The sequence below is a fragment of the Macaca mulatta genome, chromosome 14, assembly GCF_049350105.2.
Source record: "Macaca mulatta isolate MMU2019108-1 chromosome 14, T2T-MMU8v2.0, whole genome shotgun sequence".
Lineage (NCBI taxonomy): Eukaryota > Metazoa > Chordata > Mammalia > Primates > Cercopithecidae > Macaca > Macaca mulatta.
Genome location: NC_133419.1, coordinates 47371536 through 47438497, shown reverse-complemented (window position 1 = coordinate 47438497; position 66962 = coordinate 47371536). Strand labels below are relative to the sequence as shown.

Here is a 66962-nt window from a genome sequence, read left to right as displayed (position 1 = left end):
AGACAGACATTCCCAGAGTGGCCGTTTGTAGACCTCCCCCCAGGAATACGTTCCTTCCCCAGGGTATTAATTATTAACATTCCTTGCTAGGAAAAGAATTTAGCGATATCTTCCCTACTTGCATGTCCGTTTACAGGCTCTCTGCAAGAAGAAAAATATGGCTCTATTTTGCCTGACCCCACAGGCAGTCAGACCTTATGGTTGTCTTCTCTTGTTCCCTGAAAATCGCTGTTACTCTGTTCTTTTTCAAGGTGCGCTGATTTCATATTGTTCAAACACACATGTTTTACAATCAATTTGTTCAGTTAACACAATTGTCTTAGTGGTCCTGGGTGACGTACATCCTCAGTTTACAAAGACAACAGGATTAAGAGATTAAGGTAAGACAGGTGTAAGAAATTATAAGAGTATTATTTGGGAACTGATAAATGTCCATGAAATCTTCACAATTTATGTTCCTCTGCCGCAGCTCCAGCCGGTCCCTCCGTTTGGGGTCCCTGACTTCCCGCAACAAGTTTTGGCTGAGCAACAAATGCTAGTTACTCCTATATCATAATATAAGGTGCAAGACCACCAAAGCAGGACTGCAAAGCAACTGTCTAGAAACCAGCGTATGACTTTCAGTCTACAAAAAAGGTTAAGAGACCAGAGAAAATTCTAGTAGGATATGTGACCACAATTATCAATGTGGTGTAGGTCTCACACATCTCATGTTTAAGGAAAGTTAGTTTAGCTGGGTCCCTGAGAGAGCTTGGTATGCATCCCTCTATATTAGGAGCCAGACAGGCTTCTGTCCAATCTGTTCTGAGAAATACAAGGGCTTGTGGCTGGATATCCCCTCTAATAGCTGAGTGAAGACAAAGTGATGCTTTGGGGAGGTCTTTCACACCCAGAGTTTTTCAAAATAAAAACTGTCCATTTCCCATACATGAACAAACTGGCTGGGGGATGGTCTTAGACCTTGTCCAAGAGAATTTCTGGAAGGGTGAAGTGACACCCACAGGAGAGTCAATCACTAGATTCCTTAAGGGTGAGGGAAATGAATTTAACAGCCCACAGAGATACATTTACCCACGTCAAGAAATCCCAAGAAATAAGAAGGTAGGAAGGTCTTCCAAAACGCCCACAAGAAAATGTCAGCATGAAATACTTACCAAGTACAGAAAACACTGATGCCAACTCACAACAGTATCAGACCAAAAAGAACTTTTCTCCTCCTTACCTCTCCTCCCCTCTACATCTCCCCAACCCTGGAGGAGTCCCAGGCATCCACTAAGTAACAAGGGACAACCAAATGAAGAAACTAAGCACACCCACTCCTTTCTCAGTTCTAGAGGAGGGAAAAAGTTTCAACCTTAAAGTTTGTTTTATTGAAGTTTTTCCACAGGACTAGCCTTTTTAAATATTGAAAGAGAGAGAGAGAGAGAGAGTATGTGTGTGTGTGAGAGAGAGAGAGAGAAATGGAAATTAGGAGCTAAGGACTTTTTATTATGTGTGAGCAAGCAGAAAACTCAGGCAGCAATCTGAGATTTCATCCAGCAGGGCAAGGAAGAACTACCTACAGAGCCAGTTTTAATAGAGAGAGGTCTGGAAGAATATAGTTGTTTTCTGACTCCACTCCTTGAATGTACAAGCATCAATATTTTAACTAACCTACAGTTATATTATTATGTCATATCCCTTAATATAATTGATTGGAAGTGTTGAGATGTTGCAACTATTTCAACTATGTACTTGCCACTGCCTAGTTCTTCCCATGAGCAGCCTGGATGAATTGCAGTTCTTGAATGGGACTAGATTTAAACCATTTAATGGCTTTACTTTCAGATGCCTTGTCTCCCCAAAAGAGGAAAATATAAAGTATTTGGGAACATACAGATTGCATCTCTGCACCATAAAGATTAGGAAATTTTTCCCATTGGATTATTTTATTTGATCATCCCAATAATACTAGTATGATAAGTGCTGTTAGGATTATTATTTTATTTTATTTTGTTTTTTTGAGGCAGGGTCTCCCTCTGTTGCCCAGTGCAGGTGGCACGATAATGGCTTACTGCAGCCTCTACCTCCTGGGCTTAAGTGATCCTCCTGCCTCAGCCTCCCAAGTAGCTAGGGCTACAGGTGTGAGCCACCTTGCCTGGCCAGGATCATTGTTTTATAGATGAGAAAACTGAGGCTCAAAGAAGTTATTTACTTCAAGGTCAATTTTCTACTTTTGCTAAAGGAAGATTAGCTAGCTGCAAACCTTTTCTGTCACAAAAAAACAACTAGAAAATTTGACAGAAAATATTTTTAAAATCTATTTCAAGTCATTGGAGAGCTATCAAAGCAGCAAGAACTTGAAGGGCCAAGATCTGAAAGCTGAGAGATTATATTTGGCACTACTTTTCTCCTTGAAGCACTTGCTAATTACTAAGCAATGTCTTGGAGGCTAAGAATCTTGACTGAAATCAACAACTAAGAAGCTGAACAGTACCTTTAGCAATCTCATAGGGTAGGGATGGGAGGAGGAAATGGTGGACATGAAGGAGGGGACAAAAGTAGGAGTCCAGAGCCCCCAAGGAGAAGCCCTGGTACACACCCATAGTTTTCTCTTGAGATCCCTAAAGGGCTACACCCTAAAAGTCAAGGTGAACTGGAAATAGAACAGCCCTCACAAAGACTGAAGCTCAACTTCTCTTTGGCTCAATCCCTAACTGGACTAAGACTTTACCAAGCCATTATATACTGCCTACTAGAAGCAAAAATTAATCGCCTCTTGTGGAAGATAAAATCATCCAGAAGCTAAGGGGGAATATCTGTTAAGAGAGTGACTGTATTAATAATTCTTTACATGTGGAAAATGAGGAGGTTTTTTTTTTTTTGTTTTTTGCAAAGTCCTCTTGCAGCATAACTTCTCCAATAATCCAGTATAGTAGACTTAGTGCATTTTACAGATGAGGAGTGTAAACCAAAAATAAAATTCTAAGGCCCCCCAACCATCTGAATGGACTTTCTTCTAGGCCAGGGCACTCTAAAATGTAACCTGAAAGGCTGATTCAGGCCATGACTGGAAGTGGGGGTGACACACATGCCTCCTTATAGCTCTCCAGCATTAATATCAACACAGACCTTAAGTCTGATAAGAAAAATTGACAGTCTATTCTCTTGGAAGCCTGCCATCTGGAGGCTTCACCTGCATGATAAAACTGGTCTCCGCAACCTCATACAGCAACCCAGACATTCCTTTCTATTAATTGCCAATTAGAAAAATTTTAAATCTACCTATAATCTGGAAGCCTCCCACCTAACACTTTGAATTATCCCAGTTTTCTGGACTGAGCCAATGTACCTTATAAATATATTTGACTGAAGTCTCATGTCTCCCTAAAACGTATAAAACCAAGCGGCACGCTGACCACCTTGGGCACATGTTCTCAGGGTCTCCTAAGGGCTGTGTCATGGGCCATGGTCACTCATATTTGGCTCAGAATAAATCTCTTCAAATACGTTAGTGTGTTTGACTCTTTTCGTCGACAGGAACATAACACTAAGACTTTACCAAGAACTCTGAAGAGTGGTTACCAGGCTCCAGATGTGTTTGGCTTCTATCTCACATGCATAGGCTTTTTAAGAAGTATAAGATATAATGGATTTCCTAAACTAATAAAATTGCTAATATAAGTTTAAATAAATTTTTAACATATGTTTGGGAAAAAGTAAATATTGGTTGAGAACATAAATTTTGTGTTCATTTATTATTGCACTGAATAACAAACTTGTAAATCATAAATGTATATTACATAGTAAAACAAAGATTAGACCAAAATAGACCATAGTACCTTAAACACTTCCTATGAATTAATATATGGACTCTATCATATATTCCTTTAGAGAATTCAGGATTTTTTTCTTTTTTGAATTTGGAAGCCAACTTAAAAACTAACAATAATTATGTACATTTTGGTGTGTCATTACTACTTGTATAACTCCAAATGGCAAAATATATAGGTAAAGAAATGTAGGCATTCTGAAGGTCAGCTTTTGAGCGTCCTTAAAAAGTCATGAGAATATTAACTATGTCTTTGAACAATGATTCACTGATTAAGAATTATTAACCAGCTGGGCATGGTGGCTCATGCTTGCGATCCCAGCACTTTGGGAGGACAAGGTGGGTGGATCTTCTGAGGTCAGAAATTCAAGACCAGCCTGGCCAACATGGTGAAACCCCATCTCTATTAAAAAAACAAAAATTAGCCGGGCATGGTGAAGCAGGCCTGCAATCCCAGGTTGCAGTGAGCTGAAGTCATGCAACTGCACTCCAGCCTGGGCAGTAGAGTGAGACTCTATCTCAAAAAAAAAAAAAAAAATATATATATATATATATATATATAAATATATATATGAAGCTTTTAGTTCAATTCTGTTCTCACATTTGGGTAACTATTTACATATTCCTAGGTGCTTTGAAGACATATATTTAAAATGCATGAAAATTCTAAGACTCTCAGAACTCCTGAGTTACCAAATATTACAAATACCCAGAGGTGAGAAGAACTGAAATCCATCATTAAAAATTTCCATTGTTTGGCCGGGTGCGGTGGCTCACACTTGTAATCCCACCACTTTGGGAGGCCGAGGCAGGCAGATCACGAGGTCAGGAGATCGAGACCATCCTGGCTAACACGGTGAAACCTCGTCTCAACTAAAAATACAAAAAAATTAGCCAGACATGGTGGCAGGTGCCTGTAGTTCCAGCTACTCAGAAGGCTGAGGCAGGAGAATGGCATGAACCCGGGAGGCAGAGCTTGCAGTGAGCCGAGATTGCACCACTGCACTCTCCAGCCTGGGCAACTACATCTAAAAAAAAAAAAAAAAAAAAAAAAAAAAAAAAAAAAATTCCATGTTTCTAAAGTTGTGAATTATAAGGCTGTGCCTTTAACATTTATTCTCATGTGCTTTAGTCATAGAGTGATTTTAAATAAACATCTTCATTTCAAAATTTAGTAAGTATGATTCTTCACCATTATCAAAGTTGTATGAAAATAATCATGTATAGTATGCATAATTTGTGTTATTTGCTATCTGTTTTTTAATTTCTTTTTTTCTACATGTTCTAAGATTTGCTATTATGATTTGCTTACAATAGATTTCCTTGGAACCAAACTATAAATCAGATGATCAATATTTCAAATGATTCCAGATTAGCTAGCATCTATTTACCATCAAATATACACTTAAGAGTTGATTAGCTATTAAAATGTACAAACAATGTAAAAATTTAAAACAGCATGAATTATTCTTCAAAATTATATTTCTTATATAATATGACATGAAATGCAAAGTTTTTTTATAATTTGTTTTGAGGACAAAGAAGTACTAAAAGATCTAGTAGTCTGTTGAAATAAAACATGTTAAATGGTATATGATTTATTTATGTGAAAAAAAGCCTATTTTTAAGTAGCTGACTAAACATGAAAATGATTGAAAATATGATGTTTAATATACCATTAATGCAAATTAAATTACTGGGAGAGGAAGCTGATGGACTGTGACATTCAAGTGATTCTGAGTTCCTTTACAGACCTGTTCAATTTGAGATGCTTGACAGGGCTGCCATATTGAACAACCTCTATTCATTCTATGTGGATGGTGCCACATGAAGTTGTACAGCATTGGCCTAAATTATGAGACATCTACATAGACATCCAGGAGTTAGTTGGAATTAAGGGGGAAAAAAATTCAAGAAAGATGTCAGGGTTATAACTGCAAATAGATAAGAACTGAAGTCATGTATCTGGGTGACATTCCCCATGAAGAGATGGCAAAAGGAGTAGAAGTGCAAAGACAGAAACTTGAAGAACATCTTCATTTAGTGACTAGAGGGAGGGGCCAATTAAAGAGACATAGGCTTGTATTTTGGAGTTCAGCTTCACCCATTTATAACAGGACTGCTTACTCCCTGTGCTACACAGCTGACTCTGCATAAAAACCATTCCTTTCAATCATTGCATTACTTACAGTCTCAGTCCTAAACCGCTCTTCTTGACCTTCTGACATTCTATTTCCTCCCCTTTTCTGCAGCCTCTACTCTCATTGCATGCCTTTCTGTTTATGGCCTCACCTTATACCTTAGAAATAAAGTACTCAGCACTGTTTTTCTATCTTTTGCTTTGTGCTTCTCTTACCTATCTCAGTTTGAACCTTCCCTCTGATAACAATGCTTCCTGTTAATCTGGGGACAATCCCATTATAATACCTAGGACCAATGTCTGAGTACAGCCTCATGCAAGTTGCATCTCCACTAAGTTTCCCTTGGACCCATGAGTAGGATAGATAGTCTAGAATAAAACCAGTATCATGTGATGTCATTGAAAGAAAACAAAGTTTCAAGGAAGATAGTCACTTGGGAAGGAGCTCCCTAATGCCTAAAAAATAAAGTCTCAAATTCTTAGCCTAGTCTTAATGATTATGCCCCATTCAACCTTTCCAGGCTTAGTTACTCCCATTTCCCTACAAGATACTACACTGGAAACTAGACTACTTGCTCTTTACTAGGTATCCTCCATGTGCAAAGGCCTCTATACTTTTGCTCATGCTGGCAACAAAGACAGCTGGGTCTCCTGTTAAATTTTAGTGTGAATGTGATTGAGCTTGGCACAAATTCAGCAATAAGTAACAGATACTTTAGAAATAAGGGAATCTCAGGTAACAATATGAGTCAGCGCCATAATACTCCTCAAGGTATTCTAAGCGATCATAAAGGGTCATTTTACTCAAGGATGATTGGGGAAAATAGAGTTAGGCTGAGATTAGATCTATTTATTCGGTCAAACAACTTCTCTATTAAAAATGGGTGGTCAGTGGCTTGTATGGCTTGTTTGGTATATAAATTGTCTCACTAAAGCTGTTACCACAAAAAAAAACAAAAAACAAAAAACAAATAAAACTAAACCAAAAAAATAAGTGGTAAATAGAATATCCAGGTACAAATTTTCAAAGACCAGCGATTCATTAAGGAGTGGGGTTCGATAATATTGTTTGGCCAGAAGATGTTGTCCCTCCAAGATCAGGTTTTCAAGAAAAGCAAGAGATGACCCAGAGGCCTCCGAGTTGATGCTTAAATGTTCCCGGATGACTGGCTACTGTTAGATACTTGGCTTCCTGCTGACCTTAGCAAGGGCATCACTGACAACATCGAGATCATGCTGCAGCTCATTCATGGCACTGGTTATGCTCTTGGTGTCTTTCAGGATCTGAATACTCCGTGTATATGGATTATACTTCACTCCAAATGGACGCTTAATTGTTTTGGTAAATTCTCTATTTAAGAAAACAAATAGAAGACAATCAATTTCTAGGGAGTGAATGATGAAAACCAAACAACAGAATCTATTTCACATACTAGGCAAAAGACAAATTTTTGTTAGATATGCATGCAACCAATCTGACCTACTTCTCTACACTGCATTTGCAGAGGCCCCCTGGAATCCCACACAAGTGGGAAACCTAAAGTAGTTATAACTATTTTATAACTATTTTCTAAAGTAGTCATAAATCCCTGGTATCACTAGGGAAAGATCCCTTACATGGATTTATTAATCATTTATTACTGTATACATCTCTTGACTAGAGTAAGGAGACCAATTATTGTAGTTTTATCAGTAGACATAAAACTGTTTCATTACAACACTTGACCACATAGTAACAGATCCCTCAGCCATGCCTTACATAACTATACCTACCCACACATGTAACCTGTGTGTTTATATAACACATACAGACACACACATACTCACGTACCCCAAAATAGACTAGGAATGGTCCTACCTCCTGCACATGTAGATTTTTTCTGCTTAGAATGTTTCCCTCTACGCTCCTTTCAAATGACCTAAATTCTGCCCTTTTTTCAAGCATTAAAGTTCTGCCTCCTTTATCAAACCACTGTTTGAACCTCCCATTTGGCACCTCCAAGAACAATCATGCCCAGGACTCCTAGGGATAAATATGCAGCTGAGGACAACTATACATGAGTAGCAGCTGAAATCCAACTGGCAATCCACCTGGTCTACACAGAGGGGATTCCCTTTTCTAATTTGCATAAAGTTGCCATTTATGCTAGAGGAATCCCTGCTAGTATTATTATTTGGTTTCGCGAATGGCCTAACTCCCCAACTAATGGTTTCTCTGAAAGATGAGAACTATGATTTCAACCCCTATCGATCCCCATCATCACAATGTGACCTCATGACCGCTTCCACTCAATGTTGTCTCATTGATTCTGCTTCGAAAGTCTTTTCCTTTCCTACTACTTCTGTCTTAGTTCAGGCATTTGTTTTCACCTGAAGTGTTCCAAGAATCTTCTAAAAAGTTTCTCTGCCTCCAATACCCTCCTTTCTTAACCACACACTTAGCTGATTAATAAAGCGTAGCTTTGATTACGTTGTACGTATCTCCTATATTTCTCAACATCCTGACCTTTTTTCTTGCTATCTCTCAGCCTAAAACTTAATATATCTAAATATTACCTATCCTTCAAGTCCTTTCTCAAATAACATCAAGAGTACCCTGTTCGTCCACCTGAAATGAATTGCTCTTGCATAAAATGCAGAACAATGTTTCATCTGTATCTCTCCAAGGCTCTTGTCACTTTCCATGCTGTTATATAGTAATTTGCATATCATTTATTTTCCCTATTCAACTACTAAACTTTGTGATTTGAAGAACTGGAAAGAAAACAATTTCTCAATGTATCTGATACATATTTGCAACTATGCAAAATCCTTATACACAACATACTGTAGATACTTGCTATGAAAGGAAGATGTGTTACAGACAGAAGGCTCCTTGTGGACTTCAAATTATCTAGCTGCTTACTTCTGTGACTTGTTACCATCATGGGGCTGATCTCTTGCTGAAGAAAATGAAGGCATGAAGAAGATATACTGTACCTCATCTTCTCCTTTGCATCTTCAAAGCTTTCAGATACAAAGTAGACATCCTGAAAAGTTGTGATTAGACATTCCTGTTTGCAGGTAATCTTGGGATCAAAGGGCTTTACTTTGGCATGTCCAGAAAGCGCATGCTAGAAGACAAAGAGTCAGTGAATCAAAGAATAATATCTATTTTCATACTGGCACACCTCTAAACATATTACTAATGCAATGGCCCCAATCTACAATTCCAAACTTGTTTTCCATAGCTCTATTCAACCCACAGTACACTCCAGCAAAAGAAATGGCTTGCTCTTCCCTGTAAATGCCCCCAAGATCCTCTCCATGGCTTTGTTCTTCCTCTCTTCTTTGTGTAAAAGTCACCCAAGGATCTTTACTTACTTATTCCTGTATTATGTCACTTACTTTCTACCCAGCACTAGTTATTCCTGTGTATGACTCGTATACCCACCATCAAGTGCTCCCTGAAAGCAAGATAGTACCTTGGATGGTGTTTCACACACATTCATTACTCAACAAACATGAGTTTATTTATTCATTGAATGAATAATAAATCTCAAAGAATTCCCTAGAAATTATAGAAGTTATTGCTAGTATATCAGAAATGGTGAGGAAACAGCAAGACTTTGTAAGCAAAGACTTTAAAACACTTCTTATTTAAAATATATTATATACACACCATTTCATATATATCAGAAATACATCAAAATATTTAATGTGTGTGTGTATTACTAATGCAATGGCCCAACCTACAATTCCAAACTTATTTTCCACAGCGCTATTCAACCCACAGTATACTCCAGCAAAAGAAGTAGCTTGCTGTTCCCCATAGATGCCCTTATAAAATTCTGATTTATATATGTGTGTGTATATATATACATACACACATTTGGATTATATTATATAATATATAATTGGGAAATAGAGAAAAATACATTCAGGTAATGATTAGTGACACCCCCAAGTATTTTCCATAGTAACCTCTTGTTCAAAACCAAAAACTATTTCAGGTTTTATCAATTGTATTAGGTGAATATGGTTATATACAAAGATTTGCAACTCTTACTTTGAGTTCACTGATAGAAGAAAGTAAGCCAGCACCAAAGACTCTTAGCTGTCCATCTTGTTTACACAGACCAAACTCCACAGTGAAAAAGTAGCACTGCAAAAAAAAATCAATATTATTCTCACACACTGAAGAATTCAATTTAAAACAAATTACAATTCTTAGTCACTGACCCAAATACCCTAGAATAAAGTCCAAAATCCCAGTCTAGTTCACAAGTCTTTCTACAATCTGGCCTCATCCTAAACCAGTACTTCTCAAGCTTCTGTTTTGATGACTTTTACATACTATTAAAAATTAGAGGACCCCAAAGCTTTTTTTGTGCATGTATGTATAGATTATCACTATATTAGCCATATTAAAAATTAAAACTGAGCGAAGAATGCTTGCTAATTAATTTTAAAATTTAATAAACTCATTTTATGGTAAAATAAATAATGTTTTAATAAAAATAACTATATTGTACAAAACAAAAAAGTAAGAAAAGTAGCATTGTTTTACAATGTTATAAATCTTTTTAATGTCTGGCCAGAGTACAGATGGAGTCTCGTGTCTGCTTCTGTATTTAACCTTTTGGGATATACTGTTTGAGTACATGAGTTATATCAGCTTCATGCAGTTACCTAGTTAGAAAAGCGTTGAATATTTTAATAGTCTTTTTGTATAGTTGTGGATATTCTTCTTTTACTCTGCATGAACACTCAACAAGTGGGTAGAGATTTTTAAAGTTCAACTGCAATGCGGGATCTGAATTATGTCAATGAACTGCCTGTTATATTAAAATCCACTGTGTGCTTTGAATGGATCTTTTATCTAGGCACAATTTTGACCTCAAGGACCCCATAAAAGAGTCTCAGGGACCCCAAGGGTCCCCAAACCACAGTTTTAGAAGCACTGTCCTATTTCACACTGCCTCCCCCATGCTTGGACACTCTGCTCCAGCTTCTCGCTGTTTCCCCAGACACATCAAGCACCTCCTTGTCTTCCCTTGTGCATCTCTTATCCTGAGATGCATTTCCTTCCTTGCTCAGCACATCACTCATTTTCCATCAGCTAATCCAGATGTCCTTCTCCCAGGAAAACTCCCCCAGGTTCTCTATGCTCCCAGAGCAAGCTGAACTTTGCTACAGGCTATCTCATTTGACGTAATTGTCTCCTCAAATAGTATGTAAGCTCCTTAAAGGTAGAAACCAGGCCTTACTCATCTTTGTATTTCCAGCAGTGCCTTGTACCTAGTACTCAAAAACGTTTTAGCATAATTTTAAGGAAACCTATCTTTTTTATTGGAAAATAAAAGATAGATAACATATTATTGTAATCTTGTTTTTCTCTACCTTTTTTAAAGCTCATGTCTCCTTTTGATAAACCTTAAAATTTTACATCTTTCTTTAATGTTATTTGAATTAAAGATTATGAACGAAAACAAATTTTCTTTTCCTTTCTTTTCTCTTCTTTTCTTTATCCTTTCCTCTCTTTTCCTCTTCTTTTTTTTTTTTTTTTTTTTTTTTTGAGACAGAGTCTCACTCTGTCCCCCTGGCTGGAGTGCAGTGGCGCAATCTCGGCTCACTGCAACCTCCAAGCAAAGACAAATTTTCTAATGGTCATTCTGAATACGTACTTTTAAACTACACAGATACTCATACACCCTACCCCAGGTGAAAATGACTGATCTATACAGTTAATTCCAGATTTATACCGTTGCCAGTTTTTGAACAGCCTCCTCTGAAGCGCCAAGAGAAGCCAAGCCAATTTCTTGGGAGAATTGGGCAAAACTAGGTTCAGCCAAAAGCGGGACATGACCTAAGAGTTCATGGCAGGTATCTCTGAAATAGAGGTACAAGTTTGTCATGCTGCAGTGCTTAACATAAGTGCATAATCAACCATTCAATCAAATCGCAATCCAATATTTTATTCTAATGATTGGGTGATATTACTTTGGTAATGGATCACAAAGGACACTAATCAAATAAAGAAACAATTTTGGTTCAAAACCTTGGCCACTCACAGACACACATATAAGTGCATATCAGGTATCTATGGACATCCACATGCCACCCCCACCTCCCAACCCTGCCACATACACACCCAAATCAGATCTCTGCTCAAATATCACCTTCTCAGCAAGGCCTTCCCTGATCACCCTTTTCAAAACAGCCACACACACACACACACACACACTCCCACACACCTACACCCTCCTCCATCCCCCTTTCTCGGCTTTATTTTTCTCCACGGGACTCATCACCATCCGATGCAACATTTGCATACATTTACTTGTTTGTTTATTATCTATATCCCCACTGGAATACAAGCTCTATGCAGGCAGAAATTTTTGTCTGATTTTTTCCAGTGTTACATTCCCTATGCTCAGAATAGCAGCTAGCACCTAATAGGTTGTCAATTAATAATCATAATGGCTATCACGTAATAGAGCATGGAATATGTATTTCATGCCAGGCGCCGTTCTAAATGCTTCACATGTGCTAATTTATTTAATCCTCACACACCAAAGAAAAAAAAACCCATAAGGCAGATGCCATTATTATAAATAACCATTTGATGAATTCATGGCTGAAATAGAAGTACTTACGGCTCTGGGGTATAGAAGGGATCTGAACTGTGTCTCACATATTGAGTGCAGTGAAAAACTCGAAAGGCTAAACCTGATAAGAAATCTCTTGGTGATAAGTAACCAGCCACAGGACGGATGGAAAAACCTGTACGCTCTGCAAAGCAAAGGAGAAAACAAAGAAAATCTTTACCAGAATAGACCCCTGACTGCAGCATTTTAGTTCTGCTAGTGGCACCAAATAACACTTTGATGGAGGACACGGAAACTAAAATTTATCATATGCATATTAAGGGCAACTAATTATTATTAAGCACTTGCTACGGCCAGGCCAGGCAATGAGTTAGACCTTTTACATATCACATCTCCTTTCATGTTTACAACATGAGTTAAGGATGTTTCTTCTTATTGTGACAACTATGAAATGGAGGCTCAGAGACTCAATAATGTGCCCAAGTCCACACATTAGTTGATAAAGATAGAATGACAACTCAGATCTCCTCATGCCATACAACACCTTGCTGTCTCCCTAAAGGGTTTATACTATCTCCTAGATAATCTTCTTTTTGTTAAAACTCATTAACAAGATATATTCATTTAAATCAGAGCCATTTTTGAAGCTGCGCCATTTTTAGCCAGTACCATCTCTTGTAAAGTAGTCCCTTTCTTTCATCTAAACGGGATAGTGCTCTTCCATCTCCCAACAGCCAAGACTGCATGCATACTGCAAAAGAGGCCTGCCACTAGGATTCAGTGGCTCGGGAGACCCCTGTAAGCCCTAATCTTGGCCTTCATTTCAAACCCTCACAACTCTGGTATTCCAGTTCCATCCAGCTGTGTTGTGTTTGGATGCTCCCATTCTGATGGGCAGACTGCACTGTCCAGTAAAAATTTCCGTAGTGATAGAAATGCTCCATATCTGTGTTGCCCAGTAAGGCAACTACTAGCCGCATGTAGCCACTGAGCATTTGAAATGTGGTTAGTGTGACTGAGGAACCAACCTCTTGATTTACATTTATTTTAGTTATTTAAATTTCAAAAAACCAAATGTGTTTAGTGTCTACCATATTTGATAGCGCAGGTATTCCCTTCCAACTTTTGCTTGAACTTTCTGTTAGTTTTGATTTCTCTTTGATATTTGACCTTGAAGCATTTTCAGCAACACATTCTGCAGCCAGCCCAGGCTCCAGACCCTAAGAGAACAGCTTTCAGTTTTGTGTGCATAACAAAACATTTCCTCCAAATCTCATGCAAATTTGATGTTACAATTTCTGTAGTGTATATTTGTCCATCTTTATAAGTCTATCAATGTTATGTGCATTGGTTCTCTATCATCCTTAATCACTATTTTTCAAAAGTTTAGTTTTTATGGAAACCAATTACATAATTTCTTCCCTTGTAGAAACTGTATTGCTCTTTCCTGTTTATTTCTTCTAGTTTTGTGTATAGTTGTTGAATACTGTTAAGGAGTTAAATAGATATGTAGATTTTTTAAGTCTATGTAAGAAACTCAAAGACAGCAATTTCAGACCATTATGGAAATAAACTAAATTCTTTTCAGTCACAGCATAACTTCTTTGTTTTTTCCACTATGGTAATCTGCTGAGATTATCTACTGAGATAAAAGGGAAAATTTATACTTCTTAAATACTGTAAACCCTTGGAGATAGATCACTGCTCCTTTTACTTCCTATACTAGCTAGAAAAACAGTAAAGAGGCCTGGACCAAACAAATATAAAGAACTAAAAGGAACAAAATTGTCCTTACCCTTTGTTTATGTCTCTACTAGCACCATCTTTTTTCTTGCTAAAATTATAAAATCTTAATGTGGGAAAGGTCTTTAACCTTCCCCAAGATGTTTGAATCTCCTCTACCAAATCCCTGGCAAATGGGTGTGAAGCTTTTGCACGAACACCCCCACGGATGAGGAACTAACCATCTCATAAGCCTGTTCTATTTTCAAATCACTCTTTAACAAGATATTCTCTATTCTGGGCCAAAAGCTTGAAGTTTCTATCCAACAGTCCTTTACTTTAGAGTTGCACAGTGATCCCTCCGTTATAAAGATCCTTCCAACTATTTAAAGAAAGCTATAACAGCCCCTAAATCTCTAGGTTAAACACCCTAAGAATTCTTCAAATTTTACTTTGTGATACAATTTCAAATCTCCTTATAATTCTGCTCACCTTCCTCTACCTTGGCTGCAGGTTATGATTATCCTTCAATGCGGTGCCCAATCCTGGATCCAATACACCAGGACAGAGTACGGGAAAATTCTGACCTCCCATATCACTACGCTTTATTACTCTATTAAAAATGCTGTCATTGTCGGGCGCGGTGGCTCACGCCTGTTATTCCAGCACTTTGGGAGGCTGAGGTAGGTGGATCACTTGAGGTCAGAAGTTCAAGACCAGCCTGGCCAACATGGCGAAACCCCATCCCTACTGAAAATACAAAAATTAGCCGGGTGTGATGGCAGGTGCCTGTAGTCCCAGCACTTTGGGAGGCCATGGCAGAAGAATCGCTTGAACCCAGGAGGCAGAGGCTGCAGTGAGCCAAGACGGCATCACTGTACTCCAGCCTGGGCAACAGAAAGAGAGACTCTGTCTCAAAAAAAAAAAAAAAAATGCTGTCATGATCAAAACAGAGTTCAGCAACCCCCTTACAAAAAATTAATTAGCTTATTACCTTTTAAAAAGTTTGAAACATCTTCCAATTGTGGGATATTATCCTCCCGATATCCACAATGTTTAGAAAGCAAAGGCAAGTTTTTGAGATACTCTCTGCAAGCATGGGTTGGGTAGAGTTTGTTGAGCTCTTGGAATACGGTTCCCCAGGTCTTAATCTCCTCTTCAGTGAATTCAATCTTCGGAATGGGGTCTCCACTAATGAGATAAAGGGAAGGAGTTGTTTTGAATTAGCATTTAATAAATAATGGCACTTATTTCACTTTCTACTTACCAAATGAACACAATTTATTCTATTCACTTATTTTATTATCTCAAAGTTGGCTACATTTTTTTAAATATACTTACTGTTTATAGTTCATAGCCAAGTCCGCAAAATACTTTCGACGTTTACGGTAGACATTGTCTTTGAAGCCCTGATAATTAAAGACATATTTTTAAATATCCACACTAAAAAAACTTGACAAATGATATTCGGGAAACATTTCATTATTACTAGAGCTATTACATTAAAGGGCTACATAATTGCTACTATGAGCAAGCATTATTTAGAGATTTATGATCATTTTTATTTTAAAGTCAATGTTACATGACAGCTTTATACTCCAGTAGCTACAAAGATAAAAGATATAATGGATACAAAGATAGTGTAGTGGCCACAAAGATAAAACAGTTTAAAGAATAAGGAAACCACCATCCCAGTTAAATATATGGCTCTTTTCCAAGGGTGAGGGTTTTTTTCCTTAATCATTTGACTATATCTTCAGTTATATTTACCCATAATAGTAATTAATAATAAAAAGTAATTAATATTTGAAATAGTGACTTAACTGAATCTAGTCTTAGATTTTATCACAAAATGCGAATATATTTGCCATTTGCAGAAATAATGATGATTTAAATAGCAGACAAAATAGTAACATTAGAATTTATACTCATGAAAAAATTTTTTTTTAGACAAAATGGCTGAGTGTGGTGGCTCACACCTGTAATCTCAACACTTTGGGAGACCTACAAGGGAGAATCACTTGAACCCAGGAGTTTGAGATCAGCCCGGCAACAAAGCAAGACTCTGTCTGTACAAAAAAAAATTAAATAACAATTGTAACTAGCCAGGTGTGGTGGTGTATCCCTGTTGTCCCAGCTCCTCAGGAAGCTGAGGCAGGAGGATGGCTTCAGCCCAGGAATTCTAGGCTGCAGCAAGATATGGTGGTGCCACTGCACCCTAGCCTGGGCAATAGAGGGAGGCTCTATCTTAAAAAAAAAAAAAAAAAAAAAAAAAAAAAAAAGACAAAATAAGAAATCAAGAATCAAAGCCCAGGAGAAAACAGCCAAAAATGCAAACAATGGGAAAGAAGGGGACACCTGAAAAGAGAGAATGAGACTCATCTCTTTAACACAGATCTATGAGAGAGCACAGATTTACTATGATTTGTGCTAAAATCTGGAAAAACAAATATGAACAAAGCAGCCTGGGGCTTAAAGGAGTTTACATGAACCTGTTATTGTAAAATGATACAGTAAGTGTCTCATCATATTGCACAGATATGTACAGAACGGCACGCACACTTAAAACGATTGTGTGGTTCAGGGAAGGATTCCCAGTGATTACTCTCGACTCGAGCTAAGACACAAAAGAGGAGTGGAAATAGCACAGTGATTAAAACAAACAAACAAACACACAAACAAACCCAGCATGTTGTGCCTAAGAAAATACAAGCAACCCCATGTTGCTCAAACTTGGAGAGTAAGGCAGAGCATGTTGAAACTAGTTGGGGTCTGCAAATTAAAGGTCCATTAAGGAGCTTGGAGTTTAGCCTTGGGTAATGGGAACCCACTGGTGTTTTTTTAATAACAACTTTATTGAGGTATAATTCACATACCATAAAATAACCATTCAGTGGTTTTTAGATATCCACAGAGTTAAACAACCATCTCCACCATCTAATTTCAGAAAGATTTTGTCCCCCCCAAAAAAAACCATGCTCATTAGCAATCACTCTCCAACTCCACCCCAACCCTCCCCAGCTCCTGGCAACCGGTAATCCACTGTCTGTTTCTATGTATTTTTCTGTTCTGGACATTTCATATAAATGGAATCATACAATATGGGACCTTTTGTGACTAACTTCTTTCATTTACCATAATGTTTTCAAGGTTCATCTATGTTGCAGCACATACCAGTGTTCCATCTCTTTTAACGGCCAATGATATTTGCTTATATAAATATACCATACTTCATCTATTTATCAGTTAATGGACATTTGGGTTGTTTCCACTTTTTTGCTATTATGAATAATGCTGCTACAATCATTTGTGTATATGTTTTTGTATGGACATATATTTTCAATTCTTTTAAGTATGTACCTAGGAGCCATTGGTGATTTTTAAGAGAGAAGATGAATAATAGTCATATTGAGGTTTTAGATCATTCTAATGAGGATAAGAAGGAGGTGTTTGAAGATGACAAGGCTAGAGGAAGGAAGACCAGTTAAGGGATGTGGTAGTAGGGATGAATAAAGAACACATTTAAGAAATACCTAGGAGGTGAAAATCAGCAGGACTTGGTAGATCAGTAAAACTGATGTACTCACCTTTCCATAAACATGCCCCAGATTTTCTTGCCTCTGAACCTTTGCGCATACTGTTCCCTCCTGAATTGTTCTTCCTTTCCATCTCTTATCTGCTGAAATCTTTTAAGGCCCAGTTGAAATGTTGCCTTTCTCTGATCTCTTCAGCTAGAAGTGTTTGCTCTCTTATGTACATTTTGAGGCAATATTTTCATGAAGCAAAATTTTCACCTAGCATGCTTTTTATATTTTATCTTGTGTGTGTTTGTTTATATATGTGTGCTTTAGCTTTTCAACTAGACTACATGCTCCCTTCTGGCAAGTACTGCAATTAATTGCAATAGTTACTCAATAAGATTATAGAATAATTGGATACATCATCTGATGGCTGTCTAAGGTAGTATACAAAGGTCACATTCACACAGCTAACACGTGAGAGAAGCTACATTAAAGCCCTGGTCTGTTCAACTTCACAATCGCACTCTCTTCTCTCCTCCCCTCCCAGAAATGCTCTAGATTTACTAATTCTCCAACTCTTGCCTGTACTGTACAATTTTCTCAGGACACAACTTCCTAGTTCATCAACTGCCTAATAAACCAATCATGCTGGGCAGTGTGGGTGGCAAGTCTTTCTCTGGCTTGCTTTTACTTATCTCCCTGTCCAATAACCCATGCCCATTTAAATAAAAACTGCAGACGCTATCTTCATTTTAGTATAACCTTTTGAATAGCTCTTAATAATAGGAATGCTGGGCATGGGACAGATATTTTGGAACAAATGAAGCTCTATGTTTTTCAGGCAGTTAGTCTCAATTCCACCAATATAGAGGTCTACTAACACTTGTTGAAATCTTGATTAAAACAATATCTCATTTAGTCTAGAAAAAACACTTTCTCTAAAAACATTGCCCTTAATTTTTAGTTTGCTTTAAATTGTTTTTATAAATGTATTTATTAAAAATACTTACAGGGTGCTAGCTTATGCCTGTTATCCCAGCACTTTGGGAGACCGAGGCGGGTGGAACACCTGAGGTCGGGAGCTTGAGACCAGCCTGGCCAACATGGTGAAACCCCGTCTCTACTAAAAATACAAAAATTAGCTGGGTGTGGTGGTGGGCACCTGTAATCCCAGTACTTGGGAGGCTGAGGCAGGAGAATCACTCGAACCCAAGAGGCAGAGGTTGCAGTAAGCCTAGATCGTGCCACTGCACTCCAGCCTGGGCAACAGAGCAAGACTTGTTCTTAAAAAAGAAAGAAAATACTTACAGGATGGTCTGCATCTAGTTCAGATCCATACATCAGAACTCTGTTGGCACAACAGTCCAGGTCAGAAATCTTCTTTGGAAACCAAGGAACAGTTTCCATACCTGAAAATTAAAAAAAAAAAAAAAAAAAAAAAAAGAAGCACTAAAAGTTGAAGAGACAATCTTAAGACAATAAAGAAGAGAAAATTAAATTCAGTTGGATGAGAGTTTTAATTTAAGGTTGTACATCAAGGCAAGATTTGTACGAGTTAAGTAAATTGCCCTATTTCTAAAAAGTAAAATTTATTCAAAATTTCTGAACTTTAATTTTTTTTTGAGTCTTCAGGTTGATGTTCTAAGTTTTGGAGAAATACTGTACTTTAGAAACAAACTAAAAGTTTTAAAAATGCTTAAGCTACATATTTAGTTATTCTACAAAAGCAGAAAAAGGATGCACAACTTTATTTACAGACCAAGGTACAAACTTAATAAAAACTTCATTTATTTTTGCCAGTGGAAAAGATCTTAGAAATCATTTGTCTTTGCCACCTTGATCTTCTCACCATTCCTCAGACACACAAGCCCTCATAAGACCATGGGGTTTTATAAATGCTACTCTTCTGTCTGGAGTAGCTATTCCACTCCCATTGCCTGCCCCACCCTGCCCTTCTGTTTTCCTGAGAATATCCTTCACATCCTTCAAGACCCAAATCTAATGAGATCTTCTCATTCCGCAAAGCCTTCCCTGACCCTGTAGACAGAGCTAATTATCTGTTCCCTCGGTTCCTGTGACTTTATGTCTCTCTCTAAAGGCTTTTACTACGTTTTATTATAATGTACCTGTTTATTGTCTGTCTTACATGAAAGACTGGAAACAACTGTAGGGTGGAGACTATATCTTTTGTATCCCTATTTCTTAGCAGAAATATCTGTCACAAGGCTGATGTATCAACTGAACTATTTAGTCATCTATACACCTTGCATTTTACAGATGAGGTAATCAAATTCCAGAGAGGTAATTTACCCTAGGTAATGCACTCCTCTTGGAAGACAGAGGACTAGAACTCAGCTCTTCTTGCCCCAGTGTATTGCTCTTTCTAACATATCCAGGAGTGATATTCAAGGGATTTAACAACAAATACAACAGGAGCAGTAATCGCTCAAAAGAGACATCAGCAGAGTCCTAGGCTTCTGCTCTGCAAGGTGTTAACCCTTTAGTTGTTAATGATGGGTGTGGGACTTCCTGGTGGGGGGCCGGTATCTGGAGCAACAGAGGCTTCAGGCACGGTGAAGAGCCCTCAAGGGACTTGGGGAAGTAGCTCTCTGCCAGCCAGAAGTGGAGATATATCAGTATTTTAATAATTATATAGCTGTACGAACGCATAGCAGATGAATAGCAGTCCTGATTACACCTTAAATATTGTGGACAGAATCTGAAGAGATTATTTTAGATTGAGTACCATATATAAAATGTACCTAAACTATCCATTTGTCTTTTGCCTCGAGTGAACTTCAAGGATTTTTTCACCAGTAGAGATCTTAACCTTTATCTTTGCTACCTGAGTATCTGAAACTTTAGGAGGCTTTATTGCTTTCTCATTTGCTTTCGGAAGGAATGCTGTACATCAGTTGTTCCTGACCTTTTTGGCACCAGGAAGTGGTTTTGTGGAAGACAATTTTTCCAAGAATGGGGAGGCGGGAGATGGTTTCATCAGGCATTGGAGTCTCATAAGAAACACACAACCTAGATCCCTCGCACACGCAGTTCACAATAGGGTTCACGCTCCTAGACAGAGCTCAGGCGGTAAGGCTCGCTGGACCTGCTGCCCACTGCAGCTGTGCAGCCTGGTTCCTAACAGGCCATGGACGAGTCCCCTGCTATACGTATTGTGTGTCACTTCATAGTTGTCAGCAACTGTCAACATTTGCAACAAATTTAAATATTCATTTACTATCCGCTAGATGCCAAGTCTTATGAGACTTACTAAGTGCTCAGGGATTGTGAATTAGAGGTTTTTCAGATCAAGAAATGTTGATGCTTTGGAATGAGAGATAATCAATCCCTGATTATGCCAAATTGTGTTGTCTTTCTTCTTTCTTTCTTTCTTTCTGCCTGCCTTCCTGCCTTCTTTCTTTCTTTCCTTTCTTTTTTTTTTTTTTTTTGACAGGGTCTTGCTCTGTCACCCAAACTGGAGTGCAGTGGCATGATCTCAGCTCGGCTCTACAGCCTCAACCTCCTGGGCTCAGGTGATCCTCCCACCTCAGCCTCCAGAGTAGCTGGAACCATAGGTGCATGCCACCACACCTGGCTAATTTTTGTATTTTTTGCAGAGACTGGGTCTCTCCATGTTGCCCAGGCTGGTCTTGAACTCCTGGACTCAAGTGAGTCTGCCTTGGCTTCCCAAAGTGCAGGGATTACAGGCATGAGCCAGCACACCCAGCTGTTTCTTATACTCAAGATTTTCTTTTTCATTTCTCTTACACTAGATCAAATGTTGCTTTATAATTTTTCTTTGGTATCTTGAGCAACTATATTTCGTGTTCCCTTCACTACCAGACTATAAGCAACTTGGAGAGATTGTGTTTTATTATTTTCATGTTTTCAAGATAAATATAAGATTGAACACACATTAGGTGTTTCATCTTCTAAGTAGTATTTTCACATTTCGAACTTACCATCTTCCTTCACAGTAAAATTATCTGGTGGATTCACAGAGAGAACACTGGTATGAGACTTTAGCAGATGAAAAATATCATTCAATTGTTCTCTGTTGATGTCACAGTCAACAAAAATCTCAAATTCTGAGTTTCTTCTTTTTGATTTTCGGGATTCAATATGTAACAGATTCACATGCTTCTCCTGTGTAAAGCACAGGGTAAAGATTTCATGTAACTGCCTCAAATGTTAACAGTCTTTGAGCAGGCTGCTTTCATTACCACCAAAAATCAGATTCAGACTTCTCAGAACAGCCAAAGGGGAAAAGGCTGTTTTTAGTGCTGCCAACAACAAAATAATTCCTTCTTAAAAATTATGTACCGGTCAGAAAAGTTTTCAAAATTCATCCCACCCTCCAGAAACCAATAAAATAACACACACTACAGGCCCTTCAGATTGTCAGAATTAATCAGAATTCAAATTAAAATATTATTAAGTTTCCTGGCTAAGAGGAATCTTTTGAAAATTCTCATAAATAAAAGCTAGTTTTCAAAAAGTGATACCAATGTTAGTCCTAGAGAAAGAAGAGTTTCACTTTCAAAAATTCATTTAATAAAATTAGATGAACAGCTTGAGCACAGAGTATTTAATACCCCAAATCTCTTAAGCTACAGTCTTAGTAACAGCTGAACCAGATCTCCTCTTCTGACCTCTTCCAAGTCAGCCTAAGATGGGGGTGCTGTGTGTAGAAGTGTGGGAGGAGGGTATGTTCTCTTTCCAATTTGGGTGGCTTAGGAAGAGTGCTGGGGACATGATAATGAAACATGAGAACCAATCACCCAATAGTTTTTTCATCTAAAAAAATGAGAAGGTTAGAGCAGATAATCTCCAATACTAACCAGTGCATCCTAAAATAACTTAATGAACACCCATGCAACTAGGTGAGAGCTGCGAAGAATATAAAGGAAAGACATAAAGGTATTTACATTCTAGTTGGCTAACATATGGAAGATTAAGAAAATAAAGTAAAGAGTGTTCAGATGCAGATGCTCAGCAAAGGGAAAAGCATTACGACTTAAGAGAGAGTAGAAAGTTTCATGGAGCAGGCAGAAACTTAAATGAATCTTAAAGAATAGATAGAATAGGTCAGGCATGGTGGCTCACACCTGTAATTCCAACACTTTGGGAGGCCAAGGTGGAAAAATCACTTAAGCCCAGGAGTTCAAGAGCAGCCTGGACCATGTAGCAAGACCTCGTCTCTACAAAAAAATAATAAATTAGCCAGGTGTAGTGGCGCACACCAGAAGTCCCAGCTACTTGGGATACTGAGGTGGGAGGGTCACTTAAGCCCAGGAGGTTAATGCTACAGTGAGCTGTGATTGTGCCACTGCACTCTAGCCTGGGTGACAGAGTGAGACCCTTTCTAAAAAAAAAAAAAAAAAATCAGGGAACGTGAGCTAACAAGAAAGAGGAGTGAGTGATAGGAGATGTTAGGAAATTAGAATAGGCAGGGTTTATCTGGGAACATAGAATTTATCACAGAATCAATACAAGTCAGTTATAAAATATACTGGGATTGATCAGGTGTAGAGAAGAGTTTCATTTCATCTCTTTCTTATAAATTTTTACATTAATAATGCATTTGTAAATATTTTCTAAATGATGACTTGAATAAATATAAATCCAAACTATGTTTTTGGAGGACAAAAAAAAAGATACAAAAATGTCAATTATTCCTAAATTTAAATCTCAATGGAATTTGGTGAGGAAATGTAATAAATAATTTCAAAGTTCATCTGGAAGAAAAACACAGTCTGGAAAATTCAGATAAAGTAGAAGTAGTACGTGAAACATTCCCTATCCGTCATTTCAATTACAGAAACAGAGGCACAGAGAGGTTAAGCAGTTCGGCCAGAAGCACACAGGAGACAAGTGTCAGAGCCAGAATTCAAATCTAGGCTGTCCAGGTCCACAGTCCATGCGCTTAAACATTATGCTGTAATCCTGTTGCACAAGAAAGGAAGAGTCACAAAGGTGGATACTATGGCTCTTCTTCAAACAATATTTACATAATCTTAATAATAAAAACATTAAAGACTGACAGAGCCAAAAACCGGGACACAAATGCATTGGGAAGACGAGTGGAAAGGAAGTTGAAGAGGCCATCGGAAGGGGAGTTGTGTCAAGAAACCTAAATTTTTGCTTTATTGTTGAAAATCAATAGATAATTACCTATAATTTTAGAAATCAAGAAGTAGAAGCAGAATAAGCATATAATTTATAAGTGTGGAAGTAAATATTAGAAAAATAGTCTAAAGAGTTGAAAAAGGTTGCCTCCACAAGGTGGGGGATAAGTAAAATGGATGGAGACACACCCGGAGAACACCATGTAGCAGTTAGAAGAATGAATGAGATGTTCACACAACAGCGTGCACAGGTCTTAAGAACACAGTGCTGGATGGGAAAAAGAATCTTTACAGCACAATATGATTATATAAATTACGAATATATGCACACACAAAAACTACATATTCTAAAGTGCAGATAAAAGTAATTCAATGTACATATGAGAGCAGTTCTCTATCAGAAGAGAGAAATGGAGATAGAACTGAAGAATGAAATAAAACAGGAAGAGGTTGCACAAATCAACAATGATAGTGTACACGTGATTTAATGAGTGTGATTAACTCAAGCTTCTGCACATAAGGTTGCAAAAAAATTAAATGGAACTTAAGAATGAAGAGAGATGGAGCAAAAGACTGCTTTTAAAAAAATATGTTTTATAGTATGGGTTGAGTTGTTCTTAAGCTATGCACAATTATTTTTTGATTAAAAATTAAATTTAAAAAGTTGATGGAAGAAGACACACAGGTATTTTATTTAAAGACTCAAAAGTAATCAATAGAATAGCTAAAAGTAATAATACAATTATCAGATTTGGAAGGACTGGGAGAGGGAAGGGAGGGAGGTGGTATCAGTATCATTGTTCATAATAAAAAGTAAATGAATATAGTGTGAAGTTGATAACTCGAAAAGACATATAAGAGCAATGTTTAGGTTTCATAAACTCACCACCAAAAAAACTAAAGGCCAGAAATAGCTAAAAGAGGTTGCCTCTAAGGAGTGGGACTGAGAATATGGTATGTGTTAGGTAAGAAAACTGATGCTTCTCATTACAAGCTCTTCTAGACTATCTATATTTCAGATTTTTAATTCTTTGAAATATTCTTTGCAAACAGCTATATAATAGTATGCCATATGATTATTAACATAGCTAACATCTATTGGTCACTTACTTTGTACTGTACCATCCTAAGCACTTTAGAGATATTAACTGTACTAATGCTCACAATGACCCTATGATGTAGGTAGAGTTCTCATTTTATGGACATAAATCCTGAAGTGTGGAGAGATTAATCAATTTGCCCACGATCACCCAGGTAATAAGTGACAGAGCAAGGATTTGAATTCAGGTGGTCTGTCTCTGGAGACCAGAGCTTAACCACAGTGGTGTTTCGCTAGCACAATTCAACATCCCCTATATTAGGACAAGTGGATTATTTATAATTTTTAGTTCCTATAAACAATACATCTTTGTGTGTCCCTGAGCCCTTAAACTCAGTTAGGTCCCCCAAGTTCAACGCTGTCACAATATGTGGTACTTCTGTTTCATGTCACTTTACACATAGTAATTATTCACTTATAGCAGTTGTTTGTTTAGTGTTGCCTTTCCCACTAGATTATATACTCTGTGAGAACAGGCACTGTGTTTACTTCGTCCAGCTCCACATCCTTAGTGTCTGGTGTGGTACCCGACACATAGTAAGGACTCAATAAATATTCATGTTCTGCTTGACTGATCCATATTTTTAAGACAGATTTACGAAATTAGAATTATGGGTCAAAAGTATGAACATTTTAAGGCTCATAATACGTATTACCAGATAGTTTCCCTACATGGTACACAAATTTACCCTCGTGCCAAAGGTGCATTGGAGGGTAATGCACCTCCAATGCAATGAAGCTCTGACAGTAGGGGACAGTGTCATTATAGAATCTTTGCTACATGAAAATAATATCATTAAATATACTATGACTATCATTAAATCTCAAGTATATAATTTAAAATGTCTGATTAAATACCAATAAAATTGTAATGCTTCATTAAAATTAAAATTTGCTTCTCTAAAATCTATGAAGTGAATTTTTTCTCCCCCATTTCCCAAAGTAGCTATTTGTATCTCCTCTTCTGTAAATTGTTTGTATCCCTTGTTAGAATTCAGCACTATTTTAGAAATGTAAGTTCTTAACAAATGTTTGTACTCCACCTCTGAAGAATTTGCAATAATTTATATATATTTATATATGTAAATTATATATAAATATAGAATTTATATATATAACATACATAAATATAGAGAGAGAGAGAGAGAGAAAAAAAAATCTCACTCTGATACCCAGGCTAGAGTGCAGTGGTGTGATCATAGCTCACTCACTGTAACCTTGGACTCCTGGACTCAAGCAGTTCTCCCACCTCAGCCTCCCAGGCAGCTGGAACTACAGGTGTCCACTACCTCACCCAGCTAAATTTGTTTTTGTTTTTTTCTTTAAGAGATGGGGTCTTGCTATGTTGCTCTGTATTTTAAATATAGTTTTAGAGATTCATTTCTAGAAGAATTTTGTGCAAAACTATGGAAAATGCTTACCTGAAATATTTTCAGGGCTTTTATAAGTCCTCCAACTTCATTCTTTAAGGAAAAAATGAGACTTGCTCTTCCCCTTTCTAAGGAATGGTCTTTGTTCTCCTTATTGTCTTCAATCATGATGAATTTGGAGTAATTCTCTAAAACTAAAGTATGAAAACAAAGACAAAGGGCTAAAAAAGAAGGTGCACAATGCAGACAATATTTGATAACTAAGGGCTAATTTACTTCTAGAAGCTTCAGTTTCTTAATCTTTTATAAAACCTAGATATGCAGATAAGCTTTGCAAGAATCTAGTGAGACCAAAATAAGATGAAACTTCGCCTGACACCTGCCTAGAACAGAACAGGCACACAATACATGTTAGTAGTTCCCTTTCATGTTTTTCTAAACCAATCCCTCTTTCAGGGCATGACTCAAGCCTGCTGGCTTCTTGTAGTCTTCCCAACTATTGTAGCCTGACCTAGTCAGGAAGGCCTACCTCCTCCCCGCCCTGTCCACAATCTTAGCACTTCATTATACCAGGTCTCAAATGGTTTCCCCAAATGTTTTATTTGAACATATCTCACCTTCTGACAAGGCAGCAAGCTCCTCCAGAGTGGGGACAAGGCTTTCTATTTATTTTGTAAACTAAAGGCCTGGCCAGCTCTAGACATATGTGCACTAGATGGATAACTGCTAGCCAGGAGAATTCTAGCTGTGCTTCTCAGAAGATGAACCAGATATCTACTTTGGTATCTTCTCAACCACTTATTTACACTGCAAAACAGTGAAAGAAAATATGTGGAATGTGAAGTCAGATATATCTAATTATTGGCCTCATGTTTATCAGTGTATGACCTCGGGCATGCTACTTAACCTTTCTAATATAAAACTAAGTTACCAAACAGCTACCGGAACTCATAACATACAAAATTCCCACTTGTTTTAAAACACCATAACGTGGCGTGCTATTCTGAGATTTTCCTCACGGAAGAAACTAGGATACTTCAGGTACCAAGAAGAGTTAGAGACACATAATTCAAAATTTAACCAACATTTATGAATTCACTGGGTTCAAGTTTCTAAAACTACCAAGATTTTTAAATTATGCCAAATTAGTCTCTAGAATTAAAACAATTTCTACTTTGAACGCTATAAAACTAAATGGTCAGTTAAACTGAATAATTATGTGAATTTTTCTGTGATTCAAACAATTACTAATGGTAAAATGAATAAAATTTCAACCCAAGCACATTCACATGTGTAAAGCACCACAGTCAAAGTTAGGGCAGTAAAAATTTTAAAACAAGACAATTTGCCTCCAAAGAATTCACACGCTTGTTTATGGGGAAGGAGAAAATGGAAGATAGACTTCTCAATAAGTACAAAGAAGCAGAAGAGAAGGGACACTGAGATCCCAGCCATGATACCCAAGGAGTACACTCAACCACCCCTCACCTTCCCACCTCCCCACCCCTTTGATCAATATCCCATGTGCTTCTAAAGATGACTGAATACAGCTTCAAGCCCATCCATGAGTCTCTGCTGAGAAAGGATTTACGGATGAGAAGCAAAAGATCTTATGAGATTTTCCACTTCGAAGGAAGTGACCATTTCTCAAGGTAAACTTAAGTATAAACAGAAAATACCAAATTGGTGACTCTGGGGCTAAAAATTCAGGGATGGTCTCAGGTAAGCATTCTCAAAATGCTTTTAGGGATATGAAAACCTTCAGAAATGTTTGTTACCCATTCAATTACCACTCAAAGATTGACTTTTCTTATTAAACACAGAGTATGGGTGACGTTGTCCTATAGTGTGCAAATGTAAACAATAAGAGAGATGCAAAATAATATAACAAATTGCTAGTAGTAAATCATTCTGCAAATCCATCTAGGCAAGTTATAATCTTTATGGGTATCAATCTCTTTATTTGCAAACTTAGAGGGAGGATAATCAACACCACTCTCATGATTATAAGGAGGATTAAATATATATAAACTTATTGTTATGAGAATTAAATAGTTATAATTTATATAAACCTCTTGGAACAGTTGCTAGCCTACACTAAGTACTCAATAAGTATTATCTCAAATAATGGGGAATATGTCCCAAATTTTCCAGTCTTCAAAAAAAGAGAAAATGTTAAAGTAATGAAATAGACATTCTAAACACCTCTGGCTAAAAATTTTTCTTGCCCTAGGAATTAGGCATTTTACAAGATGATTAACATATTTCTTATAATAGCAGGCATGTGGAAAAGTTGCTTTATGATATAAAATGTCAGTATTGTTTTGTATCAAGGTGATTTCAGTTTCATTAATTTATTATAAAATCCCTAAAGTGTATTAAATTCCAAATCTCAAGCAAATAATTCAGCAGTTTTTTTGCAAACAAATAAAGACCCCAAAGTAAAATGTACTGAGTTAGCCTGTATTTACTGAGTCCTCGTATTTCCTGATACCGTCACCATGACATGCAGAAGGAAGAGGATTCTGCAAATATAAGCTACTTCCTGGCCAACCACTAGCTTCATCATGTACATCAGCTTTAAGAACTGGGAGCAAGGATCAGAGAACAGTAAAGAAAAGTTGCCACTGATTTTTTCCAGTCAGTGGTAACACCAGCAGAATTCTAGATCTTCGATAATTTGTCTTTCAACAATCTCTTGGAGCTTGGAATAAAACTCTTCTTATAAAACTATATGAGGCCAGCCACAGTAGCTCATGCCTGTAATCCCAGCACATTGGAAAGCCAAAGCGGGTGGATCACTTGAGGTCAGGAGTTGAAGACCAGCCTGGCCAACATGGTGAAAACCTGTCTCTACTAAAAATACAAAAAGTAGCCTGGCATGATGACACATGCCTGTAATCCCAGCTACTTGGGAGACTGAGGCACGAAAATAGTTTGAACCCAGGAGGCAGAGGTTGCAGGGAGCCAAGATCGTGCCACTGCACTCTGGCTGGACAACAGAGTGAGACTCCATGTCAAAACAAACAAACAGACAAACAACAACAACAAAAAAAACTACTATGAAGAGTCTGGGCAACATAGTGAGATGCTGTATGAACAACAATAACAAAAAACAATTGTTTAAGTTAGCCGGGCATAGTGGCTTTTACCTGCAGTCCCGGCTACTAGGGAGGGAGGCTGAGGCAGGAGGCTTACTTGAGCTCAGGAGTTCTAGGCTGCAGTGATCCATGATCGTGCCACTGCAGTCCAGCCTGGGTGACAGAGTAAAACCCCGTCTCTTAAAAAAAAAAAAAAAGAATGAGGATTTCCTTCAATTTTCAAAACTGGCCCCTAAGCTCTCCTGGAAGTTGCTATTGTGAGAAGGTACTAACAGTCATGGCTCCATCCCTTTAGGGTTCATAATTATTTTCTTTACCTGATTCTTGAATGGATCAAGTTTTGCGCCAATATCTCCTTAGAGGGTGTGGGGAGAGGAGGGTGAAGGATACATTAATTGAAATTTATGATATGCAAGGCATTTATATTATTTTGATTTATTTAAAGACATACATTATTATATTAAGATGTGAGTGGCTCACACCTGTAATCCCAGCACTTTAGGAGGCTGAGGTGGGCAAATCACGAGGTCAAGAGATTGAGACCATCCTGGCCAATGTGGTGAAACCCGGTCTCTACTAACAATACAAAAATTAGCTTGGTGTGGTGGCACACACCTGTAGTCTCAGCTACTCGGGTGGCTGAGGCAGGAGAATTGCTTGAACCTGGGAGGTGGAGGTTGCAGTGAGCAGAGATCGTGCCACTGCACTCCAGCCTGGGTGACAGAGCAAGATTGCATCTCAAAAAAAAAAAAAAGATGTGGAAACCCTCCTCCTTGTTTAAGTCATGGTAAAAATGAAGGTTCTGAAAAGGAACTTTTGCTAAGAAACTAGAAGAAAATTCTCACCTTCTTTTTTGTTCCTCCCAACCCCAAAATAATCTTATAGGACACAGATCTTTGATGGTTACTCAAACTTCGCCATAACTTTGCTTGGTTGACAGAGCTTATGAGGAATCAGTTATTTTTTCCTCCATTCAATTAACCCCAAACCCCTTTCAGAACCTCAATATTTTGCCTTGTTACTTTTTCCTTTCCCCCTTCAACCCACCTGCCCCCTCCTACTCTTTCAGGGAAAAAAACCCACAATACTAACCTGGTAAGATAAAATAGGTCACACTTGTTTGAATCGGCGTCTCATCAATACATAAGCATTTTATTTTATTTTATTTTATTTTATTTTATTTTATTTTATTTTATTTTTTTGAGACGGAGTCTTGCTCTGTCCCCCAGGCTGGAGTGCAGTGGCCAGATCTCGGCTCACTGCAAGCTCCGCCTCCTGGGTTCACGCCATTCTCCTGCCTCAGCCTCCCGAGTAGCTGGGACTACAGGCGCCCGCCACCGCGCCCGGCTAGTTTTTTTTTTTTTTTTTTTTTTTTTTTTTTTTGTATTTTTTAGTAGAGACGGGGTTTCACCGTGTTAGCCAGGATGGTCTCGATCTCCTGACCTCGTGATCCGCCCATCTCGGCCTCCCAAAGTGCTGGCATTACAGGCTTGAGCCACTGTGCCCGGCCAGCATCTTATTTTTAAAGCAACACTCTAACCAGCTAATACCAACTGGTACCCCTTTCTCATGAAAGGCAGAGAGTCATTCCCCTACTGCGTCTCCTGCCCTGACTAAGGATGCACTGCTGTGCAGGACCCACCATTGCAAATAAGGAAAAAATACCGAGAAGACCCTCAGAAGATCAACAGACACAACCCTTGGTAAAGTAGATGTCAAGGCGCACACAATGACCAACTCTTTTCTCCCCTTAGTTTAATCAGTAAAACAAGTGTAATTTATATTTACCTGATCTAGGATGCACAAAGCATTACTGAATTAGTCTTTTGAAAGCGTGGATATTGTTTGAAGACAAAACTAAAAACAGCAAGGAGGATTCTTTCAGAGGGAGGGAATGCTCTAAAGAGTCTTGATTTTCTTTTCTAAATAAGGGGTGGGAATGAGGATGAAAGTGGAGATGAAATACAAAAGAAAACACTACCCATGAAAAGCAGTATTCTAGGAAATAAAGGTACTAGTAGAGAAAATGGAAATAGAAGACACATCCTTATCTGGAGATAATCTAATAATACATGCACAGATGGACCTCCCTGATAACATATGTAAACCACAGATTATAACTTTTCAGAAACATTGATATTAGAATTCCAACCACCCCCCCCCCTTCTTTAAACTTTTCCTGGATTAGCAGTGTGGGACATCAATGAAGAGTTCATTTTAAACCTCTGAAAATCAAACGCCAAAGGAGAGGCTGAGTTTACCTGGACTCTTAACTGACTCTGAACCGCAAGGACCTAGTCCTCTTTGTCAACTGCGACCTTGCAACAAGCTCTTAGTAGTCTGTTGGGATGGTGGTGACGATGGTAAGTGCGATGCCGAGCTTTGCATCTGAGACTCCCTCTTCTTCGGGGGCCTGTTTAAGGGAGGCTTCCCTTCATGGGGGGAGAAGAAAAAAGAGATATTGCCCTTTGATGGAGAGGAAGGGAAGGAAGAAAAATCTTTCTCTTTCTGCCAACATAGAAGAGTCACACAGCCTTGGGTTGGACTCTGAACCCGTTTCCTCATCTGGGGACTCAAGAAATATCTACCTGCGTTTGTTGTGAAGGTGAAATCTGATGATGGGTAGAGTCTGTTCCTGGCACACAGGAGGCCCTCAAAAAGTGTCTTCTCCCCAAAGAGCGTAGGAGGAAAGAAGAGTAAGCGTCTACAGAGGTACAACTCCGACCTCCCAAATCTGACTCCGTAAGACCACCAATTTGCCTCCCGGGAGGGTGACTGCCCAGCCCCGCGCCTGCCGAGTGCCGCCAAAGCCTCGACGGCGGTCCCCGGCGCCCGCTGGAAGGACCGCCTCACTCACCTGGGGCGCCGCTAGCTGCGAGCTGGCTCTGCCCCCGGCCCAGAGCTGCCGGCTTCTTATAGAAGCGGGCGTCGGAGCAGCGGGGCAGCGGCCAATGAGAAGGGAGGGCCGGCGAGTGTGGGGCGTGGGTCCTCCCGGCGGATGGGTGGGGCTGGGGGGTTTGGCTGAGCACCGCAGGCTGCTGGCAGTCGCGTCCGCCTGCTCCCGGAGACTCGCACGCCTCGATCTCTGCGTGTATCTGACTGGTGTTTTAATTAAGTGAATATTAGGCCATCCTTAACTACAGAAGTGTGACTAACGTTGTACAATTCAGAGTTGGACATTCTCTCCAAACCAAGATAACGTCTGTTATCGACACAATGACCTGCTACAGGACTGCAGTGCTTCTGGCCTGTTGGAGACCACAGCGGGAATTCCCCCACCTCCCACACCTCTCTGTGCTTCTAGGCTGTTTAGTAGCCCAGTCCTGCCTCATTATTCTCTTGGTGCTTTCCCCCATTCCTTGAGGCAGAGCAACAGTTGAACTTTTTAGAAGGGAAGTGTTCAGTGCCCTTCTAATTAAAAAAAATTTTAAGCTGCAAGCAGAGAAGCATTCTATATTAGCAAAAAAAAAATCATGTTACGTGCTATTATGAACAACAGGACACAGAAGCAAAAATTTGGAATAGGTATTTATTGGTTGAGTCGATTAGCTCCTATCCCAAAGGACTGTATTCGGAACACAGTATATTATAGGACATTCTTTTCTCCAATGTTTGAAAAGTAAGATTTATTGATGTATAATTTACACACAGTAACATTCACCCTGTGAGGTGTACAATTCTGAGTTTTGACAAACATGTACAGTTGCGTAACCACCAAATGATCAAAATATAGAACATTTTCATCACCGCGAGAAAGTTCTCTTGTCTCAAGTCTCTCACCTCACAACCAGCCCCTGGCAGCCACTGATGTGATTTCTGTCTCCATAGTTTTGCCTTCTCTGGAATGTCATAGAAATGGAATAATGAAATATGTGCAGAGTTTTGGCTCCTGGCACTTAACATAATGCTTTTGAGTTTCATGCTGCAGGTATTAGTGATGCGTTCCTTTTCTTTCCTGTTTTCTTTTTTGCTGAGTATGGATGTACTTTAAAGCTCAGGACCTTTACAGCTTTTCTATGCATTTTTCTTTTATCTGTATAATGCTTCTATGAGGTAAATATCATTTTTATTTTACAGATAAGGAAACTGAAGCATAGGGGTGGCTCTAAGATCTTCTTCTGGCACAGGCTAGTAAGTATGATCAATAATCAAGCAAAAGGGTCTGATTTTAAATCCAGTGTTCTTACTTCAATGCCATAAAAAATAATGGTCAGGGAGAGACCTTTCAGAACCAAGTTGAGGTCAAAGATGTCTTTCCTAAACTGAAAGCCTTTCCTTGTAGATCTGGAACACGACAAGGATGCCCAGTTTCACCACTATTATTCAACATACTATTGGAAGTCCTAGCTAGAGCAATCAGACAAAAGAAGAAATAAAGGGTATCCAGACTGGAAAGGAAGAGGTCAAATTATCCTTGTTTGCAGATGATATGATCCTATATTTGGAAAAACCTAAAGACTCCACCAAAAAACTATTTGAACTAATTAAATAATTCACTAATGTTGCAGGATACAAAATCAACATAGAAAAATCAGTAGCGTTTCTGTATGCCAAGGGTGAACAGTCTGAAAAAGAAATTAAAAAGTAATCCCACTTATAAATAAAATAAGTACCTAGGAATTAACCAAAGGAGTGAAAGATCTCTACAATGAAAACTATGAAATACTCATGAAAGAAATTAAAGAGGACACCAAAAAACAGAAAGCTATTCTAAGTTCATGGATTGGAAGAATCCTTATTGTTAAAATGTCCATACTACCCAAAGCAATCTACAGATTCAATGCAATCTCTATCAAAATACCAATGATGCTCTTTATAGAAATAGAAAAAACAACCCGAAAATTTATATGGAATCACAAAAGACCCAGAATAGCCAAAGATATCCTGAGCAAAAAGAACAAAACTGGAGGAATCACATTACCTGACTTCAAATTATGCTACAGAGCTATAGTAACCAAAACAGCATAGTACTGGCATAAAAACAGACACATTGACCAATGGAACAGAATAGAGAACCCAGAAACAAATCCACACACCTACAGTGAACTCATTATTGACAAAGTTGCCAAGAATATACAATGGGGAAAGGACAGTCTCTCCAATAAATGGTGCTGGGAAAACTGGATATCCATCAGAAGAATGAAACTAGACCCCATCTCTCACCATACACAAAAATCAAATCAAAATGGATTAAAGACTCAAATCTAAAACCTCAAACTATGAAACTACTACAAGAAAACATTGGGGAAACTCTCCAGGACATCAGTCTACTCAAAAATTTCTTAAGTAATACCCCACAAGCACAGGCAACCAAAGGAAAAATGGTTGCATGGGATCACATCAAGTTAAAAAGCTTCTGTACAGCAAAAGAAACAATTGATAAAACGAAGAGACAACCCGCAGAATGGGAGAAAATATTTGCAAACTACCCATCTGACAAGGGATTGATAACCAGAATATATAAGGAGTTCAAACAACTCTATAGTAAAATATTTGATAATCCAATTAAAAATGGGCAAAAGATTTGAACAGACATTTCTCCAAGGAAGACATACAAATGGCAAACAGACATATGAAAAGGTACACAACGTCCTTGGTCATCAGATAAATGAAAATCAAAACTACAATAACATGTCATCTCACCCTGGTCAGGCAATAACAAATAACAAATAACAAATAGAGATGATGTGGATAAAAGGGAACCCTTGTACACTGTTGGTGGGAATGTATAATAAATTAGTACACCCACTATGGAAAACAGTTTGGAGGTACCTCAAAAAACTGAAAATAGAGCTACCATATGATCCAGCACTCCCAGTGCTGGGTATATACCCAAAAGAAAGGAAATCAATGTATTGAAGAGATATCTGCACTCTCATGTTTGTTTCAGCACTGTTCACAATAGTCAAGATTTGAAAACAACCTGTGTCCATCAACAGATGAATGGATAAAGAAAATGTGGTACTTATACACAATGGAGTACTATTCAGCCATAAAAAATAATGAGATTCTGTCATTTGCAACAACATGGATGGAAATGGAGATCATTATATTAAGTGAAATAAGCCAGGCACAGAGACAAATATCTCATGTTCTCACTTATTTATAGGATCTAAAAGTCAGAACAACTAAACTCATGGAGACACAGAATAGAAGGATGGTTACCAGAGGCTGGGAAGGATTGTGGGAGGTCCAGGGAATGGGGGGATGTGGGGGATGGTTAATGGGTACCAAAAACCAGAAAAAAAGAAAAAGGCCTAGTGTTTGATAGAACAACAGGAGGACTGTAGTCAATCATAATTTAATTACACATTTAAAAATCACTAAAAGAATATAATGAGATTGTTTGTAACACAAAGAATAAATGCTTGAGGGAATGGATACCCAATTTTCCATGATGTGTTTATTACACATTGCATGCCTCTACCAAAATATCTCATGTATCCCATAAGTACATACACCTACTGTATGTCCACAAAAATTAAAAATTAAAATAAATTTAAAAATAAAAAGATATCTTTCCTAAAGTTGGGACCACAGGAGGGCTTAAACCACCCCTGTTGAAGAAGAGAGATGGAGCCAACTCATTTAATGAGTACATCCACAAGGAGGTCAAGAGAATAGGTTGGATGCCCACCCTGAGGTGGAAAGGCCTTAGCAGTTGACACTTAAAAATCAAGGTGTCAACAGGGCTGGGTACCTTCTGGAGGCTCCAGGGGAGAATCTTTCCCCTCACTTTTTCCAGCTTCTAGAGGTCACTGCATTCTTTGGTTCATTGCCCCTTTGTCCATCTTCAAAGCAAGCAATGTGGCATCTTGTAATCTAAGTCTTTGCCTCCTTTCAGTGACAAAGACCCTGTGCTTCCATTCTGCCTACCCAGATAATCCAGGATGATCCCGTCTCAAATCCATTCAGCACATTTGCAAAATCTCTTGTCATGTAAGATAACATATTCATGGGTTCTAGACATTAGGACATGGACAATTTGGGGATGCCATTATTTTGCCTACCACAGAGAGGCACTGAAACTGGACACTTTGGGCAGTATTCAGATGGGAAATGGTCTTTCTCCTTATGTGTGTCCTGTCATTTTGATCTGTGGAACCTATGGCAAAGGAGTTTTCTGACCTAGAGATGGAGCTTTTGAGAAACTGAAAGTACTCACTGCATGGATGGTAAAGGACACCTCGCTGCACTCCTCAGATCTTCAGCAGAACATATTTGAGAGGGGACACATTCCAACCTCTCAGTTTCTCACTTGTTGGAACCTTTGGATAGATCCTCTTCAACCTTCTTTTAGCAGTTCCTCTTTCTCTTCCCTCCAGGTATTCAGGGTTCCTCTGGCTGGGTGAGGATTTGGGCCCTTTTCTCTTTCCAGTCTATACCCTCTTCCTTGTCAATTGCACCTCCTTTCCTGTACCCTTGTTATGTGAACAACTCCAAAATGTGTGTTTCAAACTCAGATCTCCCTTCTGAACTCTAGACCTTTATATCCAATAATTTATCTTGTGTGCATGACACATTGGCATCTTCACATGCTCTAAAGTAAACTTAGGAAAAGAACAGGTGTTGGTGAGAACTGGTAGAAATTGGATCCTATCTTGCTGGTGGGAATGTAAAATGGCTCAGCCACTGTAGGAAACAGTTTGTTGGTTCCTCAAAAAGTTAAACACAGAATTAACATAAGACCTGGCACTACCACCCCTAGGTACGCACACAAAAGACTGAAAACAGAAACTCGAACAAATCCTTGTACGAGACTGTTCACAGCAGCACTATCCACAGCCGCCAAAACATGGAAATAATCCAAATGTCCATCAACGGATAAGTGAGGTAAACAATTTGTGGTATATACATACAATAGTATTCTTCCTTATAAAAAGAATGAAACATTGATACATGCTGCAACATGGATGGACCTGGAAAACATTACCCAACGTGAAAGAAGCCAGTAATAAAGGTTGCATGTCGTAGATTCCATTTATATGAAATATTCAGAATAGGTAAATCTGTAGAAACAGAATACAGTGCAGTGGTTGCCAAAGGCAGGGTGTGAGGAAGTGGGAGAATGAGGAGTGACTGCTTCGTGGGTAAAAGGGGCTTTACTTTGGAGTGACAGAAATGTTTTGGAACTAGATAGAGGTAGTGGTTGTGCAACATCACGAATATACTAAATGCCGCTAAGTTGTTCACTTTAAAATGATTAATTTTAGGTTATGTGAATTTCACCTCAATAAATAAAAGTAAATTTGATCTCCCTGCACTCCAAGTCCTTCTTCCTTCCTGCATATGCTTTTCTCCCACCATTTTCTGTTGCTTTCAAGTAAAGACGGAAGTAGGTTTTTTTTACTACCTTTTCAATGTGAATGTTAATTTTTTAAGGTTTTCTGCCTCTTCTCGGTTTTAGTATTTAATATTTTCCCAGAAAATTATTCACTATTTTAAAATTTTCATGTGGTTATGTTTAGTTTTCCCTAAAAATATTGTTTTCTTTATTGTGCAAGAGTCCAAGAATGTGCCTGTATGATTTCTACTTAGGGGGACTTAAGAGAATGTTCTTTGTGACTTATCACATCATCTAATTTTACAGATGTTCCATTTACTTTGAAAATAATGTAACATTTCCATTTTGGGGTATGTAACAGTCAGGATAGAGCAAACACACCTGCAATGACTAATTCTCCCTTTATTATGTTAACACGATAAAGGCTTAGTTTACTTTCACTCTAAGTTCAACATACATTGGGGGACTCTCCAGGGCAACTCCTCTCCATGTGGTTCTCTGTCTTGTTACTCAGAGATTCAGGCAATTTCCATCTTGTGGCTCTGCCATCTTAATCCATGGCTGTCACCAAGAAAGAAGAGAGTTTTGAGATGAAATACCAGCTTTTAAATGCTTTGGCATTTAACTCATTGGCTATCACTTCACCCTTCCCTACTACAAGAGGGTTATTAAACATAGTCTTCCATTAGCTCAAGAAGATGAAAACCAAATATGGAGAGCCCAAATAGCCTTTACCACAGAGTAGAAAGGTCAATATATGTGTGCACTTAGAGTACACGAATTAAGAGCATGAACTGTGGAGACAAATGCAGTCCTGCCATTCACTTGGCTGTGTGACTTCAAGCAAGTTATTTAATTTTTCCATGCCTTGATTTCTCAATCTGTAAAATTTCTGTCTCATTGCATTATTATGAGGATTAAATGAGTTCATATTTATAAAGCATTCAAAATACTGCTTGTCATACAGTAAGTGCTAGATTTGATTTTTAAAAAACAAATATGTAAAATCAACATTGTAAAATGTTATTATTCATATCCTCTATGTTCTTCCTATTATTTTTCTTTTACTTACTTTCCCATTTCTGAGAGATGAGTTTAACTTTCCTACAATTTTTGAAAGAATTACTCTTGGTATGTCTAACAAAATTTGCTTAGGATATTTAGTTGCTCTATTGTTTATTTTAAAGTTTATGATGGTTACATCTTATCAATTCATCATTTATGGTTATAAAATATCCCGTGTCCCTTTAATGTTTTTCCCCTTGATTCTGTTCTTTGTTTTACAATTCCTGCTTTCTATTTTGTTATTACTTACTTAATTTTTATTTATCCCTGCCTTTATTGTGTGTTGTTTTAAGTTTGTCCCTTGTAAAAACATAAAACTGATTTTGTCTCCAAACGGAATACTTACTTTTTAATAATGTAATCTAGCCCATTCATATCATTGGTGTTTTGAGTCTTAAAATGTATTTTGATTTCTTTCTTTTTCTTTCTCAATCTGACCTTTGCTGATCAAATTTTCTCTGGTCCTTTTTAAAAAATCTAGTGATTTACAAATTCTGCATCTTTTGACTATTTCAAAAGTGATTATCCTTGAATGATTAACAAACATATTTAAATGTATATATTCCTATCAATACCAAGATTACTCAGTATCTACAACCTCTTTCCTTAACAAGACAAGGTATTTGGAATGCTCTTATTTCTCTTTTCCCTTGCCTCGTCCACCCTAAACCTTTCAATATCTCATTTGTTCATTCAATAAATATTTACTGAGCCTCAAGTCTGTGCTAAAAACATCTGGAATTTTATTTACAAATTGTTGGTACATTAACATTTAACAATTGCATGGGCCGGGAGCGGTGGCTTAAGCCTGTAATCCCAGCTCTTTGGGAGTCCGAGACGGGCGGATCACGAGGTCAGGAGATAGAGACCATCCTGGTTAACATGGTGAAACCCCGTCTCTACTTAAAAAAAAAATACAAAAAACTAGCCGGGCGAGGTGGCGGGTGCCTGTAGTCCCAGCTACTTGGGAGGCTGAGGCAGGAGAATGGCGTAAACCCGGGAGGTGGAGCTTGCCACTCACCAGTGAGCTGAGATCCGGCCACTGCACTCCAGCCTGGGCGACAGAGCGAGACTCTGTCTCAAAAAAAAAAAAAAAAAATTGCATCAAATGTTACATTAACATCATCAGTGATTATTTAATCTTTACTAACAGTTTTCCTGATTTGTCAGTTCATTGTAGAGGCATTACGGTTTTTTTTTTTTTAATTTTTAATTTTTGAGATACATAGTAGGTGTATGTATTTATGGAGGACATGAGATATCTTGATAAGACATGCAATGTGTAGCAATCACATAGTGGAAAATGGCATATCCATCCCCTCAAGCATTTATCCTTTGTGGTACAAACAATCCAATTACACTCTCATAGGTTTTGTTTGTTTTTTGAGACAGTATTGCTCTGTCGCCCAGGCTGGAGTACAATGGTGCGATCTCGGCTCACTGAAACCTCCACCTCCCGGGTTCAAGCAATTCTCCTGCCTCAGCCTCCCAAGTAGCTGGGATTACAGATGCCTACCACCATGCCCAGCTAATTTTTTTGTATTTTCAGTAGAGACAGGGTTTCACAATGTTGGCCAGGCTAGTTTCGAACTCCTGACCTTAAGCGATCGACCTGCCTCTGCTTCCCAACGTGGTAGGATTACAGACATGAGCCACTGTGCCTGGCCTCTTATAGTTATTTTTAGATGTACAATTAAATTATTTTTAACCATAGTCACTGCGCCCAGCCTCTTCTTGTTATTTTTAGATGTACAATTAAATTATTTTTGACCATCGTCATTGCGCCCGGCCTCTTATAGTTATTTTTAGATGTACAATTAAATTATTTTTGACCACAGTCACCAGACATTACTGTTTTTAATGCTTTGCATCTATTCCCTTTTCTTCTGTTGAAAAGAATCTGGTTTTCTTTTGGGGACTTACTCCTCTCTGTCTCAGTCCATTTGCTTTGGTTGGACCTACTTCTACTCCTGCCCTCTCCCCGAATTCTAGGGCACTTGCAGGACTGCGGACTGGCTGAAGAGAGGATCAATAGCCTTTGGCCAGATTAATTGTCTCAGTAATGAGCACATGATGCAATTTGGACCAATAAGAATCAGGCCCAAGACTTTGTTTGCAATTTAGAAGACAGTTCCTCTTTCTTATATTTAACTCTGGGGGACAAAAGCCTGATGTTTGTGGAAGTCATCTAGTGAAGAAAGCTTACTGAAGGTGATACCAAGGTAGTATCTAGTGATAGATGAAGAGAAACCAGGACCTAAGGCACTGCTTAGGTACCTGGAACCATCCTACCTGAAGTTGGACTCCTTTTTTGTTAAGCCATAGGCTTTTGACCCGTAAGTTACTGTTTTTTTCTATCCCGTGAATATATTTTTTATTTTCTTAAAGTAAGTCCTTGAATAATCTTTTTCCAGAAAGACTTCAGGGGTATCATACTTCAAAATACTCATATGTGCAAGTGGTTCAATTCTAGAGTCTTGCTGTCTTTGTCATTTCATAGCTCACCTTGGGAAGGGAAGTAAAACTGGTACAGCGTTTTATATGACGGCAGTTCAATGTTCGTGTATTATACATGTAGAAAGGGAAGCATTTTTAGGTAAAAATGGGGGAGGGCTTTATAATCAGACGAATATGAATTCAAACTTCAACTCTTCCACTTACTACCTGTGTGAACATCAACAAATTTTTTAACTTCTCTGAACGTTTCTTCATCCAGAAAAGATACAGCTGACATTATCTCCCTTGTGAGAATTGTGTTAATAAGATAATATATGTATGTAAATTCCCTAGATCAGGTCCTAGCACACAATAAGCACTCAGTAATTGCAATTTTCCTTCCTCTTCCTTTTCTTTACGGTGCTTCAATAAATTTCAACAAAGTATAATATTGCGGAGAGGAACACTGATTTTAATACATGTTTTAACCCCTAATCCTTATACCAATATCTTACCAGGGTTTAGAAAGTAATATGAGCATTCATGCTCTGTGCAATTATTTTTTGAAAGTTATAATCCCAAGATGTTAGACTTCTAAGATAGCAAAAGTCATATTGAATTGTTAGTGGTGAGTCATTTAAAAAGTAAATCAAATGTGGGTGTGTGGTGTATGGAAAGCGCACAGAAGAACTTGCCTTTTCTGTGCGCAGTAACATCAAAGCAAAGTGTAGCCTTGCCACTCGCACGCACACCTCGGGAAAAACCATTCTCTGAAACATTATCCTTAGGCTGATCTGTAGAGATTTTAATACCACGTTAATGTACAAACTGAGAGTTTAAAATGCATGCTAATTGTCTTGTGACTGGAGACTTAGGTAAAAAGAATAGTTTTGGATATCACAATATGATTTATGTGTATAGTTAAGAAAAGTGTCCTTTCAGGGACAAAATCAGGCCCAAAGTAAAAGTTGTGCTTACCATTCTTCAGCTATATATTGTGTGCATGCAGCAAACTGAAGGTTTTTCTGATGTCAGTCTCTAAAATTCATATAGAGATTGACATTTTACAAAGTACTTGTATTTATATTGTTTAGTTGTTAAAGCAACTGAGACTCAGATGGTTCGGTGACTTATCTAAAGTTACACGGCTTGTAAATGGCATAACATGAACTAGAAACCACCTGTTCTGTCTCTCAGCCCTGTGCTGTTTTACTCATCATGCTACCTCTTCTAAGAGGAAACGTGATTTGAACTCCAGTGAATGAGTGTGTACATGCTTAGCTTAGATTTTATCACTTACTTGAAGGAGACCCCTGTAACAAGTGACAACCATTTTCCAGAAACCGCAGTTGCCGTGGGAATGCTCCCTAAGCTTAATTCTGCCTATGGCATTGTATGTATTTGTTCCTTTGTTTCTCTCCTTGGCCATAAACTCTTTCAGGGTAGGAACTGTCCCTTTCACCTCTAGGGCAGGATCCAGCACAGTGCCTATTACAGAGAAGGCTGTTAATAAGTAATTATCCAATACATGCTTGTTGAGAAGGAATATATGAATACAAAAATGAAGTTGGGCATGGTGACGGGCACCTGTAGCCCCAGCTACTTGGAAGGATGAGGCACGAAAATCACTTAAACCCATGAGGTGGAGGTTGCAGTGAGTGGAGATCATGCCACTGCACTCCAGCCTGGGCAACAGATTGAGACTCCGTCTCAAAAACGAAAAGAAAAAAGCAAGGCTGTGTGAGATGTGAGAGAAATGCAAGACATAATAATAAAACAAAATGCTCTCTGTGATCCTTAATCATGAAGGTCAAAGCTCCATTTATGCCTCCGCGCATGTGAAACGGAGGCTGCTTCTTTCAGACCTCAGATGTTAGAAGCCATATGGCATTCTATCCATGTTCACATTGAAACTCATTTGATGAGGCAAAGGGATGGAGGAGAGAGGTTAGGCCAGAACATAATCTCTTGAGTCCTCAAGATCCAGATCTACTAAATCTCCCTGCAAAAAGCATAGTAATCTTCACGATGTGACATCTTCAGTGAGCTCTCATATTGGATGACACCCAAATGGCGTTACGGGAAGAGTGGCGTACAAGTCTGTTTACACACAGCATTACACAAATTTCATTCCAAGTCCCCTTCAATTCTCAATTACACTTTTCAAAATTACAATTGAAAATGCTGGCTATCACTTGAACTTCTCTGCTTCAACACATTACCTCAATGAAATGTTGGCATGTGGCCATTTCAAACACGCTGAGCAAAATGGCCCAACAAGTATCGATCATGACAAAGCCTTTCATTTGCTGTGCATTATAGCTTGCCAAAAGTCACACGGTAAGTGGCAGAGGGGGAACAGAACCTAAGGCCTCACTTATCCTTGGAAACATTTCACCTCAATGTACCACAACATTTCAAAAAGTAGGTTCAGGAACCCAAAGGATATATTTCATTTTTCAGTTCCTTCAGGTTTTTAAGACTTTATTAACTTTGGGTTCATATAGAAACCTCCTTTAGTGATAATTATGAAAGCATTCAATACCATCCGGGAGAGCCAAGACATTCTAAGACTAGGACTCATTATTTACATTAAGACAGTGTGAATGGTGCCCCCTGGAGTTGTACCATGCAGCATTCCTGCTCAAGTTAATAAAGCAAACTGTGCAAAAATGCCATTTATATGGAAACACAGAATGGTCTGAATCATTAGGAAGTGCCAGCTACTCAGATTTTTGGGGTGAGGAAGACTATCTTATAGCATGAGAATCAACTGTGCTTGGGGAAATGGGCCCCGTTACTTGGGCACACTTGATTTCCCCCAATGTCTGCTGACTTAATGTTTGCTTTGTGTTGTTCAAAGAGGCATTATCGCCCTGCTCATACAGTGCCACTAGCCTTTCCTCCAACAAATTAAACAGCATTTGTCGAGGCTGCAGAAAGCAAAGCCAGTATCATTTGTCAAATTAATGACCTCTGAAGCTTTTATGAAAGGGTATGATGAGTCTACATCAGGGGAAATGAGCAAACATGATGATTAACCTCACTTCTTTGTTTCTCCAACTGAGCTTAAGGTACTGTGACCGAGCTTTCATGGAAATCAGGAAGATTCTGAGAATCCAAATGTGATCATCTGGGAGAGTTAAGAGAACAAAATACACCATGTGGAGAGGCAAGGAATGCCACTCCTGGAGTTCCAAATGGATAGAAGGAGAGAGCTTCCTCTCATCTATGGGAAAATCCCATCTACATAGCATAAATGCCCCGTACCCCACCCTGGAAGAGGCTAATCAGAGGCACCACCTCATGGGTGCCAGATGTTAGACTTTACAGGCTCCATTGCGGCAGAAGGTAATCAGAAAGGCCCAAGCCCCACCTGACAGAGAGCAGCAGCATGACCTTAAACTGCCTTTATTGGTCACTTGGAGAGGGAGGGTCCATTTTCCTCAGTGGGCAACAAAGCTACTGATAATCAGATGCACACACGACGTGGATATAACCTGCTGAGGAAGTGTTTGATATACCAAAGGGGCCAGGACTCACAAGCCTGGCCAGGAAAAAGAAGCCTCAGAGAACCCCAGAGCAGCCTGTACTTTGTAGATGATATGAGTAAATACAATGCAGACAGCCACTTAGCAAGTTCAGAGCCACTTCCAAATGGCGCCGGGAGCCTGGCGTCAGCTCCTACACAGCGAGCTCCATTCTCTCCCCTTCAGGCTGTGTGCATATTCACTCCAGTGAGTCACAGAGGCACATTCCCAGGTGTGCACCTGGCCAAAGGCACAGAAGAGGAAGTTGCACATGTGACCGTCCTCTGCCAACCGGCCCACGTGTGCAGCAGAAATCAGTATTGTTTGCCTCTGTAATAAAATAATTGAATACAGTTTGTAGTGCTTCAAATCAGCCTCGTAAGTGTCACCAGGCAACTCTTCCAGGAAGGTTAGGGGATGGTGAAGTGGAGAACTCCAGGGACACAGAGAAGGACCATGGTGTGTTTCTTGCAAAGCCCTTGTGCTGGAAATGCTATGAAGGCAAAAACTTTACGCTGACCATGAAACCCAATCAATATAACACAAAATTCAGGCCGGGTACGATGGCTCACGCCTGTAATTCCAGCATTTTGGGAAGCCAAGGCGGGCAGATTGCTTTAGCTCAGGAGTTCGAGACCAGCCTGGGCAAACGTGGCAAAACCCCATCTCTATAGGAAATACAAAAAAAGACTGAGAGCGGTGGCTCATGCCTGTAATCCCAGCACTTTGGAAGGCCAAGGCAGGCAGATTACCTGAGGTCGGGAGTTCGAGACCAGCCTGGCCAACATGGTGAAACCCCGTCTCTACTAAAAAATACAAAAATTGGCCAGGTATAGTAGCGGGCACCTGTAATCCCAGCTACTTGGGAGACTGAGGCAGGAGAATCACTTGAACCTGGGAGTGGGAGGTTACAAGGAGCCAAGATCACACCATTGCACTCCAGCCTGGGCAACAAGAGTGAAGTTCTGTCTAAAAAAAAAAAAAAAAAAAAAAAAAGGAAAAGAAAATACAAAAAAAAAAAAAGGAAAAGAAAATACAAAAAAAAAAAAAAAAAAAAGGCCATGTGGAGGTGCATGCCTGTGGTCCTGGCTACTTGGGAGGCTGAGGTGGGAGAATCACTTGAGTCTGGGGGGCAGAGGCTGCAGTGAGCTGAGATCATGCCACTGCACTTCAGCCTGGGCAATAGAGCAAGATTCTGTCTCAAAATAAAAATGCTCAATAAAACTACAGAACCTTGCACTTGCAGCAACCAAAGCTTTCACTCCACACTGGGGTTCCCTCTGAAAGCATTGCAAAAATCCCTCTTAAGGTCATGGGCCAAAACAAAGGGGAGATAAAACCACAAAGGGTGACATCTGTTGCTTGTAATGGTTTAGCTGTCATGTGGTGGTAGCCGTAAGATGGCTGCTAATCTGCATCTTCAGCCAAATTCCACTTCTGAAAAGCTCGTGCTCACTAAGCAACCAGCTGACTAGACTAAGACCACCTCAAGGATAGGGAAGGGCAGATTCAGATTTTATGGCACCTGCAAATCATTCAAGTTGGGGGCCTTGTTCAATAAAAATAATGTAAAATTTCACATTCAAAATTGCTAGGCACCTCCCAGAGTCATGGAAGGAGAACACGTGACCAAGTGAGGGGCCATTAAACCCATGGTTCCCAAATTTTGTCATAGAGTAGAACCACTTTGGGAGCTTTAAAAAGTCCTGGTGCCCAGTTCGCACCCCATATTAATTGAATCAGAATGGCTGGGGGTAGAAACCAGGCACTGGCATTTTTAAAGACCCTGTGGTGATTCCAAACTCCATCAAAGTTTGGGAACCACTACCTCAAGGGTTAAGCCTTATTGAGGTAAGTCAGCCTCCAGCTAGTGAACATAGTTTTCATTCACTTACTTAACTAACATTTGTGGAGCAATTGCCCTATGCCACGCACTGTATCCCCCAGCATTTAGTGCTGTGCCTGACATGGAGCTGGCCATCAGCAAATGCTTGCTGAATATAAAAATGAATACGTTCAACTATGTCTCCTGTTCCACATTGGAGATGGGTTGTAGACTGGATGTGCAATTCCAGTTTATCTTTCTCTTTAGATGTGTCAGCATTTTAAAGGAATACTTCAGGCTTACCCCCGGATAGATATGCTTCATGGCTCCACCATACACATTAGGTGCTCCCTGTAGATTCTGGATATAAAATAAGTCAGTCAGCAAGCCTACTGAAATAATGAAATCTCTTTTTTATCTGCCATCCTGCTCTTTGTTTTCTTGAAAATGGATCTATGTGTGTGGAAGAATATTGAGTATCTCTAACTATAGGGATTCCAAAAGTCTCTAAGGATTGTTATTTTATCTACCTTATCTATCTTACCTATCATAGCTTCAGCAACTTCATCTCCTCCTACTCTTCCCCATATTGTAGGGTCTGGGTCTCAAAATTCAACTCACACTGTTACTCAGATGCAGAGAGAAAGGTAACAGCTTCATTTTGCCTGTGACAAATCTGGTATTTCTCTGGGGCCCCCATCTGTTAGTAGCAGGAAAATTAACAAACTGAACACCCAATTCAGTTTCAATCTACTCTGGTCCAATAACTTAAATAGATCCTTTAAGAATTGCCCAGTCCTTAGCGGGGCCTGATGGCAGGTGCCTGTAATCCCAGCTACTTGGGAGGCTGGGGTGGAAGAATTGCTTGAACCCAGGAGGTCAAGGCTATGGTAAGCCGAGATTACACCACTGCACTCTAGCCTGGGTAATCTCAAAAAAAAAAGGTCAGTCATTAATTAAGAAAGAAAAAAAAAAAAGATTCAGTGCTTAAATAGCTTCCTCTTAAGATGGAGCCCAACTTTATGAAGAGAGGTACACCTATGAGACCTCATGGCAGGTGTGGAGAGGATTATGTTCTTTCCAACTCTAGCCTCTTCGTTTCCAGCGAGCTGGTTGCTTCACTATTCTGTGAGGCTGTGTCATGAAGCTAATGTAATTTAAGGATTTTGTTTTTCTTGGCCTGGGTAAGACTCCACAGTACTCCCTGAGTGAGTAGGCCTCATCACAGTTCCCACTGGCAACAAACCTTTGAGCCTCTCACATATACATCATTCCTCTAGTCTCTGCTGTGGCACAATCGTTCCCTGCCATGCAGCTGTGTTGGCAGGTCCAGTAACTCTCAACCCAGCATTGATATTGCATGGGAACTTCAGGAATCACAGGAAAGCTAAAAATTCAGAACCTCCCTCTACAGGTGAGATATGGCCAAGTCTTGGGTTGGAATGAGAGTGGCCTGAGTGATTTCCTTGTTAAGTCCCAAAAGAGGAGTAGGTGGAAGCATTTATCTGCTGTCCTTAACTGTCATGGAGAGTGCGCAATGGTGGAAGGGTGCTGTTGAGCCTCCATATAAACTGCAGGGAGATATTCTCTCACTAAATATATACATCTCTTATAGTTGTGTAATCCTCAAGAGACCCCCACATCTCCGACTAGCATGTAAGTTGGAAGAGTGAAAGTACATAGCTTCAGGAGAAGTGAGATGGACCTTGAACTTTCAGAAACTGATGGAATGAACAGTCACTAACTAGCCCCCTTGTCTTCCTCCTATCTTGAATTGTCACCTCCTTAGTCCCACTGACTGAGCACAGTGCTTAACACACGATAAGGTCAAATCTCAGTACACTTCGGAATGAATGAATGAACAAGAAGTGTTGATCTGCAATTCGGTTTCTCTCTTACTGGTTCAGTAGACTTCAGCAAAGCACTTGGTGATCACATACTGGAAGTTCATCTTCGACTGAAGACATGACACTCTCAATAGGACCTATGTTCATTAATATATCGTTTCTCCAGGGAGGGCTGCACCATCTGCCCACTGAAACTCTCCAAGGTCCAGCAGCAACCTTACTGGAGTGCAGTTGGAGAGAACTGGTCAAGAGTGATGATAGGGGCTTTACAAAGAAAAAATTGAGCTCAAATTTTAGAGCCAGAAAAAAAAAAAAAGGATTTTAACCAAAGATAAGTATTCCCAAACTCCACGATGTGGCAAATAAGCTCATGGAAGCTCCTCTGTATTAGACGTAGACACAGATAAAAATCACTAGACCAATCCAATTCTTCTGCTAACAATCACATCAACTACCAAACTCCTCTTCTGCTCCTTCTACACTCGTTTCCAGAACCGATGTCCACTCCCCGGGACAACCTGCCACATGTACACTGGCTCCACTGCCCAGTGTTTCTGTTGTTTGGAGTTATTTAGGCACAGCTGTAACCCTTTTCCCGTAACTACCTCCTCCCCACCATTCAATTGCTTTCTTCTGGTTCTTTTTATCTACAATTTCAAAAGAAACATTTTGGCTCCCATTGGCAACAAATCTTTGAATCTCTTTCTCATCATTTCTCTAGATGAGAGGCTTAGAAGGAAAATAAGACAGGAAGAATTTTTTTTTTCTTTTTCAATTAACTTCAGTTTCTTTCAAGTCTGAGTAAACTCTGGGCCCAGAACAACCAGGATGATATAATTATGGAAACTATTAATCTCTCCATCAAAGGAGAGCCAGCTCATGGTCACGGAGCAATTGGCACGATCCTGTAAAGGGTTTCTGCAGCATGATGCTCCTGGTTTCCCTTGGAGTCACAAACGCTCAGGGTACACCTTTTAGGAAGTAGGCAACCTCCTAAGAAAATGAAATAATTCATGAGTACTTCATGAGTTGTTCTGGGAAATTGGGCATTTTTCCTTAATTGCTCTAAAGAAATAGCCGACCCACATTAACGTATGTTCAAATAGAATGAAAGAGAAAAATCTAACATTTTCAGATCACTCAAGGCTCATCCAAAATTGTGAAATTTGCATCTTTAAAGACCAGTCAGATATCACTTGATGTGAGCAACAAAGGAGTGCATCTGGGACAAGAAGTCTCCAAATTGCTTTGAATATTGAACACCACAATCATGGAAATGGCAACAAGATCTAGAGGTCACTTAGGATACACAGAACAGTCATCTGGTTTGTTCAAACCTAAAATAAATATAAAAATAGAGAATTTAATTTAGAGATTTTGTTCCAGGGCATCAACAAACTTTTTTCTTCCAATGACAACAGAGTACAGACTTCTCTGTGATGGGGGGCAGGGGGCAGCGTTAAAGGATTTAGGAGTTTCCTCCAGAAATTCCTGCCAATTGGCTTATTCCTGGGTACAGGTAGGAAAAGTCCAACACCAGTAGCATTTTGCTGAAAGCACATTCTGCTACAAATGCCATCAGCCTTCCCAAATACAGTCCCCAAAACAGAATGAATTTGCAGAGATGCCAAATTCCTCAAACGGTTTAGGTTCAACAGGCACCACTCAAAACAAAACTACATGATCCTATGTTGACATAATAAAGCCATAGTATATGCATTTGCTTGAATTGTGGGCTGTTATTAATATATATAATCCCTACCCACCAACTGCTTTCAACATATATTGCTTCCTGGAAGGAAGCCCATACTTCAGGAAGTCAAACTCCTCCAAGGGAACAGGAAGCCTCTTTGTTCCTTCTTCCCACTATCCTGTTGTTGGAGCCTACACGCACATTGAGCCTGAGCAGGAAGGTGTCACTTCTGTGAAAAGAACTTTAATTTCTCTTGTAATCATATAAAGCCTGAATGGTAAGGGGGAAAACCCATAAAGGTCATTATAAACAGATCCCGTGATGTCAAAAGAAAAACAGCTGGAGAGAGGGAATTTAATAAGCAGCCTTCTTTTATTACAACAGGCTTGACGTCACTGATTATTTATTATCTCCAACACTAAAACATAAAGCCATGTGCTACACTGTGGACCACGATGAAAAGGATATGTGGACTTTTCTGAGTATTTTAATATCCTCTTATTGACAGTAGATAGAAGATCTGAACAAGGACTGGGAACAGGAAATGATTTTAGTGATTTCATTACAGTAATAGAGAAAAGCATTACCAATGGCAGCGTTTGGCAGATGGTCTGGTAAGTCCTCAACCTCTAAACAGCCTGCAGGTCAACAAGCTCAATATTGGTACAAGGTCAGTATGTAATTATGAGGTGTTGTAGAAAGCAGAATAGTTTTTATAAATACGGGCTGTAGCCTTGGCAGTGGAACACAGGAAGTTGGTGTTTAAAAGTTAATTTAGGACGGGTGCAGTGGCTCACTGCGGCCTGTAGTCCCAGCACTTTGGGAGGCCAAGGTGGGTGGATTACTTTAGGTCAGGAGTTCAAGACAAGCATGGCCAACATGGTGAAACCCCATCTCTACTAAAACTACAAAAATTAGCTGGGCGTGGTGGTGGGCACCTGTAGTCCCAGCTACTCCGGAGGCTGAGGCAGGAGAATCACTTGAACCTGGGAGGCGGGGGTTGCAGTCAGTCGAGATCACACCACTGCACTCCAGCCTGGGTGACAGAGCGAGGCTCTCTCAAAAAAAAAAAAAAAAAAAAAAAGTTCATTTAAAACCATTTCACAAGGAAAGGTATTTAGAGGCAGCCCAAAGTATACAGTAAGACCGCAGCTAAAGAGTTCTTGATGTTCCATTACAAATCAGATTTGCAATGAAATATCAAGCATGGTGCATCTTTATTTAGATTAGCTCTAGTGAAAAAGAAATGTGGTTGTAGAATTTTCAGAGTTTTGAGACTTTTCAGATCTCATTCAAGAAAACCTAAGATGTTTTCAGCCAATTTATTTTAACCAACATCAAACATCATTTTGGTGAAGTCCCCTTAGAAACAGATTTCCTTGGAACAAAACATTAGTGTTTGGAAGCTCCGTAATATGTGAGATTTGTACAGGCCTTTACAATTTCCAGTGTTAATCTAATCTCATTAACACTCTTCAAGTAATCCTGCAGGGTAGGCAATTTAACATCATCTCTACTCTATAGATGAGGATGCTCAGAAAAGCTAGCTGACTTGGTCAAGGTCATACTACTGACCCTTGATCAATGGTTTTCTTTTCATTTTCACCACTAATGTGTGTTCTATTTCTGTTTGATATCATCTATTTCTGTTCCATAGTCTATGTATTGTAACATAATCAAAATCGTATTTCATATACAATGCGTTGTTTCCTTTTTTTAAAAAAACATGCTTCCCATTATGCCATACCTGCTTGGTCAAGCATGGGTGTGAAATGTAAGTTCCTCCTATATCCTTATGGCAGACCTTTCTGTAGAAGGCTATGATTTTGAGTGTCCAGTGCCAGTTCATCATACGGAGCTATTTTTCCTGAGCCCTAGGTGGGGCAGTCATGTTCAGAGGTGAGAGCAGTGGATCTGGAGTTTAGCTTCAAATGTACTATTTCCTTGTGAACTGTCACTTATAAGCTGTAAATCTCTCCCAATTTAGTCTGGTGTCTCCCTGTACAACCCCTGTCTCTTTTGTTGACATTGTTAGTCCTTTAAATGTTTGTATTCCTTGGAGCTTTGTCCTAAGTCCTCAACCTGTATCTCTAGCCCACTCTTTCACAGAGTTCCAAGTCTGTATGGAAATGGGACATCTCCATGTGGATGTCCAACAGGTATTCAAAATTGAACACATCTTTTACCCACCTTTACCTGCAACTCTTCCTGGGTTACTTCCCTATCACAATGAATGATGCCATCATCTATTCAGTCACCTAAGCCAGAATTCTGGATTTAACTTCTCACTCTCCTTTGCTTCCAATCGATGCCCAAATCCAGTTGCGTCTACTGCTAAACCTCTCTGTATCAAGCCCCTCCTCCTTCAGAAGGCTTTCAGCAATCATGACACTTTAAGGACTTCTCACTGCCTTCAAGGTCACACTCAGCATAGTGATGTGCCACTGAGGACCACAGAATTTCCCTTTTCCACTATATTTTACAAAAAAAAATCCTCTCAGCCCCATGAGACTTGTGGTTTAGATCTCAAGGGCACACAAGAAATCAATCAGTTGGCTCTTCAGAACCTTATATCATGGATGGCTTATGTCTCATCCAGAATTGAGGAACTTTCACTACCCTGTACCCTACCCTTCTGTAACCCCACAGACACTTCCACATTTTCTCTGTCACTTATTACATTCCCAGTGCCATTTTTTTTTAAAGATGGGAATGCAAATGATCATGTCCCAAGTAGAATTTATTTACTTATTTATTTATTTATTTATTGTTTTTGAGACAGAGTCTTGCTTTGTTGCCCAGGCTGGAGTGCAGTGGCGTGATGTCCGCTCAGTGCAAGCTCCACCCCCCAGGTTCACACCATTCTCCTGCCTCAGCCTTCTGAGTAGCTGGGACTACAGGTGCCCGCCACCACGCTCAGCTAATTTTTTTTGTATTTTTAGTAGAGACGGGGTTTCACCGTGTTCACCAGGATGGTCTCGATCTTCTGACCTCAAGATCCACCCGCCTCGGCCTCCCAAAGTGCTGGGATTACAGGCGTGAGCCACCGTGGCCCGGCCCCAAGTAGAATTTATTATAAATTAAATTTACTGTAGGGATTTGGGCATATCTGACAGACAACCTAAAGCAGCAGTTACTGCTGGAACCCATGAGACTGTGACATGAAGCTGTAAAGTGGCTGAGCAATTAAGGCAGCTTTTCTTTCCTGCTGTTTCAGTGAGAGGTTACTTCAATAATGATGTGTAACAAACTACCCCAAGATTCAATGATTCAAAACAATAAGCATTTAACTACTGATCACAGATCTGTAGGTTGGCTGCAACTCAGCTAGGTTAGGCTGAACTCCAGGCTGCAGATTTAAAAAAAATTTTTTTTTTTAAAGGATGGGGTCTTGCTGTCACCTATCCTGAAGTGCAACGACACGACTACAGCTCACTGCAGCCTCAAACTCCTGGGCTTCAAGCAATCCTCCTGCCTCAGCTTCCCAAGTAGCCGGAATTAACAAGTGCAAGCCACCACACCCAGCGCCGGCTGCAGACTGGGTTTAGGTTTGCTCCATGTTTCTCATCCTCCATGATCAATGACTGCCCAGGGCATGCTCTTCTCACGGTAAACAACAGGAGCACAAGCAAACGGCTGGAAGTACTCTGCTTACATCAGCTCCATTAACATTCTGTTGGCCAAAGCAAGTTACGTGGTCAAGCTCAAAGTCAAGGGACAGGGAAGTACACTCCATTCACGGAGAAGCCATGGCAAAGGGCACGATACACAGAGGTGAAGAATGGAGAACAATGATCCAGTCTGCTACAGGATGCATGACCTCTATGTAGACCAGCTTCTTCGTCTGTTCCTCTTACACATGACTCTGGAATTCCAGACCCATTAGGGCAAGATTTTTGTATGCTTTGTCCACTATATTTCTATTACACATATTTTGTCTGTTTTGTTTACTGCTGTCTTCCTAGTACTTAGAATAGCTGGTACACAGTGGATGATAAATATGACTGGCTGCCCCCCTGCACACCTCCCCCAAATAGTGCCCTCAGCCTTGTAAGTTACATGATCTAGAGAACAGTTTCCTTGAGCCAACCTGAGTTGTCCAGCTTGGGTTAGGAGTAATTCCCTTATTAAACTATATGCTGTAACCAGGGAGAGAATGTGGGCAGTCCAACGGCAATTTTGAAGAAAGGAACATGGATACACAGATAGCCTAGCTGTCTCTTCCACATGATATATCAAGACCTTCATGCTCCAGTCCATGCCTCCCCATAGTATGCAAGTACAGTATAGTGGGTAAAACAATATTCATTAGGCTAGGCAGGTCCAGATCCAAGCCCTGGGTCAGCTACTTACTACCTAAGTAACTTTCAGCAAGTTATTTTACCACTCTGAATCTTCATTTCTCCATCTATAAAATGGTGACAATTACCTTATGGGATTATTGCAAAATTAAATAATATACCTAAAGACCTTTAGAGAGTGTCTGACACATAGTAAATACTCAGTAAATGGCAGTCATCTCTAACAGGAAATGAAGTCTGGTGTCTACCACATCCTTCTGTGTCCTTAGGTACATTTTTTATCACACTCATTTGAATTTCAACTTTAGCTGATTGTGTGGGGTCACACACTTAGCCCAAAGTAGCCAAACCACACATGACTCACAACTGCTTGATACAAAAAGACTAGTAACTAGGCAAGAATTTCTCTCTCACAAATTTAAAGAAATACCAAGAGAATAAAATGATTAAGCTGGCAGCACACAACTCCCTAAAAAGGAGAGGTTGGTGTGGTCTTGAGGGTCCACATACAAGCTGAAGTCCTAAGAAAGAAGAAACGGAAATAAGGAAGCCAGGTGAGACAGGGACTCAGAGCAGACCCTGATGCCACCTCTTTGGGGCCAGATCCTCTCCCCTCCAGGTGTGGTTTCAGTGTGGCAGGGTCCTCTCCCAGAACTGTGATCCTTGCCGGAGCCCTGAGGCATGAACAATTAGGATAAAATGAGAATGCCCTACTCCATGATGCTACTACACTGTAGAATCTTGCAAACGTCCAGGGAAAACACAGCTGTTAAGAAAGGGCAATCACGTGGGCACAATCATCATGATAGAAGGAGTAGCCTGATATCACAAAATCCTTGGCTGTGAAATGTGAACTCATGGAGGTTTTCCGGCTTTTATATTACAGATGTTCCTTGGGTTGTGTAATATTGGATTTAAACTTTGGGAGGCCGAGACGGGCGGATCACGAGGTCAGGAGATCAAGACCATCCTGGCTAACACAGTGAAACCCTGTGTCTACTAAAAAATACAAAAAACTAGCCGGGCGAGGTGGCGCGCGCCTGTAGTCCCAGCTACACAGGAGGCTGAGGCAGGAGAATGGCGTAAACCCGGGAGGTGGAGCTTGCAGTGAGCTGAGATCCGGCCACTGCACTCCAGCCTAGGCGACAGAGCGAGACTCCGTCTCAAAAAAAAAAAAAAAAAAAAAAAATTGGATTTAAGCAAATGTGACTTCATGCAAATTATCTAAGATACATCATAAAAGCTTAGTGATGCAGAGATTTTACATTCTATATAGAAATACAAAGCAGTCAGGTTGATGAACAAATAATACGAGAGGTGAATGGAGGCTAGCAGCACCACCACAAGGTGCCCTCCTGCTTCTAGTCTCACCTGTTGTTTTTTTTTTTTTTTTGGTTGCTGGACTGGCCCACAAGACTCAAGACTACATTGGCCCAGGCTCTTGTAGGTTTGACTAGCCCAATGACATAAAAGGAATAAGCATCATTCATAATCAACTTAAAGCTTAAGTTGTGTATGATTTATTTGCTTTTATAAACCTTCAACAGGGAGGCCAGATGTGGTGGCCTGCAATCCCAGCACTTTGGGAGGCTGAGGCAGGATTGTTTGCAGCCAGGAGTTCAAGACAAGCCTGAGAAACATAGTGAGAATCCATCTCTACAAAATAAATAAATAGGCCAGGTGTGGTGAATCACACCTGTAATCCCAGCCCGTTGGGAGGCCAAGGCGGGTAGATCACCTGAGGCCAAGAGTTTCAGACCAGCCTGGCCAACATGGTAAAACCCCGTCTCTACTAAAAATATAAAAATTAGCTGGGCAGGGCACGGTGGCTCACACCTGTAATCCTAGCACTTTGGGAGGCAGAGGTGGGAGGATCACGAGGTCAGGAGTTTGAGACCAGTTTAACCAACATGGTGAAACCACGTTTCTACTAAAAATACCAAACTTAGCTGGGCGTGTTGGCATGAGCTTGTAATCCCAGCTACTCAGGAAGCTGAGGTAGAAGAATCGCTTGAACCCAGGAGGTGGAGGTTGCAGTGAGCTGAGATCGCACCTCTGCACTCCAGCCTAGGTGATAGAGTGAGACTCCGTCTCAAAAACCAAAACCAAAAACAAAAAAACACAAAATTAACCAGGTATGGTGGTGCATGCCTGTAATCCCAGCTACTCAGGAGGCTGAGGCAGGAGAATCGCTTGAACCCAGGAGGTGGAGGTTGCAGTGAGCCGAGATGGCACCACTGCACTCCAGCCTTGGTGACAGAGCGAGACTCCATCTCAAAAAAAAAAAAAAAAAAAAAAGAAAAGAAAAAGAAAACCCACAAAATTAGCCAGGTGTGGTGGTGCATGCCTATAATCCCAGCTACTCAGGAGGCTGAAGCAGGAGAATCGCTTGAACCTGGTAGGAGGAGGTTGCAGTGAGCCAAGATCGCACCACTGCAGTCCAGCCTGGGCAACAGAGTGAGACTCTGTCTCAAAATAAAACAAAATAAAATAAAAATGAACAAATAAATAAACAAAAATTAGCTAGGCATGGTGGCATGCACCCATAGTCCCAGCTATTTAGGAGCATGAGATGGAAGGATGGCTTTAGCCCAGGAGTTTGAGGCTGCAGTAACCTATGAGTATGCCACTGAACTCTGGCCTGGGCAACAGAGCAAGACCCTGTCTCTGAAAAAAAAAAAACCAAAAAACAAAAAACAGTATAATGTAACCCCATGTAATTGTCACCCAGTTTCAGCAACTCCAATTCACAGCCAGTCTTGTTTCATCTACTCCATCAACTTACTTCTTTCCCTTTGCCCCAGACTAATTTGAAGCAAATCCAAGACATCATACTATTTCACTATAAATATATAACTTTTAATAATCGTTCTTGGATTGGATCTCAAACCAGCAACAAAAAGAAAAAACATTCTATTCAGGATGCTGAGGCAGGAGGATCGCTTCAGCTCAGGAGTTTGAGACCAGTCTTAGCAAGAATATAGTGAGACTCATATGTCCAAAAAAAAAAGAAGAAAAATATGGTATGGTCAAGAGGGCCATTTGCCTGTTTTCCCTTTCTTAAAACTTCTGACAGGAGCATGGAGGAAACTGAAGTTGCAAAGTGGTAAAAGAGAACACATGCTCAAGCAGAATAAATAATTCAGTCCTAAATTAATACGGACCTATTTCTTCTTTTTAAAAAAGGCTATTGATTAGGTCATAAAGAATATTAGTTTAAAAAGAGTATTAGTTGCAGAAACAGAATACTAGAGTTATAGATCAGCTTCACAGCTAGCTCAGACACAGCATCACTATTGCCCAGTCCTGAAGAACAGATAATGGCATTCAGTATTTCATACACTTAAGATTTTCTAAACCCCTAACAGAGGTTGTTTTTTAATGTTTATAGTCAGTTTCTGCATGTGCTTCACCAAAAAAAAGTACATCAGGCTGAGAGGTGGCTCTTAAACTTTTTCCCACTTACATACTAAAATTATTCAGTAACTAATTCAAAGCAAGGCAATAGGAAATATTAAAGATAGAGTGGGAAAATTCTTTTGATCTGGAAAAATGAACCTACCAAGAAAACAACAGTTTAGCTATATCCCATTTGCTGTAGGGGATAAAATATCTTAAAAAAAGAAAGAAAAAAAAAACAGTGGAAGGAAACCATGTCTTCTTTCTTAGTGGTTTAGGTACTTGAAATATCAAACTCAATATAACAAATGCTAACTCAAGCTCATTTTGCATTTTTCCTCTTCCCTGCCAAAGAGTATAGGGAAAAAAAATGTTTCCATTTCATATTTGTATATAATTTCATTTGTGTATAAAATTCCATATTTATGGTTCTGGAGAAAGCACCATTTCAAAATATCACTGCAACTGATTCAAGCACTAAATCTTGTGAGTGAATACTTCAGAACATGTAGCATTAAAAATGCTTTAACACTGGTCACTTAAAAGTATAATTTATAGACAGAGGATGTTTTCAAACATACCAAAGTACTATGAAAATATGTACCAAAACTCAAAATGTTAACAATAAATAAGTAACAAAGTAAACAGCGTAGGTCCAAGGCAGAAATGTGAGCAGAAAATAAATTGGACACTCCTAGCCTTCCCACTACTATCCTCTTTCTCCTTCTTCCTCTGTAATTTACCATTTTTGTGGAACACTCCTTCAGGTACATAAGGTCCTTGTGCTTCCCCTTTTAAACCATGCTCGCAGAAGGCTGGGCGCGGTGGGCTCACGCCTGTAATCCCAGCACTTTGCGAGGCCGAGGCAGGTGCATTACGAGGTCAGGAGATGAAGACCATCCTGGATAACATGGTGAAACCCCGTCTCTACTAAAAATACAAAAAAAATTAGCTGGGTGAGGTGGCGGGTGCCTGTAGTCCCAGCTACTCGGGAGGCTGAGGCAGGAGAATGGCGTGAACCCAGGAGGCGGAGCCTGCAGTGAGCCGAGATCACGCCACTGCACTCCAGCCTGGGCGACAGAGTGAGACTCCGTCTCAACAACAACAACAAAAAATTAAAACAAACGAACAAACAAAACATGCTCTCAGGAAAAAAATGTGAAATTCATATGCACTGAGGTAAACATAACTAATAACCTCAAGTATTACTCTTAATCGGTATTTGCATCTTAAGCTTAAACTTAAAAAAAAAAAACCGAGTGGAATTTTCATGTCAGCTAGCAGGTAGGAGTGATTTCATCAGTGTCTTTCAAATCTCATGTTGAACATAGTCAATTCAGCCTACCAATAAGGTCAGCACCGAGGACATGCAAATATGCATATACAGTGTAGTATACATAAACCTACCAATGAGGTTTCACCTGCTAAGATTTACTTTTATGTTCCAGTTCTTTTCAGCAGTGACACTTCCAACCCTAAACCTACCTCCAAACTAGAAATTGTATTATCTCTTACCAATAAGATTATTCTATGTTTTATCACCAAAAACCTCTCAAGGAAAGAAAACAAAGTATGAGGCAAGACCAATGCTTTAAAGCCAAAAAACTGATAAAAACTGGGAAGAGGCTATACCAAAAGTGAGGTTTAGAAAGCTGGCTTTGCTATTCATAACAGATATTTTCTTAAAATCTATTAAAAAGCACCTCCTCACCCAGCCAAACACACGTAAAGACTTGGTAGGAAAAAGCCCCTTCTCTCCCTTTTCCTTCCTGAATGTGGATAAGGCCCAGAGATGGCACAGCCCCCTTAACCGCAAGACAATAAACATGAACACACCTGGCAGACCATGTGAAGGGTGAAAGGAGCCACCTCATCACGTCTGGATTTTTGCATAAGGTTCCTGAGAGAGATCAGATTCAGCTACGATAGGAGGGTTTCTGTTACTGCGGCTGAATATACTTATAGTTGATACAAAGACGTAATTCTCACTTAAAAAAATCTAATTAGGCCGGGCACGGTGGCTCATGCCTGTAATCCCAGCACTTTGGGAGGCCAAGGTGGGCAGATCACAAGGTCAGGAGATAGAGACTATCCTGGCTAACATGGTGAAACTCCGTCTCTACTAAAAATACAAAAAATTAGCCGGGTGTGGTGGCGGGCACCTGTGGTCCCAGTTACTCGGGAGACTGAGGCAGGAAAATGGCGTGAACCCAGGAGGTGGAGCTTGCAGTGAGTCGAGATCACACCACTGCACTCTAGCCTGAGCAACAGAGTGAGACTCCATCTCAAAAAACAAAACAAAACAAAACAAAAACCAAATTAACAGCTAGGAAGAAAAGCGACACTGATCTCTCACATATCCTAAGAACCTCAATGATAAGCTTACATTTTTGTTTTCCTCAACTGAGAATGATAAATATCACATAATATAAAAAGAGGGGTGACAGGGGTGAAACTCCAGATTCCAAAGTCAAAAAAAGTGAGACAAGTCTAGGACAGAAAAACATAACACCAGACAATTACGGTCTAATAGGGCTTTAGCTAATATTTCCAATAAGTCAATTTCAACTGTCAGTGAGAAAAATAAAGTTTATTTCTTATGCAGAAGTAATTCCAATTCAGGTTTTAAGTCTGAACCTTCAAACTTGGGAAGCTTTTTTCCAAGTCATCAGCAAGCACCTTATCAACTTCACGTAGGATTTTAATAAAATCTTCCACCTATGAGTCAAACAAACAAAATCAAACACAGAAGAGAAAAACGTGGTTTAAGGTACTGATTGCTCTACCTGTGGTTTCTAAATGGTCCAATGGAAAAGAAATGCTGGCAGATCTCCAGATGACAGTAACAGTACTTCCTAAGCAGTCTTCTAAATCATTCTCAAGGAAATGACTATTCTTTCCCATTCCGTTTTACCCTTAAGCTAGTACTTCTCCCCCTGCCTCCTCTTTACAGTCTGTTCCCACATTCTGTCCTTCATTTTCCCGAAAAAGTTCTTATTGTGAAATCTGATTCTAATGGTAGGAAATGTGATGTCATTTGAAGAACCATAAAAACCTACTGCCTATTCCCAAGAATCTGATTTTGGTTTAATACAGATGCTACCTACTTCATAACAGAAAGGAGTACTATAGATTCAGAGCTGAATTTTTCCTCTTAGAATTGTTACTCCCAATAGTAGTACAAATTTTCCAGTAGTCATCCTTTTTTCCCCCAACCTTTATTGTAGACTCAGGGGGATCTAAATGTTTCTATGTGCAGGTTTGGTACAAAGGTATATCACATGATGCTGAAGTTTGAGGCACAGATGAACCTGTCACCCAGGCAGTGAGCTTAGTACCCAATAGGTAGTTTTTCAGCCCTTGCCCTCCCTCTCTTTTTCCCCCTCCTCCTGTAGTCCCCAGTGTCTACTTTTCCCATTTTTATGTCCATGGTATCCAATGGTTTTAGCTCCCACTTCTAAGTGAGAACATATGGTATTTGGTTTTCTGTTTCCAGCAGTCATCTATCTGACAAAGGCATTAAGTCATATAAATTGTATATACTATAATTTTTGACAATGACTTCGAAATCAAGTGCTTACTTGAAAACATTTAGTAATCCTACAAAACTTGGCCGCCTATACATTTACCCATACTCACCACAGGGCTATAGAAAGGAAGAAGGTTTTGAAATGCAGAGGAACACTTCTGTTTGCTCAATTGGCCTTCCTTTACTCCCTGAGCCACCGTCTCCTAAAACAACAACATTTAATGTCAAAAAAGGGAAATTTTTTCAAGCTTTAACTAGTGAATAAAAACAAATTAGGATATTCAATTCCCTCCTGACTTCATAGGCATTTCAAATGTCCCAACTGAACCCACCGACATCAAGGAGGCTTATGTAACCCAAACGTGTTCTCCACTGTCGTCTTTATTTTAGTGAAGGACACCACCATCCACCCTGCTACACAAACTACAAACTTGGAACACAGTGAAGACTTTTCCCTCCCCTCTCCTGCTGACCCCTCCCGGCAAGTGCTCAATTCTATTCTACCAAATCTCTCTTATCCCATCCCTCCTCTCCATTCAAACTTCCATTGTTTAGGCTGCCATCCTTTTTCAGATTATTCTTGAAGATTACCAACCGCAAGAGCCTGTTAGTTGATCTCCTGCCCTCCAGCCTCAACTCTCTCTACTCCTTCCTCTCTATTGCTTTTGGAGTAATCTTTCTAAATTGATCTTATCACTTGGTGCTTAAAAGAAAAAAAATCTTTAGTAGCTCCTCAGTTTCTTCAAGATTAAGTCCAAATCCCCTAAACATGGCATATAAAAATTTGCATGACATAGCCCTAGTGTATCCTCAGCTCACCTTTCTTTGATGTTCCTACTACTTAAAAGTAGGTGCTCCAAAAAACAAAAGCAACAGCAAAGAATGGGAAAAAATACATGTGATAAATATGGAAAAGATGCATTATTACCCAAGAAATTCATACAAATGGATAAATTATAAAAAAGGATAAATTTTAATTGGATAATTAAAAATTATTATCCAATTAATTATCCAATTAATAATTATTTAATTATCCAATAATTAAAAATTATCCAATTAAATCAAATGGATAAATTATAAATGGATAAATTTATAATCAAAATGGATAAATTATAAAAAAGTAGGAAACAAAATATACGACATCCAAATATTTCAATCTCATTAATTTAAAAATGCAAATCAAAATAAGACATAATTTATTACCTGAACTTTGACATAAAAATTATAATACCCAATAATAAGGGTCAAGGAAAAACCAACATTTCACATGTAAATAGTATTTTGACAAAATATGGCCATTATGCCTTAGCCATCTTCACATTTATAATGTTGAATCCAGTAATTTAAATTCTGTAAAACCTGCTGAGGTAATAACCCCAAATCTGGAAAATACAAATAGGGAAAAGGGAAGCAAGACAACTAATAAAAAAAAAATCACCAGAATAAGAGAAACCTTTTGTTTCATTTTGTTTTTTGAGATAGGGTCTCACTTTGTCACTCAGGTTGGAGTGCAATCCTTCCATCCCTGCCTCCCAAGTAGCTGGGATCACAGGCATGTGCCACCATACCCGGCTAATTTTTGTATTTTTTGTAGAGATGAGGTTTTGCCATGTTGCCCAAACTGGTCTCAAACTCCTGGGCTCAAGTGATCCACCTGCCTCAGCCTCCCAAGTGCTGGGATTATGGGCGCCTGGCCAAGAGAAACTTCTTAAGGAATACTCTTTAAAAAATTCAGTGGGTATGAATAAATATATTCTTCACACCTATATTTGTAGCATTTTATATTCATGATACAACATATTCATAACATATTCATAATATATTTCTTTCCAAATATATGGATAGAAAAAAATATGGTCAAAGGAGGAATGTTAATAACCACTGAACATATTCAGGGAGAATATTCCTTAAGAGAAGTTTGCAGTAAATTTTGAAAACTGATTATTTGGTAAATTAGGTTTAAACTGGCTCTCAGTAAAAAGTCTTTCATCTAGAATCAAGAAAAATGCTTATAATATAGTGTTAAGGGAAAACAGTAGTCTATAAAAATTGCATATGCTGGGTTAAAGTATAGGAAAAATGCATTTATAAAAATACATGCATGCAAACATATGCATATGTTTGTCATACATAAATATACCAAACCACATCAGCTAGCGGTTTTTAAGATTATAAACTCATGGTGATATTAAGATTTTACTTTATTTTCCCAAAATATATATTACTTTCATATTAAAAAAACAGTAATAAAGTTGGAGAGTTAAGCAACCCACACTTTCTTTTGTTCATGACATCATCAATACTTCTTTCCTACCTTTGTTAATGCCTGAAAAATATTAGAAAGAAATTCACATAAAATATCCTTTAAGATTTTCAAGTGGAAATCATCTTGGGTTAAATCAGTCTTTTTAGTTTCTCCTGTGTTAGACTCTGCCGAGTTCTCTGGTTTTTTCTGACACTGTTCCATATTTTGTAAGACCCGAATGAGGCTGTCAATTAGAGGAAGATCTACTGTATAAAAAATCAAGAAACATTGAATTGGCCAGTTAAGTTTGGTTTTTCATTCATATGTATTGAATTAGTGCTAGACATTATTATTTTGGGTACTACAGATACAGTGGTAACATCAGCAAGATGTCAGCCTGTAAGAGGCTTACATTTTTATACTTTCAAATAAGTAAATATAATAGACTATTTTAGGTTTTGGTTAGGTTCTATGAAGGAAATAAAAGAGGAATATAGCAGTCTAGCAGGGCAAGCTCTCTGACAAGGTGACATTGAGTTGAGAACTAAAGCAATGAAGACTCAGCAATCAAATGAGCCTAGGAGGCCAGGGGTGGTAGCTCATGCTTGCAATCTCAGCACTTTGAGAGGCCAAGATGGGCGGGTAGCTTGAGCCCAGGAGTTCGAGACCAGCCTGAGCAACATGGCGAAACCGTGTCTTTACAAAAAGTATACAAAAATTAGCTCACGAGAGTTTTCTACCACTACCACTGTTAACATCTTGGTCCAAATTATAACATTTCTTGCTATGAGTTAATTATCAAGAATCTCTAAAAGCCTCCTAACTCATCTCCCTTTTGTACCAGATTCCTACATTTCTCATCAAAACAGCAGCCTATTAAAGTCAGCTCATGTGTATTCAACTTCTGCTTAAAACTCACCATGATTCCCTACCTCATTTAGAGGAAAAGGCAAAATTAGGCCCTCCATACTCTACCTCTTTGGCTCCATGTGCTACTTTGCTAAATCCACCCCAGCCACATGGAATCTCACTGTTCCCCCTCAAATATACCAGGCATACTTCTGGTTGAGGGCTTTTACACTTTCTATTCCCTCTGTCTGGAATGTTCTTCTCCCCAAGTATGCACATGACTCCTCCATTCTCTCCCTAAGGACTGTACTCAATGCCACCTTCTCAATGAGGTAACATATTCATAAATGAAGATCTTTAAAATGTTCAATATTCTTTTTTTATTAAAAAGTCTTAATAAAATAGAAACAGATTAATATTTCCTTAAATGGTAAGATATATATCTTATTTTTAGGGGGGCAAGGGGGTGCAGAGTCTTGTTCTGTTGCCCAGGCTGGAGTGCAAAGGCGTCATTTCGACTCACTGCAGCCTCTGCCTCCCAGGTTCAAGCAAATCTCCTGCCTCAGCCTTCCGAGTAGCTGAGATTACAGGCGCATGCCACCAAACCTGGCTAATTTTTGTATTTTTAGCAGAGACAGGGTTTCACCATGTTAGCCAGGCTGACTTTGAACTCCTGACCTCAGGTAATCTGCCCACCTCAGCCACCCAAAGTGCTGGGATTATAGGTGTGAGACACCGCACCTGGTTGTAAAACATGTATCTTATACCCAATAATGCTTAACAGTGGAACTCTAGGATTATTTCTAATAAAATCAGGAAGAAGGTAAGGATGTTTTCTACCATCGCTATTATTTTACACCAGAGATTCTAGGCAACCCAGAAAGATAAGAATAAACCAGAGATAGACAAGTGATAAAATATATCTAATTTAAGCCAAAGCACTATCACATAAAGCCCAAAGATTATTACTGGAATGACTACTAAAAATAGTAAGAATCTGGTAAGGTTACAGGATGCAAAGTTAATATACAGAAATCAATAGCCTTCATATATTCCAACAACAATAATCAGTGGAAGAAAATATGTCATAGACAATAGTAAACCCAAAAGATAAAATATCTAGGAATGAAACTAGTAAGAAATATCCAAGATCTATATGAAGAAACCATTACTGAGGGACACACAAAAGACCTGAACAAATGAAAGGGCATAACATATTCTTAGATATTCTATAAAGTTAACACGATGTCAATAAAAATATCAGAAAGTTTTTGTTTTTGGAACTTAAAGTTAGTGATAAGAATAGTTAAAAACATTCTGAAAACTTAGAATGAAGAGGAATTCGCCTTATTAAGTATTAAAACATAAAACCTTAATATTTAAAAACACTATGGCTACTAATATATGAACATAGTAATGGAACTGAATAGAATATATAGGGGAATTTAAAAAATAATGATGAAATTTCAAATCAGTGTGGGTAAGCTGGATTACTCACTAAATGATGTTGAGATAACTGGGTAGCCCTCTGGAAAAGAAATTGATACCACTAGTACCAAAGTTATTAAAGGGGGAAAAAAGAATTAAAGTCACACTTCACATGTGACACCAGAATAAATTCTAAATGAATCATGAATTTAATTGTGGTCATAAAAATCATTCTGTGAAAGACTATGTGTTTACATAGGAAAATATTCATTTTATATTTCTAAATGAAATGTCGGCTAAAAAGCAGAATTAAATATATGTGCATGTGTTGGATGATAAGATTACAGACATCATGTTTCCTTGATATTTTTTATCAATTTTTAGGCAGGGTGCTGAGGCTCATGCCTGTAATCCCAGCACTCTGGAAGGCAAGGCAGGAGGGTCATTTGAGCCCAGGAGTTTGTGACAAGCCTGGGCAAGATTGTGAGACCCTGTCTCTATAAAAAATTTAAAAACTAGCCAGGTGTGGTGTCATGTGGCTGTAGTACCAGCTACTCAGAAGGCTGAGGTGAGACAATCACCTGAGCCCAGGAATTCAAGGTTGCAGTGAGCTATGATCCTGCCATGGCACTATAGCCTGGGCGACAAAATAAGACTCTGTCTTTAAAATAAGTAAATAGGCCAGGCGGGGTGGCTCACACCTGTAATCCCAGCACTCTGGGAGGCCGAGGCGGGTGGATCACCTGAGCTCAGGAGTTCCAGCCCAGCCTGGCCAACATGGTGAAACGCTGTCTCTACTGAAACAATACAAAAATTAGCTGGGCACAGTGGTATGTGGCTGTAATCCTAGCTACTTGGGAGGCTGAGGCACGAGAATCACTTGAATCCAGGAGGCAAAGGTTTCAGTGAGCCAAGATCGTACCACCGCACTCCAGCCTGGGCAGCAGAGCAAGACTCTGTTTCCAAAAAATAAAAATAAATAAAAAGTAAAATAAGTAAATAAATACAATAATAAAATAAATTTTGAAGTTTAGCATATTTTTATAACT

General features: G+C 39.2%; 2 protein-coding genes across 4 annotated transcripts in view; both read right to left on the bottom strand.

The window, feature by feature from the left end:
* Positions 1-6783: 6783 nt before the first annotated feature.
* TPH1 (tryptophan hydroxylase 1) lies at positions 6784-32419 on the bottom strand. The gene is made up of 12 exons (XM_015114697.3): positions 32340-32419; positions 31744-31914; positions 26433-26575; positions 21747-21930; positions 19093-19193; positions 15605-15672; positions 15258-15454; positions 12590-12725; positions 11696-11822; positions 10000-10095; positions 8931-9064; positions 6784-7302 (listed from the first exon to the last, which is right to left on the bottom strand). Exons 3-12 carry the CDS (start codon positions 26547-26549, stop codon positions 7128-7130), a joined length of 1335 nt encoding a protein of 444 aa, XP_014970183.1. The 5' UTR covers positions 26550-26575; positions 31744-31914; positions 32340-32419; the 3' UTR covers positions 6784-7127.
* A 28012-nt stretch (positions 32420-60431) lies between these two features.
* Positions 60432-66962, bottom strand: part of SAAL1 (serum amyloid A like 1) — a 26503-nt gene continuing 19972 nt past the window's right edge. For 2 of the 3 annotated variants that reach the window (XM_001087433.5, XM_028833579.2), the window contains 3 exons: positions 63706-63902; positions 61502-61594; positions 60432-60580 (listed from right to left, as the gene is read on the bottom strand). In XM_001087433.5, the coding sequence (XP_001087433.3) occupies positions 60488-60580; positions 61502-61594; positions 63706-63902 (383 nt within the window). In that variant the 3' untranslated portion in view covers positions 60432-60487. The remainder of the gene's footprint in view (positions 60581-61501; positions 61595-63705; positions 63903-66962) is intronic. The other variant, XM_015114695.3, reaches the window with a different exon arrangement.

Excerpts from the sequence above, each read along its gene's own strand:
- TPH1 (XM_015114697.3), bottom strand. The coding sequence starts at position 26,549 with ATGATTGAAGACAATAAGGAGAACAAAGACCATTCCTTAGAAAGGGGA. Across the intron at positions 19,194-21,746 it reads TTTTACTGTGAAGGAAGATG|GTATGGAAACTGTTCCTTGG; the intron begins GTAAGTTCGAAA and ends TTTAATTTTCAG. Across the intron at positions 15,673-19,092 it reads AACTAGATGCAGACCATCCT|GGCTTCAAAGACAATGTCTA; the intron begins GTAAGTATTTTC and ends TTTAATTATCAG.